The 70,679-nt window shown below is 37.2% G+C and overlaps 7 protein-coding genes and 1 long non-coding RNA gene across 11 annotated transcripts; 3 read left to right on the top strand and 5 right to left on the bottom strand.

The window, feature by feature from the left end:
* Positions 1–772: 772 nt before the first annotated feature.
* On the bottom strand, positions 773–10,368 carry LOC117636492 (fatty acid amide hydrolase). Of its 2 annotated transcripts, none has more exons than XM_034371008.1 (20): positions 9,975–10,368; positions 9,766–9,875; positions 9,568–9,628; positions 9,242–9,432; positions 9,018–9,147; positions 8,845–8,922; positions 8,619–8,766; positions 7,430–7,542; positions 7,263–7,338; positions 6,448–6,519; positions 5,305–5,365; positions 4,745–4,825; positions 4,581–4,664; positions 4,345–4,448; positions 3,535–3,627; positions 3,176–3,244; positions 2,432–2,496; positions 1,958–2,019; positions 1,084–1,179; positions 773–955 (listed from the first exon to the last, which is right to left on the bottom strand). In XM_034371008.1, exons 1-20 carry the CDS (start codon positions 10,051–10,053, stop codon positions 893–895), a joined length of 1,836 nt encoding a protein of 611 aa, XP_034226899.1. In that variant the 5' UTR covers positions 10,054–10,368; the 3' UTR covers positions 773–892. The 2 variants fall into 2 exon arrangements, with proteins under 2 accessions (XP_034226899.1, XP_034226900.1); XM_034371009.1 differs by having other exon boundaries at positions 5,314–5,365; positions 9,975–10,367.
* Positions 10,369–25,186: 14,818 nt separating this feature from the next.
* Positions 25,187–27,264, top strand: LOC117637617. Its single transcript, XM_034372547.1, has one exon. It carries the CDS (start codon positions 25,491–25,493, stop codon positions 26,937–26,939), a length of 1,449 nt encoding a protein of 482 aa, XP_034228438.1. The 5' UTR covers positions 25,187–25,490; the 3' UTR covers positions 26,940–27,264.
* A 1,700-nt stretch (positions 27,265–28,964) lies between these two features.
* On the top strand, positions 28,965–30,227 carry LOC117638244 (bidirectional sugar transporter SWEET5-like). Its single transcript, XM_034373379.1, has 5 exons — positions 28,965–29,007; positions 29,163–29,199; positions 29,303–29,678; positions 29,876–29,995; positions 30,099–30,227. Exons 1-5 carry the CDS (start codon positions 28,965–28,967, stop codon positions 30,225–30,227), a joined length of 705 nt encoding a protein of 234 aa, XP_034229270.1.
* A 10,713-nt stretch (positions 30,228–40,940) lies between these two features.
* LOC117638409 (UPF0481 protein At3g47200-like) lies at positions 40,941–42,356 on the bottom strand. Its single transcript, XM_034373540.1, has one exon. It carries the CDS (start codon positions 42,354–42,356, stop codon positions 40,941–40,943), a length of 1,416 nt encoding a protein of 471 aa, XP_034229431.1.
* Positions 42,357–45,582: 3,226 nt separating this feature from the next.
* LOC117638408 (UPF0481 protein At3g47200-like) lies at positions 45,583–47,004 on the bottom strand. The gene has a single exon (XM_034373539.1). It carries the CDS (start codon positions 47,002–47,004, stop codon positions 45,643–45,645), a length of 1,362 nt encoding a protein of 453 aa, XP_034229430.1. The 3' UTR covers positions 45,583–45,642.
* Positions 47,005–48,269: 1,265 nt separating this feature from the next.
* Positions 48,270–49,805, bottom strand: LOC117612282 (probable ribosomal protein S11, mitochondrial). 3 transcript variants are annotated; one of them, XM_034341065.1, is made up of 4 exons: positions 49,730–49,747; positions 49,648–49,696; positions 49,454–49,577; positions 48,270–49,132 (listed from the first exon to the last, which is right to left on the bottom strand). In XM_034341065.1, the coding sequence occupies exons 3-4, from the start codon at positions 49,560–49,562 to the stop codon at positions 48,612–48,614; spliced, it is 630 nt and encodes a 209-aa protein (XP_034196956.1). In that variant the 5' UTR covers positions 49,563–49,577; positions 49,648–49,696; positions 49,730–49,747; the 3' UTR covers positions 48,270–48,611. The 3 variants fall into 3 exon arrangements, with proteins under 3 accessions (XP_034196956.1, XP_034196955.1, XP_034196954.1); XM_034341064.1 differs by lacking the exon at positions 49,648–49,696 and having other exon boundaries at positions 49,454–49,581; positions 49,732–49,805; XM_034341063.1 differs by having other exon boundaries at positions 49,695–49,797.
* Positions 49,806–52,319: 2,514 nt separating this feature from the next.
* LOC117612159 lies at positions 52,320–53,685 on the top strand. The gene is made up of 3 exons (XR_004583308.1): positions 52,320–52,526; positions 53,079–53,169; positions 53,339–53,685. It is a non-coding gene; the product is annotated as an uncharacterized LOC117612159 (long non-coding RNA).
* A 12-nt stretch (positions 53,686–53,697) lies between these two features.
* On the bottom strand, positions 53,698–56,479 carry LOC117612158 (mitotic-spindle organizing protein 1B-like). Its single transcript, XM_034340912.1, has 3 exons — positions 56,267–56,479; positions 55,838–56,069; positions 53,698–54,075 (listed from the first exon to the last, which is right to left on the bottom strand). The coding sequence occupies exon 2, from the start codon at positions 56,058–56,060 to the stop codon at positions 55,842–55,844; it is 219 nt and encodes a 72-aa protein (XP_034196803.1). The 5' UTR covers positions 56,061–56,069; positions 56,267–56,479; the 3' UTR covers positions 53,698–54,075; positions 55,838–55,841.
* Between the last annotated feature and the right edge of the window lie 14,200 nt (positions 56,480–70,679).

The following is a 70,679-nucleotide window of genomic DNA, read 5'->3' as shown; positions in this document are numbered from 1 at the left end:
GATTTGGTGTTAAAAGTAAAGAGTATTGGTTGGTATTTATACAAAAAAAATTCAGTAATTTTTGTGTATTTTTTTAAAAAAATTTCGATTTTTTTTTCAATTTTTTATTGCAGAAAAATTGGCTGCCGTTGGATTGAAGAAAAAAAAGAATCAGAGAGCCAATAGGCTGCCACGTGGAATGTAGCCGTTGGCGGCTACTATAGCGCGTTGTTTGAAATTTTTTTTTAACGTTCAAAGGTAAAAAAAATTTCTAACGCTGGAGGGCTGACGCCAGCCTGGCATCAGCCATGACGTCACCGCCCTTGGGGGCTTGCTGGGGCCGAACTCGCCCTCTAGCCAGCCCAGTCTCGTGGCCCCCACCTCTTGCCCGGGCTGCCTGCCTCGCTGCTGGAAACCCATTTTTTTTCCCAAACCCCCCCAGCCCGAGTCTAGCTCTTGTTGCTGGACTTGCTCTAAGGGCAAATGAGTGGATTTGCTCTCATGGGACTACGTGGAGTTAATTCCCTTTTTTTTTTTTTTTTTTTTTTTCCTTTTTTGGTTAACACCTTTTATTAAGAAACTGCTATTTTTTGTGGTTTGGTAATTGTTGTTGATCTGAAAGCTACCAGTTATGAGCCTCTTCATTCTTTATTCAGCCTTATTGCTAGCTTCAAACTGCTCCTAGCCAAGGGGGTGTGCTCTCTTATCATAATTTCAGGGAAGGCAACTCCCTCCTTTCTACCAAAATAAATATTAAAAAAATAAAAAAAAATAAAAAAGGTCCGGCGAGGCATTATGTTGAAAGAAACTGCCAGGGAGCAATTATTATAGGATATGATAATTTAGTCTTCCAAACATGAAACTGTTTGAGAGTGAAAGCTGTGAAAGCAGTGAAAGCAGTGAAAGCATCTATTTAGTTGGATTTTAGGACATCAAAGAATGATGCAGGCCTATTCTTGGACTTCGCAGAGAGTTCCTGAAAAACATGAGAAGAAGCTTCAGATTAAAATTGTACAGACGGTTTGCAGAATGCCTAAACATTTGAAGGTCTATTGCAGAATTTTCTTTCCTTCATTCCCTCAAAGAGTTCAGAAAATTTGATACCTCTATTGCCAAAGCCAAACGCAAAATTGATGCTTCCCCCCATGGGCGGCCAATCAGTTGCAAACCTATTGGAAGTCCTTGTTTATCATAGCCAACCTGCAGATATCACACAAGTACAGAAAAGTAGAAAATCAGCCCAAAAGAAAAAAAGTGGATGTAAGAGGAAAATCATTGTAACATTTGAAATTATTGTTTCGTCGTTGACCTAAATAGGTCAAGGCTTGAGTATAACAACATGACACAATGAATCACTAGGTCAAGTTACCACAAGGGACCGAAGATACCTTTCTGTTATGGATAAACTCAAAAACCAAAAAGGTCCCAACTAATGAGATCAGTTAAAAGAATCCTATCCTAGTGTGTATGCTGCCTGTGAAATCTTGGTAATTTCAAATGAACACTTACTAACATGAAATGGCTTTTCGATATTGAAGGACAATTGAATATAGGTGTGCAAGAGTAGGAGTAATCAAAGGCCAAATGGTTATGAAAGGTTAACTTCCTAGGATAGGATTTCATATAATACTATAACAATTAGTGATAATTACCCACAATTTCAACTAGAGAAGTAGGGCTTCCAGAGAGTCTGATTAGAAGGCCTTAAAAGTTGAAAATGTAGGCACTGATGTCTACTCAATCAACAGGGGATTTCAAGAAAGAGCTCTCTCTCTCTCTCTCTCTCTCTCTCTCTCTCTCTCTCTCTCTCTCTCTCTCTCATATGACAGAAAAACAGGATAAAGCGGAGGTTTGTTCAATTGGCAAGGAAGGTGGAAGCCCATTTGCTCAACTTGTGTACACCAAGAGTTACAGCAAAGTAACCATAACTAAATTAAGGCGCTTGAGATATGAATACACGAAAAAATAAATTACTCACGGGTATAGAAATGGCAGGAAGTCCGACAAGATTTCCCGCAACGACAAACCGCATAAGATAACCTGAAACGAAGGAAGTTGTGCATCAATGCAAGTTTGAAAAATTGCAAAAAGTGTATCACAAGTCTTTTTTCCCTTTCCCTAGCGTCATTCTTACCTAGAAAACAAACCAAAAGAAAATTATAATAATAATCATAGGCGACAAGACTTCAATTTTTTTATTTTTTGTTTGGTTAATTGATGACAAGACTTGAGTGTAGAAGACAAAAGGTCAACAAGACCACATCAAATAGCAGGGATATAAAATCGTTGAGGCAGATAGGGGCCATGACAACCAATCAGTGTGGCTGAAAACCAATTTAAATTCATTCATTTTGATACTCATCAGGCAATTGTATGGAACTCTTCATGTAGAGAAATTAAAGAATAAAAATTATTTCTCTCAAGCTGCAACTCAGATTCTAGAAAAGCAGACCTGTAACCCTCATGTCTGTCTCCCCATCTTTAAGAGCACTCAATGGAATTATGGGTGCTGTCATGCTGTTAACAACAAAAGAAAAGAATATCATTTCAGTTGTAATAAAGGAAAAATGCATGATATAAACTCAAACTTTTCACAGAAAAAGTACTACCTGTACTCAAGGAAAAACAATGCTAATGCTAACTATAGAAGGCAGAAAGTGAGTAAAAACACTGACTAGTGATGACATCTATCTTAAAGCACCTGTTCGGTAGAGTTTTCAAAAGAATATCTTTCACAGTAAAATAGGAAAATGCATTATTTTTTTCAACATTTTTTATTTTCCGACTGAAAAGTACAGAAAACATCATTTTGAAAATTTCTCTGATACGTTTTTGCACTGTATTCTGTCTCCACAATGCATATCAGTAATGAATAATAGGTCTCTCTCATCAATGTCTCTTTATTGTTTATACAAACAAGAGAATCATTTAGGTATTTAGAATGTTACACCATCAATTTTTAGCTTTCTATATAAGAATACAAGGGCGAGACAGGATCAGATATGCTGATCCAGACCTGTAATATCTGACAGTATCAAAATAACTCGAAATAAATCAGTTACCTATTTGGACCAAATTTTAATTTAAATATAGTAATTCATCTGAATTTGGTCCATTAAATGAATCGATTGTAGATCAGGGAAAAATCCTTTCACAGGTGCACTCATTAGTGCTGTAATCAGTAACCATTACATACCCAGTTGTGGGGGTAACTATGACATCAACCGTCTTGAAGATCTCCATATGATGGTACATAATCCTTCTCCTGAAATAAATTAGATGGAAATTAGAGCGTAGATACGGAAAATTATAAGATCGCAGATTCATCAAGGTAATATATTTTTAATATTTCACTTTCCCACTAAACATATTTATCAAACAAGAATGAGCTGCTAACCCTACCTTGGTATTGCACATGTGTGCATAAATATATGTATATTTACATTTATGAGATAACTAAACATCACAAAAATAAAAAAAATCAGACTCCCTTGTGCATCCACATGTACTGAAGACAAGCCATATAATTGTTTTCAGGTAAACATTTTGCCTCACCGAAGACACTGGGCAGCAACATAGTCTGACGCAGAAAATGATCTGAATAGGGCCATACTTGTACGTGTATCATATGACAATCTCGCACCATGTCTACAGACAAAAAATGTAAGGAAAAAAGAAAAACAAATACAAGAAAGAGCAGACAGAAATAAATACTGATAGAAAAGGACCATTCCATTTCCAGTACCCATTTCATATGTGAATCTCACACCATTTCTTGAACTTTTACATTTTCTATATCTAATGTATATTTTTTATATCGTCAATTTTTCTCTCTTAAAAATGTATTTTTGCCCCCCCCCCTCCTCTTTATATGTATATTTATACTTCTTTTTCACATGATTTTTCTATTAACTTCAAAGGCTAAACAAATTTTCACTCGAATTAGAATTGAATTGCTTCTTATGTGACATATTTAATTTTAATTGATTTCATTTTATGCGTGTTTTCCAAAAATAAAGATTATTCAAGTTTATTTGAAACGAAACTTTTGAGGTAGATTCTTGATCAACTTAAAACTTCTACTATTGATATGCGGTTAGTAGTGACGTTTTAATAATGAAAGAAATTAAAGATCTTACAGAAATTTTGATTGTATTAAGACTGGAGTTATTATGTGATACTTTAAAATTTGAAACACATAATTGACATTTATATTTATAATGACCAGAAAATGTCTCCATCAATATTAAAGCTTTTGTGTATATAATGAGTCAATTTCCTTTTATTTTTTATATTATCTAAGTTTGCCTCGCCTGAAGTAAATTCTTGTCCCTGCCACTACAGATAAGTCAAAAAGAAACATACCCATCTTCACAATACGGATTTAGCGAACTGAGACACTCAGATCCAATTGAAACAAGATGAGCAGTACGCATTTCATGTAGCTCGGGTATAACAATTTCTACCATCTATCATAAATGGAAATGCAGTCTGAGCTCAATCACAATAAAATATGATCAAATAGAAGTTTTTTCCGAAATTAGGAAGCAAGAATGAATTGCAAGAGAAATATCAGGAAAATGACAATGATGATGACTTACTTCACAACCATGAGTTTTTGAAAGAAGATTAAGAGCATCCTCACACTTATCGGAGATATCAGTTGAATATACATCATTAAACCACTGCAGAAGAGTGTTTGTGTATTCATAAGATGTCATGTAATATCTAAAGCAATTGAATCGACCATTGAAAGGGTAATTACCGCTGTATACTTCCCTAGTCGCAAGGATCCCAGACTATTCAAACTATCATATAATGACAAATTTGGCACAGAAGGTGGGGACTACAAAAAAAATAGTGAATGGAAACTGGTGTCAGATATGGAAAGAATAGCGAAGCCTAACCAACTTTTGAACAAGAACGAAAGTTTGTAAAGATTGCAAGTACTGAAAGACATTAAGAGAATTCACACCTGCGAATAAATATGTAAAACAACTAATAAAAATTGAATCAAACAAGCCAAAACCTGTCTTACCAAATACCATAGTTCAAGCATTGAACAAATTATCTCAGCAGTGAATTTCCATTCACGACTAGATTTAAATATGGATTGATTATTGACAATACATTTTTAAATCCTCTATCAAACCTGAATATTTAAACGCAGCAAGCTTTCTTTCAACTAGTAAATAGACTTTCATTTATTGGTCAAGAATGAGGTCTCTATTCAAGTGACTTAAGAAGCAAAATAGTACAAAAATAAAAGGGAAATGCAGCTATTTTAGTGCATTGTTTACGCAAGTAATAAATAATTAGGCTTACAAAAGTTACCGGATTCAAACTAATTCTATCTGCAAGAGAGGTGCCCAAAATTGCCGAGTACCTGATAAGTTATTGTTTTAGTCAGAACAAATTAGTAATATACAAAGGTGACTACTGTCTTTGGCTAATGCACCAAAGATGAGAATAACAATAATTGGGTGTTTAAGTAATGCATGCCATGTGTTGATTTCCAACACCCCAAAAACAATATAAGTGATGTCCTTCCACAGCGTGAAATAAAGAAATGAGGGCATGAAAGAGTCAAAACTGAACTATGAAAATCCATAACAGGAACTTGAAGTTTACTAACAAATAACAAGTACATAAATGATTGCCGGTCCGATCACTAGAAATTGGATAAATTTATTGGTTAATTTCATTTTCATGAAGGATCACAAGACCTCATGTTTACAGATTTGGACCCCTACACAGACCAGCATTCATCATTCTTGGCGCACAGAACATGGTAAAGACTTTGAATCTCTGCCAACAACATGTTTACTGTGGATTCTCAGATCAGTTTGAGGAAATGAACAAGTAATTTTTACATGAAGATCATTCGACTGCTGGTAGGATAGCCAGGTACAGCACAAGCAAGAGATGGACTGTGCCCAGAATGAAGAGCTGCGGCTATTATTTTTTCTGGAAATAAAATAGTGGTATGCTCTGTTTTTTGTAACAAAGAGCTGTTGGCTATCCTTATATGGCTCTTTATTTAAAGACCGCAACAGAAATTACTTGCTTAATTTGAGGAAGAAACATTTTACTCACTTTTTCAGTGGAACTCCAACCTTATATATGCATATCAGCTCATCATCACATGTTATGCAATCTAACATTGCTATCCAATTCACATTTCAATAGATCACAGATGAAATCTAAACCGTTACATATAACCGGACATCTGAATAGTACTTTGGGAATTTCAGTCCAGCTTACAAACATAAACTTCTAGGAGTCCATTTTCAATTTGAAATTTGTGAACCTTGAATAATAATTCAGCAAACTATTATTGGTCTACTGCAATTATGAATGAAAAGAAATACATGCAAATATGGGAAGTTTATGACACATCATGAGAAGGCTGGAATCAATCACCAGCCAGAATAATGGAGAACCTGTTCACAAGGATGAGTTGCTTACACTAGCATGACATCCTCCACTGTAGATGCAATTGGTCCAATAATTTCAACAGTCCCTGCATCACATAATGACCTGTGCCGAAAAAGAAGTGGACAATCAATAAATCAATATTTGGTACGACATAGATGTCACAATATCCCATAATCACATCAAGTGTGATGCCTTGTTTCTTGTCTATTGAATTGGAATTATCAAAATTTTAATGAGTTATCATATTAATTTCATAGGATAAAACTTATAAGCTCCACTATAAAAGTTTGAGAGGGAGAGAGAGAGAGAGAGAGAGAGAGAGAGAGAGAGAGATTAAGCATATATCAAAACATGAAACAAACTTGCCCATGGTTCAATTTGGTGTCACATGAGGAAGATCTACACTGAAGCCTATTTTTCCTAATCAGATTGTTAATGGGAAACAGAGAAAAACAAATCTTTATACAGTCAGACTTATAAAGACATTGTGATAGAGTTTTCTTGGGAGTAATGTGGTAGGTCCTAGAAAGGAAAACAGCCCTTTTCAAAATGCCAATGGTACCAAATATCTGTACGAGGCCCCGGTTGCTAGTCCGAGAACTAGTGGTGGCATTAAGCTCTATCTTTTTGCATTGGCAATTGATGAGCTTAGCATAGTAGATCCATTCAAAATGGTATTACTTGGTGTATGCGTTTTGGCTCAAGACGTTGTCTTAAAAGATAAACTAGAGTAGGAATTCATTCAACATTAAACTTGTGGAGGGCCATAATAGATGCTAAGGGAAAACTGCAGCATAAAGTGCAGAAGTAATGTTCGACCTCAATCTAAAAGTGAAAGAACTCACCCTCCTATATCTGTTCGTCCATATGTTGTCTTCAAGCCCACTACACCACACAGTGAAGAAGGAATACGGATTGAACCTGCCTTTTTACATTGAGTTAAGCATACAGAATTTGTAGAAAGTGAAATAAGAAACAATATTAAGCCTTTCAAGGAATCCTTTTGCACAACCTCCACCGTCAGTTCCAAGGGCTGCAGAGCATAGCCCAGAAGCTACAAGGGCTGCAGGGCCTGAAGAAGATCCACCTGTATACCTTTCTGGTGCATGGGGATTTCTCGCGGTTCTAAGGAAGCAAAATTGAGGAAAATAAATCAGTAATATAAAACTCAAGTAAGAAAATCAAGCTAATTGTGAAACCAGGAAAAAATAAAAATAAAAACAAAGCTATTCGTATTTATCCCTTTTGCAGAAGCAAATAGTGCCTAAAGTTTTCCTTAGAAAAAACTGGTAATAGTTGGCCCATATTGTAAAAACTTAAGCTTTTTGGGAACAGTGATAAACCAACAAACTTTATCAGTTCAAATTTCAAAGATAAGCACATGGGACAAATACATCATATTCAAAATCAAAAGATGTCCATACTGGAAAAGAATTAGGGAATTAAGTGTAAACAAGAGATTAAAAAAATTGTGATATTACAGATTGACCGTTCAGGTATACAATAGAAAGACCAATAGTCTGTCTGAAAACTACATTATCCAGAAAGAAGAAAATAACTCCAAAATCGGTTAATACACTTATCATTACTTTAAACCAGCCAGGTTCAAGATGAATTGCATTACAAACCCTTTATCTTGGGAAGTCATTTGAAGTAACATATACTGATGTTAAAAGCCTGAGTTGCTAAGTCACTATACAACATGTGCAACATTGTACGAAGGTTCACACAAACAAGTAGGTATAAATACATACATAAACATTGAGCAGAAGAAATTTAATATTAAGGTCAACTAAGATCAATGTGTTAACCGCAGGTGCTAAATGGAATTGTAAACCCAACAAGGATAACCACATCTTCTTGATATATAGAGTTATAAATTCAGTACCTTGAGGCTTTTGATAAGTTTGATTGACCAAATAACATATTGAAGTTCACTGAAGTGCAGCACGAAGATGTACATTTCTTCTTAATTTTAATGAAGCTACAACTAAACACTAATCTATTTAAGGTCCTGCCGCATCTAACACATCAATGCATATGCTTTCCATGCATGCATCAGCATACATAGCCAGTGTCCACCATCAAGGTACAGGTATACAGACAAGTAAATATAATCTTGCAATATTAGACACATTGTGTCCATGCTTACTGCTCCACGTTCAAATCCATAACATGGTTGCTAAGAAAAAATTGTTTACCCATAGTTTGAATTGTTTCCGGTTGTACCCATGCCAAGCTCATGCATATTTGCCTTCCCAACGAAAATCACACCACAACTACGCAATCTCGAAACACTTACTGCATCCTTCTTGACAGTGCGCACCTCATGCATCCATGTTGTTCCACCTGCCATCATAGAATGGGAACCTAAGTATGCTCATCTCTTTAACTTATCTGCTAAAGATAATGGTGATAATTATTTACCCTTAGATGGATGGGGAAAGCAGTCTATATCATCCTTGATTGCCACAAAAATCCCATCTAAGATAGATAATGGATTCCCTACACAACCAAAACAAACGAACATCATAGTTGACCACTGGAATAGCTACCATAGTCAACACAATCAGTAAAGGCCATTATTCTTCTTTTAATACCTTCCTCAAACCTCTTTGTTGAAGCTGCAGCTTGGCTCCTGACTTCTTCAGGGTTGAAAGAAATCAACAAAGGTTGTGGGGGTTTCTTATTGCTGAATTCCTTGATAACTGAAATTATATGCTCCGCTACCTGTGAATTTCGTAGCTCAATAAAAAATTATAAAATAAACTCATATAAAGTAATTCAGTTAAAAATGCAGAGTCATAAGAAATGATCAACTTACCACAGATGGGGTTGCAATCTTGGAACGGTAAGCATAGGCATAATCGCGTATCTTCCAGTATCGGAAAGATGGAGTTGAATCCCCATTCCAGCAGCTAGCAGGATCATACTGTGGAAGGCATTTCAAGGCCACTTCAACTCTGTCTTCTGGTTTTCCATCTTCATCAAGGGAAACAACACCAGGTTCTGGTTCTAATTTTCACATAACATTCAATGGGTCAGTAATCCTCACAACCATTTTCAATAAAAAAGGAGAGTAGAAAAGAACAAACATTTCATACCCAAAAATAAATAAATAAGACAATTGAAAGAATAAAAATGAAGAACCTTGGGGAGGATATTCAGGTTTGAACATGGGTGCCTCTGGTATCACAGTATTTCGCAACAACTGTAAATTGTAATAACAGATAATTCCCTTTCAGCCACTTCTAATCACTATCTAAATTCTCACACATAGTGATACATTTCAACAAGGAATTTAATTATTTAAAATAAAGAAAAACAAATTTTGAAAAGCTTGCAGACCGGAGTCATCTTGTTCTGCTTCTTCAATAATGAGATTATCAAAGAACCTATGATCGGTGCTTCAACAATCCACACAAACAGCTTAAAAGCCAAGCCAGTCAAATGGGGAGCTACAAATCCAAAAACCCAATTCATCAAAGTCAATGACAATTACTTTCCATACTCATACGAGTGTTATATTTGTGTTTGTGAACTTGTAACTGCCTGACCTTTGATTTCTTCTTGCTCGTATTTGACGGCGGACAAGTCGATGTTCTGGGCAGCCACCATCGCACGCTTCTTCGCCATTTTCACCAGCAACAAAATTCAGCAGAAAATGGACCAAATTTGGGAACAGTATGTCAGTATCAGTGTGTTTATAGTCGCAGAGATGGTGGGAGGTGGGTGAGAGAGAGAGCTACTTGTCGCTTTCAATTACGCTGCCGTCCTTGATGAGCTATGACCACTTCAATTTGGGATGCCTTCAAGCCCTGGTGATCTCAATGATGACGATGTTCCCTCTTTTTTTACGCTGCATTAAATTGTATACAAAAGCTGACAAGAAATGTAAAGACGGTTGCTCCATGAATTCAGTAACGGATATGAATGGTAAAGAAAGATGTTTGAAATTTGTGAGTAAACAAAATACGAAGAATGTTATAAACCAAAGAGAAATTGAAGAGAATTGAGATGGAAAGAAGGCATAGAAGCCTAATATTTTCATTGAATGTTTTCTCTGTGTGTTTTTACAATGAGAAGGGATGAACCCTTTTGTAGGCAAAGCCTTCCAACATGTGGGCTCCACACTTAATTATTTACAACACTCCCCCTTGGAGACCACAAATTGTATGGAATATTTCTCGTTAAAAACCTTGCCAGTAAAAATCCAGTGGGATAAAAACTGATCGAAGAAAAAAAGAGTACATAACCATGCGTAACATAAAATTCTGTGTATATTGACATGCGTGCGACACTGCCTCGTTAAAACCTTGCCAGGAAAAACCCAGTGGGATAAAAACCTGGACGAAGGAAAAAGAGTACAGTGTGGAAAGGTCTTTATTGATGGCACGCTCCCCCTGATGCTTGATAGAATATCTTGAAGCCATACTGTTGATCATTTGTCTGAATGTCATAGTGGACACTGCTTCTGTGAGTCAATCTTGAGCGACACTGCCTCATTAAAACCTTACCAGGAAAAACCCAGTGGGATAAAAAAAACTGATGAAGGAAAAAGAGTACAGTGTATGAAAGTCTTTATGAATACCATGCTCCCCCTGATGAATATCTCCCCCTGAAAAACTTCATGACTAGCTGTTTCCAGCAAGCGACCATAGAGATTTCCAGAGTCCGCATATCTAATAACACTTGGGCTATTTATAATTTCACTCAAAAATATGCCCATATATGGTGTTATGCTTAGATAGCATCAAATATGCCTCACATCATCCAAAATGATGGAGTTGAGCTCTATCTGGAAAATACGATGTCCCGTCCAATATACTTCCGGAAAATCCTTCAAGTGTCCAACGAATAATCCGCATAAAAATGCTTCAATACTTTCTTAGTATAAGCAATAATCTCGTTGGCATAATGCTCGATCTTTCAGTCGAGACAAATATTTCTGGAACTCTTGAGAAGCTTTAATGTGTTTGCAAACATATTAATGTACTCACTCAGGCAATTTATGCATATTAGTATTGAGTACGGATTTTGTGCTTCAGGCACATGTCATTCAGGGACTTGCTTTATGCAATTTCAATCCTTTCAAGGATTTTGTTTAAAGGGATTAAACTTTATGACACATTATATAGCTTTAACCCAGCTATTTATACATCTTTAGGGAATCACTTCAGGAGATATGCTCTGTGCATTTAATAACCCTTAAAGATAACATGTTGGTCTCCGTAAATGTGCAATAAAGGGGCACAATTGAATCTGTAAATATGGAGAAAACCCAACATTCCTTGTTTCTGCCAGAAACATTGTGTCATACAAAGTAGGTATATTCCTTTTTATTCCGAACACCCAAGTATAACTTTTAATATTAACATCTTTTGGGGTTCGTACTGTGGGTTTGTTCTTTCACGTTCATTCTCATCTATAATGGAATTGCCTCATTCCATTTTGGCCAATGATATTGTCGACATTTAATAATTGAACGTGGTTCCAATCAACACAGCCCATTGATGATTTGAGTAGCTACTCCAAAATCAAAATTTGTCATTCATCAATTCATGATCCCACCATTCTCATGTGCATGCGCATGCATCAATTATAAGCATTTCTTTGCTTTTTGGGTACCCAAGCCACTGCAGGGGGCTTTTATTATGTGAGAATGTGGATTATAACCTCCAATGGAGCGTTATGTTATAGTAGGGCGGGGATAATCTCCATTTAGGGAGTTGGAACATTTAGAACCATATATCTGGCATGCTGCAGGCATGCCACAGATTAATATATACATGTCAATTAATTTCTGGGACTTTAACCCATACAATTTGCAACGCATTAGGCGTGCACAATATCAATATTGACATGTCAAGGGATTGTCCTTTCGGGACTTCAATCCACATCATTTGCTACGCAACAAGCGTGCATCATATTGATCACTGCTATACCCATATTATGTTCTTATGGGACTTTAATCTGTGCAGTGTATTATCAATGTATCCAACTTGCAATTTGTAAAATTTGCATTAATAATTCATGGATACATACAAGCCATTCTTTTGGAACGGACTTATCTCCCCATTTGGTTACCTTTCAAGATAAAATATCAAATAAGTATATAAGCATAAAATAACACAAGTATTGCTTACATCCTTAGGTGGGAGAAACTTTTCTCAAGTATCATTCATGCTTGTATCGCCCCAGTAAATATAATGTAGCGCCTGATGATCTAGTTATATCCTGCAAGAGCAAAATCACAATTCTTTTCTCTGTCAAAAACAAATAACTCTCAGAGTTATGATCACTTCATGGATTCTTTCTTCAGATGTTCATTCTAAAGAAATAAAATCTCTTATGAACAGAGAGCTGCAAAAGAGAAAAAATGCAAAAAAAAATTGTGATATTGATTGCAAGATAAGGTAAGCAATCAGGGAAGGAAGCTGGTGGGAGCAGACAAGCAGCTCATCAATCAAGGAAGGAAGCCGGTGGGAGCAGAAAACAAGCTCTCAATTCTCCTAGTCTAGAAGGACCTCAGGAGATTAGAGCATAAGGCCGCCTTCACAATTCCCTGATCTTGCAGAAACATGATCAGGGATAGTCTTGCTTCCTGAATGGATGATCAGAGATAGTCTTGCTTCTCATGCATATTAAGTGCTTAATGATAAGAAAAACAAGTAGATATAGCATCATTTTGTATGGGAAAACTGGATGTCTTCTGCAAAGAAAATTTCGTTAGTAACACATTTATACACAAATACAATGAATAGGTAGAACCGGTGAATTTCAAATTAACCATAGGAAAATTGCTAGATTCTCGGGATACTTTTGAAAAAGTAGCTCCGTGAAATCCGTAAAGCAAGATCGGCTTTGAAAATAATACTTGAAAATGCCGAAAGTGCCGACAGGCATTATCAGAGGCCACGTGAAGTTTTGGACTCTTGCGAAAGAAAAAGATAATGTGGGGATTCGAGAAGATATTGGAATCCTGAAAAGTTGCCACATTTTCGTCTATAGATATTGCCTTTGCAAAACTTGATTGAGCAACTGCGTTTCAACTCAACTTTGTTTCAACTCAACTTCCTTCATTTTCTGAAACTTTAGTTTTTTTTTTGTAAGACTTTCTTCGAAACCTTCTTAAAATGGCTTCCTCTTCTTCCTGCCCAAATAATTTCAATTTAAATGATGCTCCCATAACAACCAGTGACGCCAAAGTTTGGCGTCCATCCTTTGTATCCCAAAATCGTCATCTCACAGTTAATGATTATGTGATGATGAATGATGCTACTGCTATCATAGTAGCTAGGAATTTCATTATTCCAATGGATGAAATGTTGTTGGCAGGGAGGTCTGAGAAAGAGGCTATTGATGACTCAATGGCTTTTAGCATTCAGAGTGCTGCTTCTGTTTCTAACATGGCTGATCGTTTGCGTGCTAGAGCAAACGAGGTTCAGAAGCTAACAACTGAAAATTCGTCTCTCCAAAGAATGCTTCATGAGTCTCAAAAAGAGGTTGAGAAACTTAAAGGAGAGAATAATTCCTTGTTGAAACTGGTGAGTTCGTACTCCGGTGATACACTGAGAAGGCTAGACATGCTGCAGGTCTCAAATGAAAGAATTTTGGGAGACCATGAGAGGCTCATGGCTAGGCTTAAGAGGCACCGTCCTCTTCCATCAGAGGCTTTTAGAACATAATGTAATTTTATAGATTTTACAGGGCCTGCACCTTCATTGCAGTGGAAAAAATCTATCTGTTGTATGCCCCTTTCCTGTTATAATAATAATTGCGCACATTCTTAAACTTGCACATGTGGTTTTTACGTCTTTTCAAAATGACGGTTTGGAACCTTGTGCCTTATAGGTTCAAATAACCACATCAAATCTCTCATATTTCCATGCATGTGAGCCCAGAATTTTTTGGTCTGGGTTAAACCCAAACTCATAATTTATTCGCCATTTTCAAATGGACATGAAATATGAATTGAGTAAAAGCCACGATAATATCTCAATATAGTAGTGAAGAACATTAACTACTATATACCCACAACTTCAAGTTTTAGGATCTCTCATATATTTGGATCCATGGGCTTCCGACCCAGATGTAACAAAATATGTGGGGAGCCTCAATTCATCATTTGATTTTTATACTGATATTATCCATTTCACGGTGTATTCTTAACAACCGAATTCACAAAATATATTTCTTCCTTGAGGTGTCGATTATAACAAAATCGAACTTTATTAAATTCATCATTTTCTTATGCCAAAGAAATATGTGGTGTACCACAATTTGCAATAATACCTCAAGGGTTGTCCATTTAATTGTTGGAACTTTAGGTTCTCAACACTGTTAGATTTTGAACTTCAGGCCAAAATCACATATTCTCATGGTATGGACATTTTTACAATTTTCTGTACATATTTCGGGACTTCAAGCCCTTACATAATTGTCCATATTTTGAGGAACTTCTGGCATCTCATTTAATTGCTCATCCATGAGTTTAAGGAACTGCAGGTTCTCTTTTGTATATAGTGACGGTTTACCCAAAATGGTTAATATTTATGCATACGTCACTATTCATGTGAATAGTACTATTCATCAAGTCATGAATACATATCTATTCATATGTGCAGTACATTTTCCAGTACAGTTATTATTCATGTGTACGGCACTTTTAACCAATACGGTACTGTTACATCATCAAGGAACTCTAGGTCCTTATTTACATGTCAAGGATCAAGGATCTTCAAGTCCAATCTCTTGTTTACAAGTATAGTACCGGAGAGACTGCCAGCTCTCATATCAATATCATCATCAAGGATCTTCAAGTCCTGATGTAATTGTATGATGAGGATCAAGGAACTTCTGGTCCTGATCTGTATACTGTAAAAACTCATCATACAGCACAATTAATCCATAAAATAAATTTACTGTTAAATAAATTACTTGTATGGACGTTAAATAAATTACTTGTATGGACGTTAATCCCGCACCATACTTTAAATGTGCGGTAAAGTAAATTCATAAATTAAATTGCTGTATGGACGTTAATCCCGCACCATACTTTAAATGTGCGGTAAAGTAAATTCATAAATTAAATTGTTGTATGGACGTTAATCCCGCACCATACTTTAAATGTGCGGTAAATAAAATTTGCTTGTATGGGCACTAATTCTGCTCCATACATTTAAATGACAGTAAAGGCGTGGACGATAAACCCGCACCACCCTTTAAAGTAAATTTACGATAAAGTAAATGTGCTTGTATGGGTAATAAACCTACACCATACAGTAAATAAAATAATTGCAGAATGAATAAAGTAAAGATAATTATTTGTGGGTTCATATCAACACCACAATCAAATAGTATGATGTTATATATGATGTTATATTAAATCATTTTATAAAGTAGAAGTCATATTTACCCCAACCGAAGTGCACGTTAAGATTCCAAAACCAAGAGACCAAGTGAGTGGCTGTCAATCAGTAAAGCCTGGCAATTATTCAGCACAAGAGGAGGGGACACTTCTGTCAACCCAACTTCCAAGTCATGCTTAAAAACAACAACTTTACAACTGGTTCACACTTCCAAATCACTTCTGAGAGCACAGTCCTGCCTCTTGTACACTCAAGTGCTAAAGAAAAGTCAAAGAATTGCTGCAGACAAAGTAAGTGGTGATGTCGACAACAATGGATAAGCAAGTAGAAGCAAACTCATCATCATCATCATCATCATCACCATCACCATCATCATCGATTTTAACAGCGTTTTCACAATCTTTGCATCTCTGGGCAAGTCCTCATCTTCCGCTGCCATTTTTCTGGTTCCGGGTACTTCTGCTAGGCAGGGCCAGAGCAGTTGGGATGGGCTAAACCTCCAAACTACTACACTTCTTCTTTCAACAATCTGGACTCTTGTATAAGTCAATCAGCAAGCTATACAGCTCTGTTACTCCAAGGACAATAGAAACTGTAGCAAGAATAGCTTTGATGCAAGTGAAATATTGTAGCACAAGGAGGAGGAGGAGCGTCTCTTCATTTTGAGTCTTATAGGCAAAGATATAGAGAAAATGAAAACCAGTAACCAAACAAAGATTTCTGCCTCACCCAAACACTTTCTCAGCAACCAAAGACAGGATAAGACAAACCTTTAGCAAGCCCAAAATCCTAGAGACCTCCTCGCCCATCAGCCTCCTCTTCAAATCTTCACAATACGTCAACACCACCGTTTCCACATACACCTCAACATCGTCGCAGTCCGAAATCTCGACACAGTGAGCCTCACGTCACCGGATACTAGCCCTCCCCAATTGGGGTTTCGGAACGGTGCGTTTTGGAGGAGTTTGTGGACTTTTTTGTGGACTTTTCTGTCTGCGAGCTTGGAGTCTCGGTGTTGCTCATCGGACATCATCTCGTAGAGCGTTTGGGACTGACTCGGGCAAGTTGAGGTGGTGGGGAGGAGAAGAGAGGGTCTTGGAGGGCGAGGAAGTGGGAGAGTAGAGCTTGGATATGGATCTTGATGGTGAGAATGAGAGCGTTTGATCGGAGATGAAGCCCTGTTTGATCATGGCTGAGACCTCTCGAGATTTCAGAGCGTTCTCGCCGGCCATTGGAGCTCTGGGAGCTCACTGAGAGTTGAATGGCTGAGCAAGAAACCAAGCACTGGGATTCAAGTGATGGGTTCTTGGAGGATTTGAGAGAGAGTGAAGTGGGTAAGAAATTCAATCAAGAAATGAAATTTTCTGGGAAAGTAGAGAGAGAGAGAGAGAGAGGTCTGTTCTGGTGTTGATTAGAAGAACTCAGCAGGTATTTTGGAGATATTCGTGCTGATAACGTGTTATAAACCAAAGAGAAATTGAAGAGAATTGAGATGGAAAGAAGGCATAGAAGCCTAATATTTTCATTGAATGTTTTCTCTGTGTGTTTTTACAATGAGAAGGGATGAACCCTTTTGTAGGCAAAGCCTTCCAACATGTGGGCTCCACACTTAATTATTTACAACAAAGAAGAAAAATTATGAAATTATGTACCGACTTATTAACATTCCAAAGATTAGAGTTTCGTTTATTTTTCGGTCCGAAGTGACAACAATACTAAACTGGCCCTTATTATATGACTCGGAGAAAGTACCCTCTTTTGATTAAAATCAACTGTGATGGTTTTGTGCTGCAAATAATAACTATGGCCACGTTGGTTATGTAATTCGTGACTATCAAGGTACTCCTCTAATAGTTGGCATTAGTAATAGATTAGGTGTGGAATTTTGTATTGATTAACCAACCGAACTAGTTGGTTTTGTGTTTTTTTTCTTCATTTATTAGTTTTTCTTAATTGAATCGGACCAATATATGCAGTTCGATTCACGGTTCAAATATTCCCATTTGTTGAAACCCTTCGACTCCAACTTCAAATACTCAACACTTCACCAATGCGCAACCATCATCTTATATGTGCCCACTACGTATATTTTATCACTCATGCATATTTTATCACTTATGATCAAGAACTATCAAACTACGATCCTACGGTCGAATCGATCCATGACTCTTTGGTCGGCCTTATCCACGATTCTTCAATGAACCCGATTCACGATTCTTCAGTCAACTCGATCCACAAACTTCCAATCCACACAACCCTCCAATCGACAAGACCCATAGATATAGAAAGACGACTGCTCAATTCGGCAATCGCATGGATTAAATGTCAAGTCCCCAACCAAGAGACCATTAACTGAAGAGTTGGAGGACTATTATTGGTACCATGGTTTGGGCCTCACTAAGCTCACATGAAACTCCCAAGGAAGCCCACGATGGATGGCTCAAGCCTTGCCTTTTTAAGGGAACACTCCTTTCATTTGTAACCAACCTCATTTTACTCTCAAAGGCTCTCAAGCCTATGTACAATGTAAAAACATCTTACTATAGTGAAAACAACCACACGACTCAACATGGATGTAGCCCATTAGGGTGAACCACGATATATTGTCGTGTTCTTGGTGTGCGTGTGTGTTTCGCAGTCCTTATCTCATTGATTCAATTTTTGGCATCAACACCGTCAGTTGCGCTCATCCTAGTTTTGGTGGCAATGGTCGTCGCACTCCTCTAGTCCTCTCAATCTGCAATAGTCGATCTTGGTTGCGATTCTGCAAACAAATGGCTTGGTCACTTTGCTAAATGGATACATATGTTGAAGATGTCCAATGCTTCCACAAATATAGCAAGTGATGGGTTCCAATCTTCTTCTCTGGCTTTTCTTTAGCTTCCTTCACTTTCTTCTTTTCCTCGATCTTCTTTGTCCCACTTGTACCTTCTACCACTTCGAGCTTCCTCTTGTGGTTGGCCTCGTCTCATTCCAGTGTTGATACAACAACTATTATTTCCTCGTAAGTCTTTGGTCTTTGTCCAATGGTATAATTCTTGATTCACTACTCAGCCACACTCAAAATACCTTGCTCCAAATCCAAGAGCTCCATATTTGTCTCTTTCAAAGAAACTTAACAGCCTTACCGTCTCTGTGACAAATCGTTCTTCGTCATTTGTCGGCTCCTTCTTCTAACATATGGGTTGCCAACCTATTTTAGTAGAACACCCAGATAATCTAACTTCCTTTAAAGGTGTCTAATCCAAACCTCAGACTTATTTACCCCAGAGATCCCATAAAATCTCCTTGGTTTCATCTTCAGAAACCGGTTCACAAAGTATCTCTCAAGCTCTTGCTCACATTTTACTCTCTTTGGAGTTTCCAATCCTAGCATCCCTGTTAAGTTGCTATAACCAGCTTCCCTATGTTGTGCATTATGTGTCTGTACATTTACTTTGTCTTGGCAGCTTCTTGTCAACTAGAGTAGACAATAAAATAGTGGACAATGTTGAATTATAAGTGCTTGAGTTGATTTCAGGATTAATAGTTTTGTTTTCTGCTCATTTGTATTTCTTTATACTTAGTCCAGGTGTCATAGCTTGATTGGTTAGATAGTGAATGGCTGAGATTGCTTTGATAAAATGCATCCAGCTGGTACTGTGCATAACGGTTATTTCTCCACACACCAAGAGAGTGTTGTAGTACTGAAAATCTGAGCAAATGAGAATGTTCTCTCTGCTACACGTATAGTAGAGCAGTTTTGGATTTCGTCAAGTTTTATTAAATTCTCTTCTCTCTTCTCACAAAATCTCATACACAGATCCTAAAACTCTAACAGACAAGACTCAGAAAAAGCTCGAATATAGAAAACAATGAATCTAAGAATGAATAGACAAGAATACAATTGGGGGAATTCTAGTCAAGAAGAATGGTTATGAATAAGATTGGGACAATTAGAAGGAATTTCGAAAGATAAAAGGATTTCGACGAGTTTTGGGTTGAGTGTTTTTATAAAACAACAAATTTCAAAATTTTCTTGCTCCCCCAAAGTCATGCTCTACAGATCCCCTTTATTGGTTCGTTTGGACCTTCTTCTTCTAGTGGCAGTAGCTCAAGCGACAACAGCGACGACGATAGTGACAGTGTAAGGTCTGATTTTATATAGTCTTTTTTAAAGGATTTTTTTGTTATTTTGGGCCTGAATTATTTGTGCTTGGATTGAGCTTTTATTTTGTTCGGTTGAACCCTAACTTTTATTTCTCTAACTTCTGTATTGGGCTTTTACATAATGTTGTTAGGTAATGACAATGTTCATTCCTTTTTGACCCAAAAAAAAAAATGCATGGGAAGAATATGATGATTGAGTCACTACTACAAATATGGCCACTACCCACTTATATTTTAGTACAAATCCACCGGTTAGCATGTTCATTTGAGCAAATAACGCCAAGAATTAAGTACTAATTTGTAGCTAAGAAACCAATTCTAGTGGCCACTAATTAAATTAATTACCAGTTGAAATTTTTTTAAGTGGGTCAGAAGTATTATTATAAAATATATAAAAAAAGTTTCTTGGAAGAAAATAAAATTGTTGATCGATCATGTTGCTCTAATTCATAATTATTATTATGAATACTGCCAGTCTGCCAATTAAGCATGTCTTGTCCCACGTTTGACCTTGTTTGAGCTCAAGTGGTCAACAATATTTTAATTTCAAATGCACATGAAAGAAAGAGAGAATGAATCAAATTAAATAGGTTACTCTTTTGAATATTTCTTTGACCAGTCAGGAGATGCCTTTGTTCAGGTGAGAGGATTAACTTCAATTTTTGTTTCCCACAAAAAATAAAAATAAATAAAAAGGCTTCAATTTCTTTGAGGTTGGCTTTACTTCTGTGTTTTGTGAGTACGATATGCTTTAACATTCTTTTTATTTTAGTTATGGTATATTATTTGTATTTTTTTTTTGTATATATATATATATATATATATTCAAAGTTAGGAAGGGGGGAGGTGGGTTTTTTCACACAGGCTACACTAGTGCTGCTAACGGTAATTTGTTATTCTAATTTCCTTATTTTTATACAAGCGATATTGGAGGAGGGAGAATCGAACTTAAGACCTCAGGTGTAGGGTAAATTCTCTTAACCACTTGAGCTACAAGCCCCTTGCATTTTAATTTCCCTTTTTTACATCTCTCTTAACCCAATAACCCAAAAGGAAACAAAACGACAATAGGGGTGTATATAGTTCGGTTCAGCCTATCTCCATAACATCTGAACCAAACCAAGTTGCCCTCAGTTTTGTCATTAAAGTCGCGACGTTGGTGAGGATTTCACAAGATCTCAACTCATGGGGAGTAAGATGATCGGATTCAGTGATCCATGGTGCAGGCAAGCGAAACGTCAACATCCCAACTGTTGGCATAGGTTTAGAACATAGAAGGAAGAGTGAATGAGAAGTAAGGCAGATGGAATTTCTGATCTTGGCAAAACAATTAGTTGAGGCAAGAAAACTGAAAGTATATCCATTAGTCTTTTTGCTCATAACATTAGCATTAGTGCTTCCAATTGCTACAACTCCTGTAGAAAGGGCATTCTATGGTATGAACTTTATTAAGAACCGGCTGCGCAATCGAATGAGAGATCAATGGATGAATGATAGTTTGGCTGTATATATTGAGAAAGACATCTTCAATGACTTTATAGTCCAACTTTTTCAAAACATGAAAACGCATAGAGGACAAATGTAAATGTATTTACTGTACATGTTATCAATTATTTTTTATTTTATAGAAATTACGGGATTGCATTCATAATTCAGCAACAAAAATAAAAACCACTAGCCACAAAGGACCATTACGATAACGGAGTGATCTAACATCAAAATTAAAACAATATGGAGAGCTCCTCCACTAACGATAACGTAGACTCGAAGAAACTCTAGCATAGGCATCCCAAATAAGAATGCAGACTTAGAACAACAAAAAATAGATCAAACTTGAAAAACCAAGCCATAAGAATACAAATAAAACTCTCATAAAGGAGAGGTGAAAAACTCTCACAAAAGGAGAGGTGAAAACTACACAAAAAAACCCAAAGAGTCTCTGCAATTATTCCAAACATGAAAAAATCGCAAAAAGGATGAAGATGGTTGATTGGGTTTTGGAATTGAAGAGGAAACAAAGGAAGCTTAAAGAGGTTGGTATCTCAGAGCTTGATGAAAATGGAGAGCTGCCTTGAGTCCGCACACCAACGGCGGTCGATGGTTCCCACACATAACAAAAATCGCAAGGGGTTGAGGGAGAAGAAAATCGTAGAGGGTGGAGGGAGGAAGAAAATCTCCAGGGGAGGGGAGAAGAAAATCGTAGGGGGGATGGGTTCTGTGGGTTCTGGGTTCGTGGTGGTCATGGGAGAATGCAGGGGGAGATATAAATAAATAAATAAATAAATAATATTTATTTTTTGATTTTTAATATTTTATTTATATTTTAATAAATTTAAAATTAAAAAAATTAAAAAATATGGGACCCATAGTGCCACGCATGCAACTAACGGAGAGATCTGACAGAAACCTTAACGGTGGAACCACATTGTAACAAATTTAAAAGACCAAGATATGTGATCGTTAAAATTGAAAAGATAGAGACTAACATGTCTTAAAGATATAACCACAGGATACTAAACTGTAATTAACCCCAAAAAAAATTCTAAGTTTGCCATTGAAGGGGATAGGGAGTTAAATTCGAATAGCATGATACTTTTGTAAGTGTTGGAAAGCATTTTCCACACATTGAATTTGAAACAAAAAGATAATATTATTTATGGAAAAAATTTATGACCTTATGATTACGGATAAGAATTGTATTTTTTTAAGACTAAAAATCACACATACACACACACACATATATATATATATATATAATGAAATCGTTTTATTTTTCTATCTTAAAATCCCTATTATAATTTGAAGTATTTAGCTGTATACCCATTCTTAGTAATAGTGATATGGATAAACCCTACATCATATAATTTTTATAAACAAAATAAATAAATAAATAAATAAAGAACAGCTGCCCCTATTGAATTTAATTTTGATTATTAAATTATTTTCATATCATATTGAGGGTTTTGGGGTTTTTATGAGGTTTTAGAGTTTGGCTTATTTTAACAAATCAATGACAGTTTTGTAATTTATAGAAAGTTCGTAGCCTCTTTGTTATGTTATAAATGAGCTTTAGGTGTGTTTCTATTTCATATAGTGTATTTTTATAATTTGAACCCTTAAATTGAGTATAATAGTAAATACCTCTTATAATTTTGGGTACAAGAGAACGAACTCACACTGACAATCGACTCGTTTAACTTAAAACTTGAATAGGGTTAGTTGGAAACGTCCCATGAGGCCTGGCACTATTAATAGTCAAAACATTTAATTATTGGTTCCTGCCTTCCGAAGTTAACTTAGTCAAACAATTAAGAATCTGGGGGTAATAAACTTGAAAAACAGCCGTTGAAAAAAGAAACTGCAGACGCAACTACAAAATCTGGGTGTCTTACTGTCAATTACAGAGAATAACACTATTGTTCCTGCTGTTAACAGTGATATTATTCTTAACATTTTTCTATGCTCATCATGCAACCCATTATTATATTATTCTTACATAGTGAAACATTAAATTAAACCCCTCCCTACTCTAGCCGTTTATGAACATAAATAGACAAAAATAGTATATAGCTAACAGATTCTTGGTTTTGATGGCCAAAATTCTAGGTATGGGTGTATAAATAGTAAATCAAGAATCAACTAGCTGATTTTAAACGAAGAAATTATTTTATGGTACTGAAATATGATTACGTAATATAATTTGTTCACGTGTTATAATATAAATGAATAATTAGATTAAAATTTCCCACTTTCACGTTATAATATGAATTAATATCCACTTATATTATTAGAACACACACCCGAGTTATACATTCTGATCATAATATTACTACACTATAATTACTCTATTAAATGAGAGAGATTTTTATGCAACGGAGATAACATTTTTTTCTATTTTCGACTCATAGCGCAATGACATGCTGGATAACTTTTCTACATGTCTCTGCATTATTGGCCGAAGATTAAAAAAAAAAACAGTTTTATTTCCGTTACGATAAAGTGTTTTTGCTACTAAATGTACCCTTTAGCCAATAAACTAGAAGCCACACATGTTCACTATATTTTGATGAGATTATTTTGACATGGACACAAATAATACAGAAATGAACAGCACAGGATTTTTAATGAATTTAAGGTACGAGAAATGAGCATTCATTATTATAGAAGTCCATGCCTCCACCATGCCTCCACCATGCCCAAAGAATCATAGCTCTGGCCGTAATTCATGTCTAATGGACCTTTACACCAGAAATGATATATTAATCAATTTGGATGAGACAACTCATATGATTGCATCAAATTTCTTCTACTGTTTTATGGATCTGATCCAAACCCACTTGGCTAAATTTAATTAATTTTAATGAATCTATTTAAGGAAAAGTGTAATGTAAATGTTACGCTTCTCGTATTTTTATAATCATAAACTAAGATTGATACGAGGGCTTTTCACATATAAATCCGTCCATGATAACTTTACACTTGCTAAATATCTTGGCGCATCTACATGACTCTCTCTTACAAGCAACAAGCTGCTTCTTGTTGATGATGGAGTTGCTTGTCTTCTCCTCCCCAAAACCTCCTCTCATCCTAGTCACTTTCGCAAACGTTCGCAGTATTTGTGCTGAAAAAGGCACACATGGCGGCATTTTTTTTTTTCTTGCAGAAGCAATTGCTCAGAGCACCATATTTTGAAATGAGAATTTCGGATTTGTTTTCTTCTCAATTTCCGGAAACAATTATGACCTTAATTTGGGGCATGGTGAAGGCATGGTCAATGAAGTTCAAAGATGAGCATACATTGAATGGCTGCCATATTTTATAACTAAATTATTAATTTACCGCAAAAGAGCACTCATAATTTTTTTTCTTAACGTAAAAAAAGAACATGAGTGTTTTCTTCTAACTTGAAGGATTAATGTTGACTATCCATAAGAGGTTGTTGATGCGTAAAAACTTACTTCTTATGAATAGTCTACCTTAATCCTTCAAGTTAGAATACAACATCCATATTCTTCCTTCATTTCAAACGAGATCTAAATCAATTTAGTAATCTAAACTACTTTCAGTCTAATTCTCTCCATATCAAACGCGGCATTAGAGTTTCGAGTTTAGAATTTAAAATTTAGGGTAACTATCAAATGTCTCCATTCTCTTTCACTTTTTACTATTTCATTTGTTGAATATGTAACTTTCATCTTTCTTGAAATACATTCAATTGGCACTCACTGGCATTTGCAAAGAGAGACTCCCCTTACTATTAGTCCAATCCCAGTCAAAACATCACTCTCTTATCTCCTCTCTCTCTCTCTCCCTCCCCTGAATACATGCTAGGTGACCCCCACCCCAACCCCAAAAGTCCATCCCCTACTCACATCACCATCACTACCCAATCTAACAACGCCACCTGTCCCAGTGATCCTATTGAACGCCAAAACAAACAAAAATAAAAGATCGCCCAAGTCTTCTCCAACCCTCCCTCTTTCTTCTCCTCCTAATCATGGACTCACAAATCCAGTAAACCACTCTCTCTCTCAAGCTCTCGTCGTCATAGCCATGGAGAACTACTCCTACAGCTCCTACCCGGAATCCGGCGACTCGTCCCCTCGCTCCCGCGAGATCGATTTCGAGAACCCTCCGCCATGGGACGTCGAACAAGCCAATTCGCAGTCCCAGAACTACAAAGTCAAGTTCATGTGCAGCTATGGCGGCAAGATCCTCCCCCGCCCGCACGACAACCAGCTCTGCTACGTCGGCGGCGAGACCAAGATCCTCGCCGTTGATCGCAGCACCAAGTTCGCCGCTCTCGTCTCCAAGCTCTCCTCCCTCTCCGAAACCGACGTGTCGTTCAAGTACCAGCTCCCCGGCGAAGACCTCGACGCCCTGATCTCTGTCACCAACGACGACGACTTGGAGCACATGATGCACGAGTACGATCGGGTCTACCGGACTTCCGCTAGGCCCGTCCGCATGAGATTGTTCCTCTTTAACGCCAGCCCCGACGGCGGATTCGGGTCGGATGGTGGAAGATCCGATAGGGATCGGTTCGTTGAAGCTCTAAATTCCAGTCCCGCCCAGGGACCCGACTCGAATTCCAAGCCTCCTGTCCAAAATAACGTCGACTTTCTCTTCGGTTTGGAAAAGGGAGGGGTCGCTGCCGTCGTGCCGCCTCCTCCGCCCGCGGTGCCTGCGGTACCGGAACACGTGGCGCCGCCACCAGAATTCCAGGTGAGGTCGGGTCACGGTGACCGGGTGATCGGGTCGGATCCGGTGGAGTTCCAGAGGCATTTGCAGAGGCTACAAATTGCAGAGCAAGATCATCAGCAGGCCATGTATCGGAGACAGGTTGACGAGAATCTCGTCGGAGGGTACGGCGGCGGTGCCGGAGATTATTACGTACAGAAACTTCCAGAGAAGGCGCCTCCGGTGACGGCGCCGCCGCCGGCGGGGTACTGGGCGGAGAAGCAGGTCCCGAGTGTGGGGTTTCCAGGGACGGCCGCACCTGAACAGCCGATGTACATGATCACAGCCACCACCGGAGGCGGCGCTATGTATCACGCGCCGCCGCCAATGGTACGACCGGTGACCGGCCCGCCCGGTCAAGGATACTACCACATGCAGCCGCGGATGGGGTCTGAAGTTTACCGGGATCAGCCGGTGTACAATGTGGTACCACAGCAGCAGCAGCAGCAAAGTACTCTGCCACCGCAGCCTCAGCCAAGTACTCTGCCTCCGCAGCCTCAGCCAAGTACTCTGCCTCCGCAGCCCCCAAAATATGTGGCGACGTACGCCGAGGCGTCGCCGTATACTCAGATGGCGTACGATAGCGTGACGGGGAGGCAGGTGTACTATACTGCGCCAGGAGGTGGGGTTATGCAGCCACCGCAGCAGCAGGCGTACCAAGCTGTGGGTCCCCCGGCAGTTGGCGGTGAATTGCGAGTGGCTGGCGGGTTGAGTCAAGAGGGTAAGGTGGTGGGTTCAAAGCTTCCACAGACTTCGGTGTGATATTTAATTTTTAATAAAAATTACAACATATATTTATATATATCTATATATATATATTATATAATATAAATAGATGAGATAAATTCGAAAGTTAGTTATGTTTCTGCTGTTCTCGTGTTTGATAACATATGGTGGAAGTATTATTATTAGTTTTTGCTTTTCATTTTGTATGCTTTGTTCGAGAGAAAGATATTTATGGCTTTTGTGCTGTATCTTGCTATTTATCTTTTTTGAGAAAAGAGCCATAGTATTATTGATAAGAGGGAATAAGTAACAGTACCAAAATAATCGAGTTGTCGGGGAATTAAGCGAGTTTCTCTACGTACACGGACGATTTATCTTTTGAATTTGAAGCATACATATATCTCCTTTTGGATTCATTTTTTGACATAAAATTTCTATTTGAAGCACATATATAGCCCTTTTGGGATCCACTTTTTAACATAAAATTTCGTTTGTTGTGTGCTTCTGTGCATTCACGAATACAGAGGGGTTAGTAATTTTCAATTTTATCTCATGATTTTACTTTTTTCGTTGAGATTATTAGTCAATGCTCTTTTTAATCAGATTTTAAAAAAAAATTTATAGCTACGTTTGGCCGTATTTTTTTTAAAATGTTTATGTTCTTTAAGAAATACTTAAATTTTTGACAAAAATTTCGCCATTCTAGTAAAGTGCTTCTTCGGGTAAAAATAAATAAAAATTCCATGAGAGCCCTGAATCTTTGAAAACTTGTTTAAATGTGATTTGAATGAAAAACAAGAGGCTAAATAAACCCTTTTTCCATTTGCCTTTAAAAAAATTTATTACTTGAAAACAATTACAACAAAACGACTTTCGTTCATTTGCAATAATGTGCACTTGTCCTACTCCAAAAAAGAAGAAGAAAACAACAACAACAAAAAAAGAAAAAAAAAGCAAGATGTGTAACCATCAAAGTTAGGAAATTCTACTATTATTTGAGTTGCATCTTTCTATCTCTGTTGGTGTATGTGTCGACGTGTGGAGGTTTAGTTAGCTGTTGGCAACAATGAAAGAGACCTCCCTCTATAGATATGTAACAGCTCGAATTTCCACAAACAGGTGTGAATTTTCCCGGGAAACAAACAGCAATGATCAGCCCCACTTGCCACCCTCTTTCTTTGAATTCAAGCATAACCATGGACTGTCCTTTTCTTATCTTATTTTCCTAGCAACTTCGTCATCATCTTTCGCCCAAACAAAAAAAAAAAAAAAAGCAACTTCATCATCATCCCCACACTAGGAAGTTGTCACTGTTGGTTGACATATTTTAACAAGGGCAGGAAAATTTACGGTTTTGACCAATTGGCTGCAGCTGCATGTTGTATTAGGTTATCACCCATTTTTTTCATTTTCATACCTTGTTATTTTTACGCCGCTTAGTTATCAGTAGGTTTTTTCTTTTTGACAAAGCGATATTAAACTGCTTTAATGTACGAAAAGAAGAATCAAACTCGATTTGTATGCACGATGAAGCTAAGATTTGAAGTTTGGGGGCCCAGAAAATATAAGCAAATGTATACAAATTATATTAACATTAGAAACAAAATTCCATGGGAAAAACTAGCAAGACTTTTAAAACAAAATTATCTATTTGTTATAACAAAAAGGATCAGGAGCTTCACCCAAAATCGGTGTCTTGTCCAGCACCATGTCTTTTACATCTCTGTGAACAATCTTTTGAGAGTGTAGGCAGTTTACAACCATATAACAGATAATATTATTACTTCCCCCTAAGCCCAGCCACCTGATCTAACAATACAACACTTTGAGGCAGGTCACTTACACCCATATGTGTCACATTTTGTTGTGGATATGGCTAAAAATAAATTTCTAATTCAGAATGGCCCTTTAAATAATTCTAAGTTTTCAATCTAAACCTCATCAAAACCCCAAGTAGTCTTCATATCATCTCCGTTCTTACAATAAAAAAAATCCTCTTTCGTTTTGTGTAACGATCAAGGAAAACATTCGCCACATTTTGATTCTCCGCTAAACGTAAAAATGGTGAATCTAGAAGCGATCAGAATCATTGTAGGCATTATCGGTCAGTTATTTGTTTAGCGCTTCTGTTTATTTTCCTCTATTTTCAATCCAGCTCTCTGCCTATTTTCGTGACACTACACCAGTGAGAAAGATACGATTATTTCTACTCACATTTATCTTACCTATACTGTTTTTCTTGTTCCTTTTTTCTCATAGGTAATGTCATCTCTTTCTTTTTGTTTACCTCCCCATTGTAAGCTCTAGCTCCTTTCTCTTTGTCTCTATCTTTTTCTGATCTCTAATCTATGCATTTACAAAGATCTTATGTTATGTGATGAATTATGAAAATACTGCAGCACAACATTTTTGAAAATAATCAAGCAAAAATCAGTAGGAGAATTCAAGGCAGATCCTTATGTAGCAACATTGCTCAATTGTGCTATGTGGTCTTTCTATGGCATGCCCTTCGTCCATCCTGATAGCGTTCTTGTCGTTACAATCAACGGCTGTGGATTCGTTATCAAACTCATCTGCATTGCCATCTTCTTAACATACTCTTCCAATGCAAAGCGAAGGATTCTTATTGCTCTTCTGGTTGAAGTTATCTTCTTTGCTGTTGTGGTTTTCGTCACCCTGCACTTTCTCCATACCACTAAGGGCCGGTCTATGATAATTGGCATCTTGTGCATTGTCTTCAACATCATTATGTATGCCTCACCCTTGACAATCATGGTATGTGGAAATAAGTCATTTCCATATATTTTTATGTTGCAAAGATATTGCATGTCTTAAATATTTTTGAGTCGGGATCAGGGGACACACAAAAATCCACATAAATTGACACACATTTTGAACCTTTGGATGAATCATCGTCAAAGGGTTGAAAATCATTCACCAAGGCTTTATATATCTTACTTTTTGGGTGGCAGAAAATGGTCATCAAGACAAAAAGTGTGAAATATATGCCGTTTACCCTCTCTCTTGCTAACTTCTGCAACGGAATTGTCTGGCTCATCTATGCACTCATCAAATTTGATCCCTACATTTTGGTAATTCTCTATACATTTTTGTTGTTTCAAGTACGTTTATTTAATTATTTTTATTTTAAAAAAGAAGAGTGAATAATCATTTTTCTTTGAAAAATTTTGGTAGGTTCCCAATGGTTTGGGATCAATTTCCGGGTTGGTGCAGCTCATCCTATATGCCACCTACTACAAGACCACCAACTGGGATGAGGAGGATGAAAAACCAAAATCTGAGGTTCAACTCTCAGATGTTTAGAAACGTGAAAGAGGTTCTTGCTTCAATTCTTGAACTTTCTTATGTCCAACCAATTCTTGAGATTTATTCATTTTTCTTGTTTACAACCCACATCAATACTACTTGAGAGCTATAGAGACTAAAGCCAAGTGAATTCTCAAATTTTGAGGGAATTATAATTTTCAACCGTGGTCATAAGAAAGAAATTTTTTTATTTTTTTTTCCCCGATTCATTGTGCTTTTCATTTGGATAAGTTATTCCACAAAAGTGATTTTTAAACCTTTTACCAAACGAGTTGGGATTTCAAAAATGTCAAAATAATAACTTATGACTCCAAATAAGCAAAGCTAAACGACACTGAGTTGGTATTTTCCGGTTGAAAAAGTCAAAAGAAAGGCCATGAGTAGAGAAATGTGAGTAGAGAAATGATAAGTATTGAATATTACATATATGCACTCCTCATGTGGGTCTTCATATTAGCCACGTGATCGTTTCTTTAAACTTAAGTGAAGTTACTATTCAGATGAATTTTGTGGCTAATATAAAAGTCCACATTTATGGTCTATATATAACACTCTCACCATCTATTGATTGCATATCTTGAGCCTAATGTAAACTAAGAAGGCAAGGTGAACACGTTAGGGCGGGCCCAACACATGTTTGCTAACACCGTGTCACATCAGATTTGCCTTTGTTAAATCCCCAATAATTCATCCACAGGGCACATAAAAAAAAATTAATAAGCAATTTTTAAGCATAAGTTTCATATCATATCACTTTAGCAAAATTTCCATGTTTATATCAGGTAAAACAAGTTTGAAAGTGCCAATAATTATCTTTGTCATGCAATAAGAGAGTGGTTAATGTCTAAAATTAGATCAACATGTGTTTATGTGATTCACTCAAATCAATTTGAGAACAATCAAATACTCAAGGTCATCGTCAAGTCTATCACATTCCGTGATCGGCTCCACCGTAGCACAATATTGTCAGCTTTGGGCCACCCTATCTGCCCTCACGGTTTTGTTTATGGGAACTCACGAGCAACTTCCCAGTGAGTCACTCATCCTGAAATTGCTCTAGCCCTCAACTCGCTTAACTTCGGAGTTCCCATGACTCCGAAGCCAATGAGCTCCCAAAAGGCCTCTTGCTAGATGGAGGCAGGCATGTACATATAAGGCACATCATCCCCTCTCCGTTGGTCGATGTGGGATGTTACAATCCACCCCCCTTAAGGGCCCGACGTCCTTTTCGGCACACTCACACCACACGGCATAGTGGCTCTGATACCAAATTGTCGCATCCCGGGATCGGCTCCATCGTAGCACGATATTGTCCGCTTTGGGCCCCCATCTCTGCCCTCACGGTTTTGTTTATAGGAGCTCACGAGCAACTTCCCAATGATTCATCCATCCTGAGATTGCTCTAGCCCTCAACTAACTTAACTTTGGAGTTCTCATAACTCCAAAGCCAGTGAGCTCCCAAAAGGCATCGTGCTAGATGGAGGCGGGCATGTACATATAAGGCACATCACCTCCTTTCCGTTGGTCGATGTGGGATGTTACAAAGTCTATCTAGAGGAGGCGGCTGCAACTGAAAATATACTAAGATTTGGCAACATCCATTTGTACAAAGCATCAATACTATGCAATTTGGAGTCATCTTAAGATACCATCAGCCTTGCACTCCAAGGAACACATCTTTGAACCTTACTGTTGAAATCACCTGAAGTCAGCTTTACTAAACTTCCTTGTCTATTGTGTAGTCTAAAATATCGATAATATCGACAAAATATCGAGGATATTATCATTTTTTCGAGTTACGGATATTTCAGAACATATCTATACACATATCGAATAAATATCAATAATATTGACGATAATATCGGAAAATATCGATGTCGATAATTTCACTCACACTTCAGCAATATTTTGTCAAAATATCGCTATAATATCGATGTAATGGAAAAAAGGAAAGAAAAAAAAAACACACACACACACGCACAAAGCACACATGCAAAGGGGATTCGAACCCCTACCATTTCACTCCTCCAATACCTTAACCACCATCTTGCTTATGTTTCTATGTGGTACTAAGTCATTCATGTATTGTATAAAGCGTAAAATATTGTAGTAAATAATTATATATAAATGATTATGGTGTGTTTAATCTTCTTTCATTAATTACTACATTTTTTCTTTTTCTTTTTTTCTTTTTTTTTCCAGGAAAAGAGCTAATATTATTATAGCCGAACACTGACCTTGGCATCAACTGCCAAGGTATTAAATAGCCATTCGGGTTGTTTAATACTACATATAATCTACATTCACAGTGTTTGTCGGCTCGCTATATAATCAACTTAAATCAGTTAAACCCATCATGCAATGCATTTCCTTCCAATTTTTTTGTGATAAACTAATAGATAGTTGACTAAATGAACTTTCTCCAAAGTTTTAATAAAAATTTCCAAGTTTTTCTTCCAATTTTCGTGGTTTTTGTTCAATTTTTATTGATATAGATAATATCTTGATATTTCCATCGAAATTTATGTTTTTTTTGTACTACCAATATTTTCGATACCATCGATATTTTAGGCCTTACTAACTTCATATACTTTTAAGGGTTAATGGGTTGAGCTCTCTACCAAACCGAACCTATCCGTGTCCAGGGCCAGGTGAACTTGTATGCTTGCACTACAAGAAAAAAGTCATTTAACAAAGTGCATTGTGTGTTGTTGAAGGATATTAACAACACGCGGCGCACGTTGTTGACGTCGATGTTGTTAAAAGGTCCAGGGCTTCCGACAACACGCTTTGCATGTCGTCGTTGATATCAGTGCTCGTTGTTAACACCATTAAATGCACCTCACGCATATTGTGAAATAAGTGTACAATAACGTTTTCTGCACATTATTGAACACATCATTGACAACATTCGTATGCACGTTGTTGTTACATTTTTAACAATAGTCTTTGCACGTTGTCATACTAAATATTCTTCAATAGTTGTGCAATTTTCTTCAACCCTTAGTTTGGCCTCTCTAGATGGAACACTCTCAACTAAAATTGAGTGGCAAAAAAAATTATATTGATATACAAGTCTGCAGAATTGGATTACCTCTATAATTTTTAAAATTTTAATGCTTTAGGAACCCACAAACATCACTGTGGGAGCAAATATTTTAGCCTCCAATCATGAGACGCCACGTGGACAAAAAGAAATATCTCTTAGGTCAATTAATTATTTAGCAAGATAATTGACACCAAAAATATATATGGATCTTATCTTTATTTAAAAAGATAATATCACCAATTAAGATATTATCCTAATTCGGTGATATCATCATCAAATTAGGAGATTTGATCACAAGCAAATCCTTAATGGACTTAATCTCTACAATTTGGGAAAAGAATAAACTCCTTCTAAATAAAAGTTTATTCTTTACAAAACCCTAGCACGCAAGGAGCCTATAAATACAAGGCTACAAGGAACCTCTAAAACCAGAGAAAACACCATCTCTCTCCCTCCTAGCTGACGACGCCACCACCGCTGCCGGCCACATCTCTCTCTCCTCTCTACATATTTTTAACACGGCTCAACCACCACACACGACTCTAGCCGCCTAGTTCTTAACATAGAAAAATCTTCATACCTTTTTTAGATATTTTTTCTCCTAGATTCAATCGACCTAACTTAGGCATCGAATAGCCTTTAGCTAACACCCCCTCGGTGTAGTTTATTTACTCCGATTTTTTTATAGGAACCGAGGAAGAGAGAGAAGGAAGATCAAAGGTTGAAGAATCCACAAGTGAATATTCTCCCGTGAGAATTTTTGCACAAACATTTGGTGCTTTCATTGTGAGCACGAGTTATACTCAAAGCGTGCTCTTGAATCAAAGAAATTCATTTCCACCATTTTTTTGCTCAATCAAAGCCTTCCGAATAGCCATAGCCGGAAGTAAACACACGAGGAGCAAGACCGCCGCAATGGCCTAATCCACGATGGATCCAAACCTCCATGAGTCCGCAACACCAAGACAGCCACCACACACCGCCACTGAGGCCGTGACCTTATTTTCCTGCAACACCATGGCTTCAGCCAAGGTTCAAGCCGTTGCCACAATTCCTCCTGCTGTCTCCGTCTTCGAAACCATAGCTCTGGAACCAGCCGATGTTGCATCGCATCACGGCCCCATGGGTGGATCTACCTTACATCGCTTGCGGTTGGAACAACAGTGCACCTTAGATTCGCCACCAAAATTGCCTCGCATGCGACCATGGCCTTGCTGACACATCACCTCGCGGCAGGATCTTGCAATCCTCCTCGTGGGCTCTTGACTAGATCCGAAGCCTGCCATCATGACGTCGCTGCTGAACATGACTGAACCACCCATCATGACGGTCTCACCACTGTCACTGACTTTGGCCCGATCTTGGAACAAATTCACTCGTTCCCTCATTTGCCTCTGTGCTCAATATATGCCCCCGTGTACACCTCTAATGAAACCTTAACCCGTGTGCAATTAGGCTCCACACAATTCTCTCCTCCCGGTCCACGAAGTCAAATAGACCTCAGTCTGAGAGTCTATTGGCTGACCAAAACAACTTGGTGAGGCAGCTCCTCAACCAAATAAACTTGGTTCAAAACTTTGGCCTTGGACAACATGGGGAAGAGACAAGGATAGATGCACCGATAGGTAGTATGAGAAGTCCCTAGCAGGTCGAGCAAGAGAAAGAAAACAAGGAGATGGACAACAACGTGACTAGCATGTTAACAAGTCACAAGCATTCGCGAGCTACACTCAAAGTAGACAAAGTCTCTAATCTAGATTGAGTTCAAGGACCAACATGCACGAAAGGTTGGGAACGCGAGTCGACATTCGCGCCCACCTAGGCTCACAGGGAAGTATTCACGATAGGTTAGGCCCTAAGGAAGGCCAACCTAATGACTCTCGCAAGAAGGTTCGCAAGGAAATGCGCTTTGTAGTTCACTCCTGAAGAACCAATTCCCGTCGACAAGCAGCAGGGAATCTTTTGCAATCGCAGTCCACCAACACGCCACGCAGGCAGGACAACCGAGAAGGTCGACCCTTGCGATCCAACGAGGAAGTCAATTTGCGCTGCCCAAATCATGAAGGTCACCATACGCGCAAAGGACGTCGAAAAGCTTGTGAATAACTGGCTTCAAGACCTAAAGATTGGTGGAGATTTCGAAGATGCTCTGCATAGAGAAGTGGATCAAGCAAACTCCACCAATTCACCACCGAAATCGAGCAGGCTGCTTTCCCAAAGCAATTCTCAATGCATTCATTCACATGATTTAAAGGGGATTCAAATCTTGAGAGCTATTTGAAACAATTCAAAAGTGTTATGATTCTCTACAATGCCGACGACGCGCTGATGTACAAAGTGTTTATCATGACTTTGCAAGGGGCAGCCCAGGATTGGTTCCACACCTTACCATCTGGGTCGATCAGCAGCTTCAAGGAGCTAGCCTACGCCTTCACCAAGTAACACACTTCTTATCGGACGATCAAGAAGAACACTGACTACCTGTTCAATCTACGCAAGAAGTTCGATGAATCCTTTCGAGACTACGTCAAGAGATTCAAGGCAGAAAAAGCAAACATCATGGGGTGCGATGACTGAATTGCGTCTTCAGCCTTCAAGAAGGGCTTGCCAATTGAGCACGACTTATATCGCGAGCTAACTATTGCTCTTAGCCATACTCTGGTAGAATCACTGCGAAGAAGTCTACTAGGCAAGCCGACCAACCAGCCCAACAGGCAGGTCAGAGAAGCGACAGATTCAGCCACAAGAATAGTGCCAAGCGCAAGTCCCAAGGATACACTCAGGATGAGGATGATGAAAAACCAAAATCTGAGGTTCAACTCTCAGGTGTTTAAAGACGTGAAAGAGTTGCTTAAATTATTGAGATTTATTCATTTTTCTTTTTTACAACCCATATCAAGACTACTTGAGCTACAGACTAAAGCCAAGTAAATTTTCAAATTTTGAGTTATATCTTTAAAGGAATTATAATTTTCAACCATGGTCATAAGAAAGAAAAAAAAAAAATTTCCTCGATTTAGTATGCTTTTCTTCCGTCTCCAGTTCATTTGGATCAATTATTCCACAAAAGTGATTTTTAACCTTTTACCAAACGAATTGGGGTTTCAAAAATGTCAAATAATCATTTATGGCTTTAAATAAGCAATGCCAAGCAGGTACTGAATTGGTATTTTCAGGTTGAAGAAGTCAAAAGAAAGGCCATGTGTAGAGAAATGTGTTTTGCTTGATTTCATTCACATAATAATGTACAAATATATAGTAATACATGGAGTCCTAATACGTTAAGTATTGAAGATTTACAAAGACAGCAGCATATCCTGAGCCTAACGTAAACTAAGAAGGCAACGTAACATCATGATTCATGTCACATCATATTTGCTTTTGTTAAACCTAGGACTTTAAAACACCTACTCCTTTATAAATTATATCCCCAATAATTCATCGACAGAGCACAACAAAAAATAATAAGCAATTTTTTAACGTAAGTTTCCTATCCTATCACTTTAGCAAAATTGCCCTCTTTACATTAAGTAAAACAAGTTTGGAAGTGTCAATAATTATCTTTGTCATGCAATAAGAGAGCAGTCGATGTCTAAAATTAGATCAACAATATTAAAATTGTACAACAACATAATTATAATCACACTAAAAACACGTGTGTTTATGTGATTCGCCCAAATCAACTTGAGAACAATCAAATACTCAAGGTCATCGTCAAGTCTATCTATAGAAGGGGAGCTGCAACAGAAAATATATTAAGATTTGGCAACATCTATTTGGACAAAGCATCAATACTATGCAATTTGGACTCATCTTAAGATTCCATCAGCCTTGCACTCCACGCAACACATCTTTGAACCTTACTGTTGAAATCACCTGAAGTCAGCTCTACTGAGCTTCCTTGTCTATTGCCTACTAACTTCGTATACTTTAAAGGGTTAACGGGTTGATCTCTCTACCAAATCCGAACTTATCCGTGTCCAGGCCTAGGTGAACTTGTATGCTTGAGATACCTTGGCCTCTCCAACTTTCCAAACCCTATTCAAGCACTCTTGGAGACAGTCTGCAACCTCTTTAATCTGCAGAAACTGAACTTAAGGGCTGAGTTGAACATCAAATGCTTGGAGAGTTAGAGAGATGCGAAAGAAGCAAAAGATACTAACCTAAAAGAAAAGAAGGACCTTCACACTTTGGGATTGTCTTGGGGATATAAGGTCATCTCCAGCACTGGAGGGCTAAACATAGACCACCCATAAAATTTAGCCCACTATTTATAGTTTTTTTTATGAAATAGTGATGGGCTATATATTTACCATCTCCAGCACTGCAGGGCTCAATCATAGCCCCCTCAATATTATATTAGTTTTTAGAAAATTCTTAAAATATATTGGATAATTTTAGTAAAGTACTACTTTATACCCTATTTAAAATTTATTTTATAAGAGAAAAATATTTTCAGATAGGACTTGTTGCATACATGGGTCGGCACGGCATGTGATTAGGCCCCCATATTTATAATTAGATTTTTTGTCCACATGGCGCATCTTATCATGATGTAATCCCAAAAAATTTCATATAAAATTTTCGAGTGCCACTTGTCTGTACATGATTAGCCCTCTATTTCTTATTTGATTTATGTTCTCGTGACACATCTTATCTTCAGCTTCAAATGTCAATGAAAGAGATGTTTTGGGTTTCATATCTCACACCTTCATCTGATTCCTCTCCAATTTCCCTCTTTCATTTTGTATAATTTGTCATTCCAATTTAATTCTGCAATGGATACCAATTGGGGTTCCTCTTCTAATTCCAAATTAGAAGACCAATGGGAGGAGCAGAAACGCCAACTGATGGAGGAGCACGAAGAAGATGATGTCCGGAGGAGAGGAGACGCCAACTAATGTATGGTGTTTTGTGGCTTGTTTTTTGAATTTGTAATAAAATTGACAAATAGACATTAATCGAAAAACAATAACTAAAACATGTCTCCTCTCATCTTTTTTCAATGCTTGATTCCATTTGTTCAAGCTCATATAGATGTGCTTTTTCCACTGACTTCCACAACTTTCATGGTTTCTCGGGGTCACTTCAATGGTGTCTTCGTAAAGCTCGTAATATTTGTGAGAATCATGAGTCCAAAAACCCTCCGAGGTTTGGCTAGTACTGTGTACATTATCTTCGGTGACTTTAAAGAATGTGGAAATTAGATATAAGGATGCAAAGAATGTGGGAAATTATGTAAAAATGAAGTTGGCATTTATAGAAAAAAATTATGAATTTTTTAGAGTTTTTTAAATTAAAAAAATCAATAATTAGGATTTTTGAATATATATATATATATATATATATATATATATATATCCCACCTAAGAATCAGGCCATATTTGGCCCAACATTCAGCCTCTTTGGCCAATTGACTCGGTTTGACCCAATGGTATGACACATTTAGCCCACTACTGGATATGACCTAACAAGTCCTCAAGTTGAATTCAGCCATAGAAACTAGTTCGGAACAAGTGGAAGATACCAAGTATCTTCATTCAACACACCATCATCATTGCCTGGACATGATGGTGATTCTGGATGTGGGAAAGTAGTTCTTGAATGCCTTGATCCTCAAGCTTCCAGATTAGGTTCACTTGCCAATTCTCAGGGCTCTATTTGCAGGGAAGGGAAATTGTCAAGAATATATCCAGAGAAATGTGAGGGCACCCAAAAAGCATTTGCATCTCTAGAAAGAATAATCTTTAGAGACTTGTAATAATCTCTTTTCGTGAAATTAAGATTTCAGAAATTTTTTGAGGAAGAGTTGCTTACACCGAGTAAGCTGCAAACAACTCATAAAATGAATAGGCGACATACAGAATTACATTATTTATTGGGTAAATTTCACTTTACTATCCGGAAGTTTCTCAAAATTCTGACTTCACTACCTAAAGTTTTTTCTTTTTTTTTTTGGTATCAACTTCGCACCGAAGTTTTGTTTTCCTATCAATTTCATACTTTTGTCAGTATTTTCGTCAAATGTTCTGTTAACTCATGACGTGGCAACGAATGGGTCTGCAATTAATGACGTGTTAGAAATTTGGCCCACTAAATTCGCGCCATGTGGACATACAAATGAAATAATTAATAAAAATTTAAGTAATTTATTAATTAATAAAAATTCGAAAAAGAACAAACTTAAATAAATAAAAAAAGTATTTCTCCCTCTTTCTCCCTCTTCCCCTTCTCCCTCTTCCATAGCAAACAAACCCCACCCTCCAGCCGACGGACCACATGTCGACGCCGGTGGAGTAGTGACTCGAGTAGAACTTCCGGCGCTTTGTACTAGAGAGTTACAATCTCGTGCGCGTAACTCTTGAGAGGTACAGTAAAGGCGCGGCCGAGGCCGAGATCGGCGATCTTCAGAATCCCCATTTCCTCGTGCAGAAGCAAATTCTGAGGCTTGAGATCGCGGTGGAGAACGCCATGGGAGTGACAGTGAGCCACCCCCTTGCAGAGCTGGTAGAGGAAGCTCTGGACCATCGACGGTACCAATGGCCTCGGATTAGGGCCTTCCTAGTGTGCCACCCCCTTGCGAACGAGCCTAAACGAGCGACTCTTCTTATCCGTCTTCGCTCGCCGACTTCTTCTCCGTCGTTTACTTTGCTCGCCTTCGCCGACTTCTTATCTCTCTCTTCGAAATTTAAATTAGGGTTTCTTGATATTAATTAGGGCCTTTCATTTTAATTGTGCTGTGTGGTTGTGAGGACGTGGGGATGGGAGGTGGTGGTGTACAGAGATAGAAGAAGAGAGTTTTTTTACTTTTTGGTAGTTCAGAGAGGGGAATGCGAGAGAGAGAGAGGTGGTGAGAGTTTCTTTTTCTTTTTTCAATTTATTTTTTATTTTTTATTTGATATTTATCTATATATCTATATAATAAAGCAAAAAACAGATAATAGTAAAACATTTAAAATATCAGAAAATGTCCTTGATTAATATAAACATTAACAATTGAAATTATTAATTAAATGAGGATAATATGATAAATTCACACTTTTCATATTTAAAAAAATTAAAATTAAAAAAAAAAAGATAATTGATCCTATTTTTATGAAACACAACTACCCATTATCTTTTTAAATTCTAAAATAAGTTTAAAATTAAAAAAAAAGCCCCTAACCTGTGCGGAAGGACGTGCGGAGAAGCTAGTCATGTTTTATAAATGTTTTTATTATTTTAAAATAATTTGTAGGTCTCTTTATTGCCACATCATCATTTCACAGAAGAGTTGATGAAATGATTGATTGATGTATGAAAATAGTAAAAAAATTAAAAAAAAACTTTAGATGGTAAAATCAGAATTTCGGGAAACTTCCGAGTAGTAAAGTGAAATTTAACCTTATTTATTAAATAAGAACCTACAAATACCCTTGTCCGCTGTAGAAATTGTACAACATTATACTCATAGGAAAAACGTCAACCACGTTAAGAAAACAGAAAAACCAATACATGTTCAACTTGATTTATTTAGTCACATTCTTGCGTACAGTAGTTGGAGCAAACCAGAAAACAGAAATGAGTGTAAGCCTGGACATTTTCAGTGCCCATAGCTCATCTCTTATTGCAGGGAGAGGGTGTGGAGGATTGGAGTTGTGAATCTCTGCTTATAGAGAATCCTATTTACTATTATGATAACCGAGGACTGAGTAAACAGTCTGAACGATGCTCGACCCAAGAGCTAGGAGAGCACCAAGGAAAGCAATACCAGTCCAGGGGCTGCTGAAATGCTCGTGAAAGAATTGAGCCATCACTCTGTTACCCCAGTTATCGTAGTGATCTTCTATTTTGTCTTTAACAGAGGAGTAAATGTCATTGTTAGGCACCAAGTCAGTGCCTATCTCATTGAAGAGCTGAGCCACCTCCTCGTCATTCCCAAGGAAGTTTCGAAGTATCTGCTTTTTCCTCAGATGCTTTACATCATCGGGCTGATCGATGAGCGAATCGAGGAAGCATATGTAAGATGTGACCCCGAAATCATTATGGAAATCGGGACACATTTCGTAGGCTATCAAGTTCATGAACTTGGGTCTGGTCGAGTCGTCGACTTTTATTCGAGGAAGATGAAGGATTCCATGGAATAGATGAGAAGACCCAAAATATATGCTCCTCAATGAGTTGTCCTCACTAGGTTTAAAATGGATCCCAGATGCCTGAAGCTCTTGCACATTGCGAAAAGAGTGGGAACGTTGAGTACCTTCTTTTTTCTCACTTTCGTAAGGTAGCATTGTTGTCCGAAGAAGCTCTAGCAGATGAGTTGGCTCTGCTTCTACTTCTTGTCCTGGTTGTGACCTCTGTTCTTCTGCTTCTGGATTTTGTCCCTTCTGATCTGCTGGTGCAGCTGCAGGGCTGTTTCTCCCAACAAACTCATCGATTGATTTCTTCAATTCCTTATGTATGTGGCTCGAGCTCATCAACAGCTGGAGGAGTTGATAAGGAAGTTGGTTCTCCAGCAAGAATATGTCATGTTCTACAAAGCCCACCTGGTCTCTCTTGATCTGAAAATTTTCTAATTCATCATATTTGTATATGAATTCCAGTGTGGAGCACCCATCAACGAACAACATCCACGCGAGGAATTCGTCATCATAGTTCTTTGTTGCTTCCTCATCATAGCACTTCCTTAGTTCGTTGATATTGTCCTCAACCTTCTTGAGCAGATCTGCATCATGCTGCTTACTGTCTTTGAGAAAGTTTGCAGCTAATTTAAGCTTGATTTTCTCTGCATACTCGTACTGTGGCAACCGAGCATGGTGGAAGGGACCGAGTGCTGCAACAATTGGCTCGTAGTACTTGTCGAATTTTTTGTCTTGTCGGAGCATGAAGGGAACCTTTTGGATCTTTGGTTTCACCTTTTCAGCCTGAATTGGCGGTGCTTCTACCCTTAATTTTTTGAGTCTCTCCTCCCTGGTACTTGCCTCCTCATGGATTGTAATACTTACCTCAGTTTCTGCAGGTTGGTCTTGGTCTCCTCTGCTTCCTTGTCCACCTCCTCTTTTGGTAACTTGCCTCACATTTTCATCTTTTTGGGCCATTTAATTTCAAAGTGTGAAGATATGTGGCTATTCTTTTTTTGGGAGGGGGATTTGGACTGAATGATCTGTGGTAATAGATGGTGATTCTAGTTTTTGCATGCATATCTATATATAGTTAGTACAAAAGGCCACAAAAATTCATTACTTGAGCTCAAGAAAAGAAAGTAGAAGCTTAATTTGGAAGGGAGATGCTTGATTGATGTTTAGATGTATATTAATATTGACAGTGATAGTGAAGGAACAAGTACACTTGACGACTTTATATGAATCGGAAGATTGGTATATAGTAAGGTACACTAATCATATGAGGAAGAAGCCTTTTATCTCCAACACAGAAAAAAAAAAAGTCTGATTGCCTTGGCATAAATATTCTTAGTTGGGATTGTTTCCTACACAAAAGCATTTAAAGGCTAGTGTCCTCCGTACGATAAGAATCAATGTGATGAGGGTGTAAAGTAGAATTTCAGTCCTTCAAGAGAAATTTTCATATAAAATCATCAACAACGTGAATCACGTAATCCAGTAGGGCTCTATTTGGATCAAGGTATTTAAAGAGAGGATTTGGATTTGAGAACAAAGTTGAATTTTCTAAAAACTACTAGAAAACATTAGTTTGAATGAATTTCAAATGACTATATATATGCAATGAGTTATTTGGAATCCACTTATTTTCGTCATTTCTTTCTTATTTGACTCTTGGCGTACATGGACGGGAGCGGATTCGCTGTCCCCAATTTGGTGTCCCGTTCATGTCCCTTCTTTAAATGTTTGACAAGTGTCCTATTACTTAACCCTAATATAACAGTGTTAACTTAATAAAATAAAAAACTAAAAATTGAAAAACAACATAACAATAAGTCATAGCAGCCACTGTTACCAAGTCCCTCCGCCCAGGAAACACCAACAGTCCACTCCAACCTCTTTTTTAACCTTGGGAGCCTCACGAGCAAAGGTAACCGGCATTTTGGGATATGAGGTTAAAGCTCGTCATCAATCAGCATTAAGCCACCCACTCCAACCTCTGTTTATGTATCTGTCTCTTTCTCTCCATCCCTCCCTCCCTCCCTTCCTCCTCTATATATCGTTCTTTTCTCTGCCAATCTTTATTTTTTGTTTCAATTTGATTTTTGGGTTTAGTTTTGTTGTTTTTGCATGTGTTTACAATGAAAGGGACTGCTCACTTGTGTATGATTTCGGGGAAGGGTGGTTGATTTTTATTGGTTGCAGAGCTTTAACCCACTACTAGATCGTGAACCTAGGGCGGCTTACGTTGGCTGGCTGGCCTAGGGTAGGGTAAGAAAGGGAGGTTGCCGCCAGTGGGATGGGGTGACTGTTGGTGTTTGCTTGGCGGAGGGACTTGGTAACAGTGGCTGCTATGATTTATTGTTATTTTGTTTTTCAATTTTTAGCTTTTTATTTTATTAAGTTAACACTGTTATATTAGGGTTAAGTGATAGTAGACTTGTCAAACATTTAAAGAAGGGACATGAAGGGGACACCAAATTGAGGACAACGGATCCGCTCCCTGCATGAACTAGTGTAGTAGTCTAAACAAACACTTTAACCTTATAATATCATTTAAATTCCTAATTTAAAATCACTCCATCCAAAGGGAATTTTAATATGCCCACACTTTTTAGATTTCGTACTAGACAAAAGTATTGTAATGTGCTCATGACATGCACTGTAAAATATCAAAACCAAATTATAGAAATTAGGGTATCTGGGCAACAATAGAAATGATATATATATATATATATATAAATGATAGCCTAACTCACATCATGTTAATATATATACAGTTTTTATGATGACTGGATTTTCTTAAAAGCAGATTTTAAAATTGAGTCATCAGATGCATTCAATGGTACAGTAATGAGAGAAACAAAGACGATTTTGTGATGAGAGAAAGAGGGGGGAATTTGAGTATTTGAAAAGGGCTGGTTGAAAATGAATTTATATAAATAAAAAAATTTAAAGATTAAAGTGAGAATCACACATTTTCTGGGTATGGTGTCCGTATCAAGAGAGCTTTTGAAAAACAAAAGCTTTATAACTTCTCTAAAGAGGATTCCGAGCCTCTACATTTAGCTCTCGTGCATTTACTCGCATTTCACAAGGAAGATAAAGGATAGCCTTCTCCACGAAAGTTGAGGAGGGGGGCGGGGAAGGGGCTGGGATGAATTGGGGAGTAAGGGAAATCTGGGGTGAGGAGGTAGGGGAGGGTGAGGAGGGGGCTGGTAAGAACACACAAAAATGGCAGCTTGTATGGTGGCTTGGGCAGTGGTGGGGAGGGGGAGTTGGTTTTAATCTGAATTTTGTGATTTTATATTCTTTTAATTTTAAATTGAACCTTAATTTTCTTAATTAATTTTAAAAGTTTACTCACATGCCATGTGTCATATCTTAAACTGTTAGATTATTTGAATTGTTTAGATATTGTGAAATACGGGTAAATGCACGGATCATAAATGCAGAGGCTCAGGAAAACTAAATGTAGAGGCTCAGGATTCCCCGAGCCTCTACATTTAGGATCCGTACATTTACCCTCATTTTGTGAAATCTAAGCCACTCAAATAATCTAACCACTTAACATATGACACATCATTAATTTTATGTTTTATGTTTTTTTTTTCCCCAGAACTGATGTTAACGTTAAAGTTAACCTACTTGAGGGTTTTTTTTCCCTAGTTACTCCTCACTATAGATCAAGGCTTCAGTCCTTTGGAGATGCAATAACATTCTTGGGTTGTTGAGTTATTTATGTTCGTAGTTGAATTAACTAATTCTATTTTATAATTGAGAAAAGTTTGCTCTTTTGCTTTCTCTGATTGTGTTGTGAATTTTAGGGTCTCTTTGGTATTCAACTTGAATCCAAGTTTTTAAACTCAAAAACAGAATTTGAGTCCAAAACAAAGAAAACCTGTTTAGTAGCCCTATTTTTAAAAACTCAAACTCAAAAATAACTTAAAAACACCCTAATTATTAAAAACAAAAAAAAACAAGTCATCAAGTTGAATTCAGCCACAGGAACCAATTCGGAACAAGTGGAAGATACCAAATGCGTTGTACTCATGAGAAAAACTTCAACCACTTAAAGAAAACAGATAGACCAATACATGTTCAACTTGATTTCTTTAGTCACACTCTTGCGTACAGTTATTGGAGCAAACCAGAAAACAGAAATGAGTGTAAGCCTAGGCATTTTCAGTGCCTATAGCTCATCTCTTATTGCAGGGAGAGGGTGTGGAATATTGGAGTTGTGAATCTCTGCTTATAGAGAATCCTATTTATTATTATGATAACCGAGGACTGAGTAAACAGTCTGAACGATGCTCGACCCAAGAGCTAGGAGAGCACCAAGGAAAGCAACAACAGTCCATGGGCTGCTGAAATGCTCATGAAAGAATTGAGCCATCGCTCTGTTACCCCAGTTACCGTAGTGCTTTTCTATTTGGTCTTTAACAGAGTAGTAAATGTCATTGTTAGGCACCAAGTCAGTGCCTATCTCATTGAAGAGCTGAGCCACCTCCTCGTCGTTCCCAAGGAAGTTTTGAAGTATCATCTTTTTCCTCAGATGCTTTACATCATCAGGATGATCGATGAGCGAATCGAGGAAGCATATGTAAGAGGTGACCCCGAAATCATTGTGGAAATCAGGACACATTTCGTAGGCTATCAAGTTCATGAACTTGGGTCTGGTTGAGTCGTCTACTTTTATTTGAGGAAGATAAAGGATTCCATGGCATAGAGAAGAATTAAAAGATATGCTCCTCAATGAGTTCCTATTACTAGGCCTAAAATGGATCCCGGCTGCCTGAAGCTCTTGCACGTTGCGAAAAGAGTGGGGAAGTTTAGTACCTTTCGTTTTCTCACTAGGTGAAGTTCCTAGCATTGTTGTCCGAAGAAGCTCGAGCAGATGAGTTGGCTCTGCTTCTGGATTTTGTTGGTTCTGAGCAAGGCTATTTCTCCAAACAAAGTCATCGATTGATTTCTTCAATTTCTTGTGTATTTGGCTCGAGCTCATCAACAGCTGGAGGAGTTGATAAGGAAGTTGGTTCTCCAGCAAGAATATGTCCTGTTCTACAAAGCTCACCTGGTCTCTCTTGATCTGAAAATTTTCTAATTCATCATATTTGTATATGAATTCCAGTGTGGAGCACCCATCAACGAACAACATCCACGCGAGGAATTCGTCTTCATAGTCCTTTGTTGCTTCCTCATCATAGCACTTCCTTAGTTCATTGATATTGTCTTCAACCTTCTTGAGCAGATCGGCATCATTCTGCTTACTGTCTTTGACAAAGTTTGCAGCTAATTTAAGCTTGATTTTCTCTGCATGCTCGTACTTTGGCTTACGAGTATGGTGGAAAGGACCGAGTGCTGCAACAATTGGCTCGTAATACTTGTCGAATTTTGTGTCTTGTCGGAGCATGAAGGGAACCCTTTGGATCTTTGGTTTCACCTTTTCAGCCTGAATTGGCGGTGCTTCTTCCCTTAATTTGTTGAGTCTCTCCTCCCTGGTACTTGCCTCCTCATGGATTGTAATACTCACCTCAATTTCTGCAGGTTGGTCTTGGTCTCCTCTGCTTCCTTGTCCACCTCCTCTTTTGGTAACTTGCCTCACATTTTCATCTTTTTGGGCCATTTAATTTCAAAGTGTGAAGATATGTGGCTATACTTTTTTTGGGAGGGGGGTCTGGACTGAATGATCTGTGGTTATAGATGGTGATTCTAGTTTTACCATGCATACCTATATATAGTTAGTACGACAGGGCACAAAAATTCATTACTTGAGTTGAGCTTCAAGAAAAGAAAATAGAAGCTTAATTTGGAAGAGAGATGCTTGATTGATGTTTAGATGTATATGACAGTGGCACAATATTAATATTGATAGTGAGGGAACAAGTACACTTGAAAATAAAATGTATATGACAGTGAATCTGAAGATTGGTATATATTTTATGAGGAAGAAGCTTTTTATCTCCAACAGAGAAAATAAAATGTCTGATTGCCTTGGCATAAATATTCGTAGTTGAGAAAAGCTTGCTCTTTTGCTTTCTCTGGTTGTGTTGTGAATTCTAGTGTTTCTTGGTGTTTAAGATGTTTGTGAATTTTTGAAGTTCAAAGGTTTGCAGATTGACTTGTGAAGTACGTGAAGCATCTTCAAGAATGGACGAAGATGCTGGAGGAACAAGCAGTGAATAAAACCATGGAAGCAGTGGTGTTTGTGAAGAGCACTCAGTACTCTGCAAATGATGATATCTTTTCTTCAGATGAAGAAAAAAAAAATTCCAAGGAACATCAGTTTGGAAAAAGAAACACTTTTAATTTAAATATTGATGAATATGCTAAAGTTGTTAGATTATTTAAGTGGCTTAGGTTTTACGAAATGTGGATAAATGCACGGATACTAAATGTAGAGGTTCGGGATCCCTCTAAAGATGGCCAACTATTCGACCATTATCACACTCCAAACTTTGGAAATTCGTAGCTGCCCAGATTTGAAGAATTTTCCTTAACATATAAGAAGATCGTTGGCCGTCTCCGACTGTCCTAGTTTGACTTCACCTCCAGGACTGCAAGATATCAGTACAGTGCAGCCATCTCTCTATTCAAGCGTGCCCTACGCTGGAGAAAAAAATAGAAGCAGAAGATGGCTCACCGTTCGCAAATTTACAGTTCACAATTGAGGAAATAACTTGGCAAATGTCATGAGATCGAAACAAAAGCTTAAATATAATCTTAGTTCTGTGACACCCACTATCACTTGTGTTTCTGTAATGCTATTTCTAAATTGCTCTGTATTACCAACAGTCATCATGACATAGAAGCTGCTTAGGTAAGGTGCATGATGCCCCTAGTTACCTGTAATTACTTTGTTACTTGAAGTTGTAATGTTGCCGGAATTACTTCAAACAATCTGTATCTCTGGTTCTATTTCATAAAAGATTTCATGAATTGAAGTCAATGAACAGTCAATTCCAACCATTATCACTACAGCTGAACACTGCTAAGAAAAAGCACAAATTTTCCAGACTGATATTGTAAGAGAAATTTCTAAGCAAATATATTCTCATAAGAAACAACCATCTCCAAATAGACCACAGTAGCATCACAACGGCATTGAAATTAAAGGGATTAAAAGAAAAAATGCACTCTTCTTCGAAAAGTTCTGCCACCAGTGAGTTTGGACTCTACATCTCGTTATTGGACAAGATACTCTAGCCAAGTAAAAGATACTACTCACTGTGTTTACACACGACGTTTCTTTGGGAGGCGACAGCCATTATGGGGTTTTCGGGTTGTATCTTCAATATATACAATCGGATTCAAACCCACTTTGGAATTGGTAAAGCCCTCTTTCCAGCTCACAATGGCTTGCCTTTTCTTCTTAAAATATGTAAACCCTTTCACCTTCACTACAACTGATTTTAACCCGAAATTTCTTGCCATCCGTCCAACGTGTTCCGCAGTTGCTTCAGCAGCATACTTAGACAATTTTGGTCCTCCTTTCATTCCTGGTAACGACCCGGCTGAGGCCCCAAGTTTCTTGTTCCCCTTTGAGTCCGTCACAGTAACAAAGGTATTGTTTTTCATCAGCTTTATATGGACAATATCAGCATTTTGCTCCATATTATATCGGGGAAACTGAGAAAAACCAAAGTTTTCCTTTCCATCCTCCTCTAGAATCCCCCTCACAAAGTTCATAGACCTGGAATTCCTTGAAACATTCTCAGAAGAATTGAAACCTTGTTGAAAATTCTCTATTGGACCTGTAAAGTCCAATATATTATCAATCATTTGCAAGAAAGTGACACCAATTAAAGATTAGTTTCCCAGCAAAGCTTCTTGATTCACCACCATATATTTTATCAAACCAATTTCACAAGTCACATAACAGTATTCAAAATGCAATTCAAAAACACTCAAAACAATTGAAAAATTGCAAATTGATTTGAAACCAATTGCAAAGATGTTCAAAGAAACTCATTTAAGAAAGAATAAACTCAAGAACCAACAAAACCAAAAGGTTCAATATCCAATAGTACGACAGAAATATTGGCCAAAAAGAAAGGGCAGGAAGAAGAACTTGCCTGGTGGCGTTCCAGAGACAGAGAAAGACCTCGACGCACTGAGCTGGCTCTGGCATCTAGCAAGGCGATGAACCAGAGACGAAGACAGCCGAGAGAGAGACGAATACATGGCTCACTTCAACTTCTGTACAATATACTGTAATCTCAGTCAAAAATGGAGAAGGAATTTAACAAATAAATGGAAAATTTCTTACTTTATTGTTTGATAAAATTTGTCAAAATCGAGAAGAAGAAGCTGGACCTGGTGGAGGTGGAGCAGAACTTTCTTCCTCTTCTTCCTTCTTCTTTCTTATTCCTTCTGGATCTGGACCTCTGGTTCTTTAAGTTGGTGCAGCCATTTCTTTTACAAAGGAAAACCTAGCCTAGAGGCTGGGAGTGCGTGATTAAATCAAGTCTTCGAATTTACACCTTTGGCCCCATATTTTTTATAATTTTGAAAACGACCACCATAATTTCCAAATATTTTAAACAAAACCACAGCCGTATCCCACGCGTATTGGTTCCATATCCGGCCGGTCAACAAAATCATATTTTCCTACTGTAATTTTTTGTTAAAAGCTCGTTATTTTTCAAATTGTAATTTTTTGGCAGCTGGTAAAGGAAGAGCTTCTTCGTATATTTGGAGGTCTCTGATTTGGGGTCGTAAGTTGCTCTTGAGTGGGTTAAGGAAGAGGATTGGAGATGGACAAGAAACACTAGTATATGGTGATGCTTGGATTCCCAGACCAAACTCTTTCCGCCTTGTTTCTCCTCAAGTGTTGGATCAAGAAACTAAAGTAAGTGATTTTATTTTTCCTACTGGGATTTGGAATGTTGATTTACTAAATTTGTGTTTTCATGAGGAAGATGTTAAGGCTATTAAATCTATCCCTTTGAGTGTTAATTATCACAAAGATCGATGGATGTGGCATTATACTACTAATGGAATTTATTCTGTGAAAAGTGGATACAGGCTGGAGATGTCAAAGAAAAAGGATTGCAGCGGGGCTGTTGGATCTTCTTCGGAACCAAGAGTTCAAAATGCTTTCTGGAGGAAAGTTTGGTCCCAAGAGGTACCACAAAAAATCTTATATTTTACTTGGAGAGCTATTAAGAATTATCTTCCCTGTAGATCTAATCTGTTGAAAATGAAAATAATTTCTGAGGACTCTTGCCCCATCTATAATGTGAATTCTGAGAGTGTAATTCATGCTTTGTGGAGTTGTCCTAATGCCCAAAAAGTTTGGAAGAAAGTGTTGTTTAGGGGGGTTTTCACAGGGCTAAAATTTTCCAACTATGGGGACTTGTTTGAAATTGCCACTATGTATCTTTTGAGGTATGAAATGCGATTGTTTTTATATGTCTGCTGGAGTTTATGGCAAAACAGAAATAAAGCTGTTATTGAGGGTCGTTCTTGTGCACAAGATGTGATTTTTAACAGAGCCCATCACTTGGCTGGTGAATATGGAAGTCTTGTAGAAGGGGAACCTAAATTATTTGTAGAGAAACCAACTAAATGGTCTCCTCCTCCAGCTGGTAAATATAAACTAAATGTTGATGCTGCTTTTATTCCCGAAACAGGTGTGGGTGGAATTGGCGCTGTTGTTAGAAATGACAAAGGGGAAGTGATGGCGGCTATGGCCCTTCCTCTTGCCAGAGCCACCTCATCTAAACATGCGGAGATCATGGTGTTTCTTTTCGGGATGAAATTTGCTTGGGATGCTGGTTTTCTTCCATTTTAATTGAATCTGATTCACAAGGGGTGGTAAATGATGTAAAGAAGGACGAAGAAGAGTCTTGGGCATCAGATGGGCATCTTATTGATGATATTAAGAGGAGTCTGCAACACTTTGAAGATGTTATTATCTCTTTTAGTCCAAGAGGGGTTAACCAAGTAGTGCATTTTCTAGCAAAGCATGCTCTTAATTGTAATACTATGGTAACTTGGATTGAAGAGGTTCCCTTCTGGCTGGAATCAATTGTAAACGATGACATGGTTGTATCCTCTTAATTGTTATCAACGAGTTCTTCTTTAGCAAAAAAAAACAAAAAAACAAAACAAAAACAAAACAAAAAAAACAAAACAAAACAAAATCATATTTTCCATAAACGTATTGACGAGTATCGTACCAAAATCAGTGGTAGACTCAATTCAAGTTTTATATTTAAGTTTGAAAGTCAGGATCTGTGTAGTGTGTGGGAGTGATTCCTATTCCACTTTTTATTCTAATATTTACTAAAGCTTCATAAATGAATAGTAAGATAGGACCCACACAAAACCAGTAATCTCATCACCGATATCCATTGTTGTGCAGTTTTAAGCGTCTCACTTCAATGTTACTCTTTAACACGAACTGTTCATTTCGAAGTTTTTTCCATGCCAACATCCCAAATTTTAACAACCTCAAGGGTTAATGTTTTTTTTCATGACAAAGCCAACTTTTTAATCCTCTTTTGAGTCCTCCTTCTTAGTAGAAAAAACAAAAAGGCTCTAAAGCGTCTTATTATTGTACATGCTCAACATTTACATAACATTAACTACTTTGTAGAGTCTTATTGACATATATAATATCAATTTGTTACTTTACAATGTGAAGGGAATGGAATATATGTAGCAACACAAAAGTAGTTTGGAAGCTTCTACATTTGCACAAATATAGGCATCACCAACTATCAAATAACTTTCCATAATATTCTTATTGTGAGCTTAACACATAAGCTTTGATCTAACCCATCTCTCAAGGAATCATGCAAAGATATGAAAGTTGCAAACAAGAGGAAAAGTTATTGTTCCCTCTTCATCATTCCACTTGTGTCTATAAGAGAGAGAGAGAGAGAGAGAGAGAGAGAGAGAGAGAGAGAGAGAGAGAGAGTTCAAAAATAAGTCTGATTTTTCAGCTCTAAAATTGTTTCTGGACTTCTTTCTTTCACACACATTATATTCTCCAATCTTCTTTTCATGCATATATATATATATATCTGAGTGCCAGAACCTAAAACCACAAATCCCATTTCATATTCTTCTGGTGTTTCAGCTTTTGGCTTGTGTTGGAGATGAGTGATCCCAAGTATGGTTACGCTTATCCACCTCAAGGTATATACATATATATTTTCTCCTTATTTGTTTGCTTTCTAGTTTTGAACCTGTATAAAATCGTTTGCATGTTTTTTCTTTGTCTTTGAATCCTGAATCTGTTCTTCCCTTGCTCGTCATGAGATGATTCTCCTGTGTTTATTTAGAATTTAGAGAATATTGTAGGTTTAAATCTGATAAACATAGGAATGCTAGCTCTAGACTTCTACACACACATATGATCTTAATTACAAATTCACTGTGAGGGATCTTGATATAATTAGTGGGAATAGTATTTAGTAGCAAAATTCTACAAGATTGTGCCAACGGGATCTAGCCTAGTGGAAAAGACATTGACTTGTTGACCAGTGGTCTCAAGTTCGAACCCCATGACACCTTGATAGTGTGGGTGAAAAAACCGCTCTCCCTCCTAACTTTTGAAGGAAAAAAAAATCTGCATGATTGTAGTTTGAGGAGTTTTCTATATATATATATATATATATATTATATGAAGTAGTTTAAAGAATGTTACTAGTTTAATTTGAATATTAACTTAATTTTAATTTAAACCAGGGCCTTATCAAGGACCTCCTGTGATGGCTCCTCCTCAATATTATGCTGCTGCTCCACCACCAAAAAGAGAACCAGGTTTCCTTGAAGGATGGTAATTGTTCTTCTTTATTCCATACTTTCTCTTCCCAAGTGTCTTTCCTTTTCCCCTTAATTATTACTTTCAGCAAATTAAAGGGTATTTGTTGGTATTTTCTTTTATTTTAAAAAAAAAAAATTCTTATAGAGTTATTAATTAATTTCTTCTTTGCCTAATTGTGCAGCTTTGCAGCATTATGTTGCTGTTGTCTCCTGGATGAGTGTTGCTGCGACCCCTCCATTTTATTTGTTACCTGACAATACCATAACCTTCCGTACAAATTAAAGGAGGAGATGTTCTTTGTGTTTGATGTTTTCAAGCATACACAAGTTTGTAATAGTACCAAATACCACTTCAACAAAACACACATATACAACTCATATCTATTTAGTTATATTTGTCCATGATGGAATTGGAATGCCAGTACAATGCTGTAGGACTATTGATCACAATGTGGTGTGTAAATTTATTATTATTATTATTATTTTGGATACAAGCGATATTGGGAGTAAGAGTAATCGAACTTGGGAGCGGGTGCAGGAATATTTTCACAATCCTATTTAGTGACTTCCATTATTATTTTTTCCTTTCTAATGACTTAAAGTAAAATTTGAAAGAGGACCCCTAATATATCATACAACAATTCTATTGCCTCACTATTTGGAAGATTATCAAGCTGTTGACTCAGATTAGGCAATTTGCATTACCAAACACATGACGAGTTTGAATGACTTGAAAGTCTGTCAATCCATAAAACGAAAACAAGCGTCGCGGAGAATGTTGATTGCCCTTTAACAAATTGATTACACTTTGAGAATGCCCTTAACGCATAAGCAAGATAATCTTGACTTTTTAGCCCAAATAAGTCCATTCTTCAGTCGCATTGCTTCCACTTCAATGACTGAAGTAAAACCATAGGTCCTGCAATATTAGCATTTCCCTTTGAATTTCTAATAACAAAAACACAAGTTTATTCCCTTGGAACCAAATTTGCCAACAAATAGTTATAATATTTTTCCACATAGAGCAAGGTAATTTGTTCCAATTCAAATGCAACCAATCCACAATAGAAATTACCAGAGGCAAAGGTATAAATATGCCAAAGTTGACTCGCAAAAGTACAATCATTAAATTACCAGAGGCAAAGATATAAATATCTTTATTACAAAGAGGACAAGAAGAATCCATAGCAGTAAGTCTCCATAGTATTTCCTTAGTATTAAGTCTCTTTTGTAAAAGAAGCCAAACAAAGATTTGAATAGGGTCACGCTCAGTTTCCAAATATGTTTAAGGAAATTATCTGCATACCTATCCTTTCTTGCTAGTACCATACTTTATGGAAAATGTACCACGGGGTTTAGATCCCCTACACAAACTTATCCGGCGTAGGAACAAGAGGCAAAGTTTATGCCTCTAATGTAATTAACTACATTTGAAGGGAGCATTGTACATAATCTTTCCACATTCCAATTACCAAAAGAAATATAATCCGCAACTGATTCCTTAAGATTACTTATAGAAGAAGAATGACTATATTAATTAAAGGAAAAGCATAAACTCAAGTCCAGAATTTAATATCATTTCGGTCTCCAACAATCCATCGTATGCCTTTGAGTAAAATTTCCCTAGCTTGTAAAATTCATTGCCAAGAAGTAGAATCAGTATCTCTAGCGTTCACTTGAAAGAAAGAATCATGCCTCAAATATTTTTGAGAAACTAATGGACCCACCAATTATGAAGTTGAATAAAAATTCTCCAACCTAATTTAGCTAAAGGGGCCAAATTAAAATCTTCTAGATTTCAGAGTCCTAAACCACCATTTTTCTTTAATTTAGAAATAGAATTCCAAGCAATTAGAGGCTGCTTAGAAGTATCTGGTCCCTAGAAAAACTTCCTAAAAATGTTAGAGATCTTATGCACCACATTTTTGGGCCAAGAAAAAATTTCTAGTTTACCAGCTCTAGAAAGTGAGCCGGACTTCCAACCAGACAATTTTTTCTGTGTTTTACTAATGGGGTCCCTTAGAATTTGTAGAATCAGACCATCAAATACTATTTTGAATCCCTAAATACTTACCTATTGTACACTTATATGGATTCTAGTAAAGAGGATAACATTTCTCTTTAGTACATCTCAGTCTTATAAAACAAAGTTCCCTATCTCGTTCAACAACTGATTACGTGCAAAGTATTGATGAGTGAAAGGTGTAGGATTGGGACGTCTTGAAGGAAAGCAGCTCCAAATCCAGCAGTGGTGCTGGGGGATTTATGGTGGCAGCGCTTTGGGCGGGAAATCTGAACCATTTGAGAAATCTTTGTGGATATTATTTTGGATTGAAACTTAAAGTGGACACTTCAAAACTTATATCACAATAAGAGGTTATAATGAAAGTTGAACCAGTGTCAAGTTGTTAGAGACTTTGCCATGCCACTCAGCATGTTAGGTGGCAATACATTACTCTCGGAAGTTTTTCTACTAACTAGCAACTAGTTAAACAAAAAATACAAAAAATGTAGCTGCTTAAAAATGCTTTGTAATTTCTAGCTTCCTACTATCATTCCAGTACTCTTCCGAACTAAGAAAATGGGATTCATCTCCAAGTGAAGCAAAGTATTTATGTTCCAAAGGAAATTAACAAAATGAGTCATATCAACAGGCAGAATGTGGATCCAAATACACAAACCAGTTTAAGGAATAGCATGAGCAGCATCTGATGGCGGAAGGGGAACCAGTTCTGTTCGGAGTTCCTTGACAACAGCAGCCAAAGCCTCAGGGTTGAGACCCAAATCACATAGCGCAATGAGGATGGAGAGGGTGTGACGATCAAGCCCTGTGTCAAGAATGTTGGACATCTGAAATGCTAGGTCTAGAGATTCCCGGGCAGTTTTTGCAGCGACCGCGTCCATATTAAGAAGCTGAAGAAAAAAAGAAAAGAAAAGAGAAACATACATATTCAAACCTCGCTGAAAATAATAGATCAAACCATAGTTGCCTAATTAGCTCACCCCCTACGAATTTCGATCTGGATCGACCGTACCCAATCGCGGTACGGTATCGATCTGGATCTGGAACGAAAGATTTAACGACTCAGTTCCAGAGGAGAGAACAGTACCTGATAGACGACGTCGCTGCTACACAACAGCACCTGACCGCCGATAGCAGACGAGCAATCGAGTGCTATAGTTGATGAGCCCACGTTTGATTCTTGGTCTCTTGGAAGATATTGGGTTCGGGGAGGATTTTTTTGGACGAATAGAGTCCAAGAGGTGTGATGGTGATGAATGGATAGGCGTAAGAGCAGTTCCAGCTGACAGCCCAGCCCATGCATAAGCCCCCTAGTCTCCCAAAATCAGCTCCAGCGGTGACATCCAGCCCGGGGAAGGCCCAAGGCAAGATAGGCGCTGACGTCAACCAAGAAAAAAAATTGAAAAAAATTCTGAAAAATTATCAAAAAATTAAAATATATATATACATACATAGCAAATTTTTATTTATTCATATCATATATATAAATAAAATTAATCATATATGAATATTAATTGCCTTTGAGTTGCCATGGTAATGGATCGACAAGTACAAAAAAAATTGTTAGAGCATATACTATTCAAGTGAACAAGGAAAATGAGTGGAAGTGCTTTCAGGGGAAACGTATTAGAGGTTGGGTGGGTGGTTGTGTCAATATAATAAAAGTACTGCTTATGGATCCAAGAATTCAATCTCGTTCTCCTGGACCCTATAGTCTAAGGAAGCTGTGGTTACCTACCACTAGATCTAATCTAAGGTTGAGAAAAAATTAGTTTAAATATCAATATGTCATTACCTACCGTCGTGGATGAGTCAATACTGCAGTAAAATACTATTTTGGTTATTAAAACTATTTTTTTTCTTTCTTCCTTATCTCAACTTCTTCTCTCTCTCTCTCTCTCTCTCTCTCTCTCTCTCTCTCTCTCTCTCTCTCTCTCTCTCTCTCATGCTAAAGCCAAAACAACTGCCGCCAATGCCAAAACCGAGCAAAACTGACGACGTACGGTGCGATAGCGGTAGGGTTGCCTTTTCTAGTATTCAAACCTGAACCACCTGCAACATATTTAACACATAAACCAACACACCAACACAATTTTGTTGATATTCATTCGAAAAATATATATATTAATATAGCATAAAAATTCTAGATTTCTATGTGCAAATCCAAAATCCTAGTTTTAAAATTTAAATGTTGAGATCAGTTTAGTGACCTTTGATGTTCTAGTTCTAATTCTAGTATAAATAAAACACATTCAATGTTGCAGCTTTCGCGTTCCAAAAAAAAGGAAAAGACCTTTCACATTCTGGAGTTCATACTTTTAGTTTCACTTTCAAGTTTCATCTGCATCTTCTTGCTTGGTAAGTTTTCATTATTTTGGATTCAAGAACTCAATGATTCAATTATTCATTTTGCATCTTCTCAAGCATGAAAATATTGAGGGAGTATTTATGAAACAAGTGACGACTCCAACTTCAACTTCCAAAGGAAATCCACTGGAAATACAAGTCAACCACCAACTGATGCACCTTCAACTTCTAATGGGCTCGATACTGTCAAGTCTTCAAATGTTGAAGTGTTGCCACAAGAAACCAAAGCCAATGATTCTGCTCCTATCGAATATGGTAAGAGAAAACCTGCTAGACCTCCTTCAATTGTTTGGGAGAACTTTATTAAAATGCAAGATGATCCAAAAAATCCTAAGGCAAAATGCAAATATTGCAATAAAGTGTATGCATGTGGTAGCAAAAAAAATGGGACATCAAACTTGTTGAGTCATTTGGCAAATCAATGTAAAGAGTATCCAGGTCGAGATATTAAGAAGCAAAAAACTTTGTCTTTCCAATCAAAGAAAGGCGAGGAGGAAGGCAAACTGATTGCTACAAGTTATAGTTCAGAGGCATGTAGGGAAGCAATTTTTAGATTTATTATACTTGATGAACAACCTTTTAGAGTGGTAAAGGGTGAGGGTTTTAGGGATATGTTACGTGTTTTTGAACGTAGACTTCAAGTCCCATCTTGCGTTACAATTGCAAGAGATGTCTTAAAGATTTATAAGAAAGAGAAGATAAAGTTGAAAGATTATTTAGTTGCTAATCGCCAAAGAGTTAGTCTCACCACAGACACATGGTCATCTCTCCAAAATCTTAACTATATGTGTCTCACAGCTCATTATATAAATGATCAGTGGAGATTACATAAGAAAATTATGAATTTTTGTACAATTGTAAATCACAAAGGTGATACAATTGGAAGGGCATTTGAGACATGTCTACTAGAGTGGAGAATTGATAGTGTTGACTGTGATAGTTGATAATGCAACCTCAAATGATCATGTTGTTACATTTCTGTCAAACAAAGTGAATAATTGGAATGGTTCAATATTGAAGGTGAAAATATGCACATGAGGTGTTGTGCACACATATTAAATCTCATTGTTAAGGAAGGTCTAGAAGACTATCATGAGTCAATCACCAGCGAGTCCCAAAAGTTTAAGGCTTGTGTGGAGGAAGTGAAAATTTCTTCACATAAGGCTATATGTCTTGATGTTCCGACAAAGTGGAATTCTACTTATTTAATGTTAGAAGGTGCAAAAAAAAAAATATCAAAAAGCTTTTGAACGCTTAGAGGAACAAGATACACAATATGTTCTTGAGTTTTTTTATGGATGAAAGGAAAAGGGCTCCTAGCTCATTGGATTGGAATAATGCCCTCTGCTTTATTAAGTTTTTGAAAGCCTTTTATGATGCAACTCTAGTATTTTTTGTTAGAAAATTATAATTTATATTTAATTTTTTATTAATTGAATGGAAATTAAATTGTGGGACCCGTGACTGTACATGACTTTTATGAATTGGTATGTATCAATTGGGAATAGTCATGTTCTTAATTGAGGACAAATAAATTATTATTTTTGTTTGTGAATAAAATAATAATATTTTATGTGAAAAGTTGCATTGTTTCATAGAAATTGAAACGTTGTACTTCTTAGCTTAAGTTGTGTGAGGGCTTTTTTTTGCCAGCAGCTACAAATGGGCTAGGCTGCCGTAAAGAACAAAATAGATGAAATTACCCTATGTGTTTGAGTTCAAAGATCAGACCCCAAGAATGTTTCGAAAGGATAGTGAAGCCTTAGGAAACACCTGGTCACCTTCATCAACAAAAACAGTGGCTGCTTACAGATGGATTCTTAGTGCTTACAGGTGATTCTTAGCTTGGCATGAGAGGCTTGTGGCATGGAAGCAAAGTTGTCATGAGTTTAGCCTTAAAAGGAGAGTGTTGTGAGTTTTTATGAAAAAACATGGATTCTAAGGAAATGGGGCAAGGGTTATCAGAGGGTTTGGTTAAGAAGAAGGGATAGACTATAAGAGGGCAATGGGTGGCTTAAGTGATTTTCCGATAGCTCGACAAAGGTTCTGTCAAATATTAGAACAGTCTACCAAGAGGAAAAACAAGGGGGAGAAGGACGAACTGAGCACGAAATTGCTAGGTTTTGGAGGTAAGAGAGGAAGCTTGCTCTCTGGATGTGGTTGTTCCTTTGTTGGGTAGAAGAGGCATTATTTATAGCCGTTGGAAGCTATTCTTTTCCAAGAAACCCTAATGGTTTCTATCCAATTTGGCCAAGCATTTCCCTTTTTTTCTTCTCCCTTTCTTTGACTTATCTTATAATGGTAAAAATCCCCTCTGCCCAATCTCACAAAATAAGGGATTTTTGGGAGCTCAATACTCTTCCTGCAACTACCTCAGTGGAGAACTCATATTCTCAGCCATCCCCTTTTCTTTCTTTCCTTCCTTCTTTCATGGCCAGATCTGATGAAGGAAAGAAATGGGTATACATGCTGGTTCGAAGAGTGCCCCTCTTCCTGGTAGCCTGCGTGCTAAAATTCCATAGTCCTTTGAATGCCTTTGCTTGAAATTCGTTTCCCCTCCCCTGTGCTGGAGCTTCCCAGCAACTCTGCATACGTGGACATCCTTACTCCCTTCGTGGCTTTTGTTTTTCAGCCAAGTGCTGAGGCTTTTGTGAGTCTTTATTTTAGTTACATGGGCCTTCTAGAACAATGGGTTAGTTTATCAAATAAATGGGCTAACCTCACAGGTGTTGTGTTAATTTCTCTAGGATATTGGGCTACTTTCTCTCTCTCTCTCTCTCTCTCTCTCTCTCTCTCTCTCTCTCTTTTATGCTCACCCACATGTTTGGGCTCAAGAAACGGGCTTGAGTTTCAAGGCTCCCAAGCAACCCGAGACTCCCATTTCTTAGCCCCTCAATGGGCCTTATGACAACTTGTTACCATCCATACCACAACCCACTCAAGTAAGCCCCGGACATTTGAGTGGCTTGGGCCCACTTAAGCTTGTAGCATGGTCAGGTGGGAAATAATGATCTCCCGCTTGGCATGACATGCTTTTTATTATGATGCTTGACGGGATAATTAGCATGGATTTGTAGAGTTAGTGCATTTTATAATCTTAATCTCAATTCCTAGCATGACGGATTATTTATTTGGCATGGCACGTAGAGTGTGACTCGTGCATGGCGGACTTTTGCGTGCTCCAAATTGGGTTTTTTCTCAATAGTTTGTCGTATTGGGCTGGGAATTTATTCGGGCTCAATCTTTGATTTTTTGGGCCTCGACAAGTGGCATTGTTTCATATGTGAAAAGTTGCATTGTTTCATATGTGAAAAGTTGCATTGTTTCGTAGAAATTGAAACATTGCACTTCTTGGCTTAAGTTGCATTGTTTCATAGTAATTGTAACATTACACTTATTGGCTTATGGTTGCAACATGAAAGTACACATTTGTTGATATTTTTCAGTCACATCTTTTCTGAACAGAGGCCTTGTTGCCTATAAATAGAGAAGTAACCACAACATTTCATTCATCCAATTATCATCCAACAATGTAGTTTTTAGAGCATTCATAGCATTATATTTTCATAAATATAGTGAGTTAGTAAGAGAGAATTCATACACAAGTTTGAGTTTGCTTTTCTTAGGGATTGTAGTGCTACTTCAACAGGAAGTCGATTGTTGTATCTTGGGAGATGTTTGCCAAGCAAATCCTAAAAGCACCTGTGAGGAGGCAATTTTGTCTTAAGGAGATAGAACTAACTTCTAGACTGGATCATCTGTAAAGTATTCTTAACATTTTCTTTGTCGTTATTTTCTTGTATTTATTTCAAATTTATAGTGAAGTTTTATTTTCAAAATTCTGTAAATATAGCAATTATCTTTATATTTTACCAACATTTTTTGGTACTTTGTATGCAACCTTAAATCTATTTCTGAAACTTTTGTGTGTGGTTCATGTGCAATTGCAAAGTTGGAGTCATAGTAAAGATGTTATTCTTAAGATGATGGCTGAGAATATGCTGAAGAAATATAAAAAATATTGTGGAAGCTACCAGAAAATTAACATGTATTTGTTTGTTGCTGTTTTACTTGATCCTTGTTACAAGAAACGTTATTCGCAGTATTATTTTTCTTTGTTATGTGGTGAAGATAAAGCTAGTGAGGTGACAAGTAAAGTGAGAAGCAAGTTGAATGAATTATATGATCAATATAAATTGCTTTACAATGAAAATGCTGCATATAAGGATGAGACTCATAATCCAAGTGAGATGGAGATTGATAGTAATGAAGTAGATTTTGCTACTGCTTTCAATATTGGGTTCATGAAACTTGTGGAGAAAACTGATGGTGAAGAGTCTAAAACAGAAGTTGATAGGTACTTAATTGAAACATGTGAGAATCCAAAAAAATGAGAACTTTGATCTCCTAGGTTGGTGGAAGATGAATTCTGAAAAATATAAGATTTTGTCTTATATTGCATGAGATGTGTTGCCAATAACTTTAATATCTCTACTGTAGTATCTTAATCAACATTTAGTATTGGTGGTCGCATTCTAGATCTCTTTAAGAGTTCATTATCCCCGAGAACAGTGGAGGCACTCATTTGCACTCAAAATTGGTTACATTCTTCACCAAAAACCAATGTTTTTGAGGTTGTAGATGAAATGGAAGAAATTGCATCAGGTAAATATTATTTTAAGATAAGTTTCATAGTTGAAATTAATTAGTACTATTTTTGTTATATTTATATTAATATGGTATTTTCTTTTTTTGTAGAAATTTTGGGTCCTACATCAAAACTTACTTTGAATGAAACTTGATGTGGAATATGGTTGCATGCTCTGTACGTAAGTTTGTATCATTCTTTCTATCTAATATTGTTATCTTGACATTCATTATATCTCAACTCTCTTAAGTTAAGAGTATTAATTATATATACATATTTATTGATTGTAGGAAATAATATAAGGATAAGAAAGAAATTAAAGGATTGTTGGACCTGGAACCTTGAAGAGTTATCTAAGTTTTTATGTTGACTTTAGTTTAGTGTTTCTTTTTTTAAGGAATGGATGTAACTTGAACTCTAAATGTCGAACTTTGTGTTGCAGTGATGTTTTCTATAATTTATTTATGCCTATTTAGTACATACTTAATGGTATTACTTAATGGTATTTTCTATCGAATTGAATTCTATACGATTATATTTGTGATTATCATATTTTCATACAAACCGATCATCCAATCCAATGTACTTGGATTGGATTGGATTGGATCGGATCCAAACATCCGAACACATTGGATTGTAAAATCTCAAATCTCATATTTTAAAAAAAAAAAAAAAAAAAAAGGATTGGATTGGATTAGATTGATCAAAATTCATTGGTTTCAAACCGATGTACACCCCTAGGTAGCAGTTCCAATTTTAAGCTATACTGATGATGTCGGTAGGTATGTCGGAGGGTGGAATCGGGTCGGTAACCGAACCGATTCCACCACTAGTTTTACCATACTTGTTTATCGAACAGAAAGTAGTTTGAAGCTTGCTAGTATGGGCGATACAAAGAGTCTCGAGTCTAATGGCACAAATGGGGTTGAGACTTTAGGTGATGACTTAGTGGTGCCGAAGGTTGCAAAATGAGTCATATTATTCATTTACGCATTCTAATGCCAAAAAGTCTCTAACTCTATCATTTAAAAATTATTCACTAATTAGTAACTTTGCATTTAAAAATGTTATGATCTATAGGTAAATTTCACTTCAATTCATAAATTTAGCCACTTTTTGGATTAGGAAATGAGGCAACTTAAATTATGTCATGAATATTTTTTTTAGAACAAGCAATAATAGTTTATTAGATCAACTGAAAAAGTACAAAGAAAGCCATTCAAGTAGCAACACAACGGACATGGGTAAAACTTCTCCAGTGATCTGAGCTAGTTGAAGAACTAAAACAATCTGAAGAAAATAAATTGCAAAGATAACTTGTCTAAAACCCTTATAGTTGTCCCAGATCAAGTCAATTACATCAAAGGCAAAATAGTTTTTATTTGATAAAAATGAGACAACTTAAGTGTTATTAAATAGGGTAATTTTCACTTTACTATGGTAAAGTTTACCGAAGTTTAGAGTTCGATACATCAAATTTTTTTCGTCTTAGTCACATACATAATATTTATTTTCATACCAATTTAATACGTCCGTTAGTTATTCTGTTAGAACCACCTTTAAAAGCTGATGTGGTGGTACAACTCACAAGTTTAGTATAAAGTGGCCCAAGTGGGCCCCAAACTAAATAAATAAAACAATATTATTTAATAAATGAAAAAAAAACTTAAAAAATAAATAAAAATCCATCTCCAACTCATCTTCTTCCCCAAATCTAGCGCAACCATTGTTGTTGTTCTTGGAGCAACTTCACTCGCATAAATTGCTGAGGAAGAGGACCCATAAAAGAAAAAATGATTGAAATTTACAAAGGGAGAGAGAGGCTTCAACTTAGCTCAACTCCATGAATGACGCATTTTGGGAAGCCCATTTCGGAGCTAGGCCTCGACTCGCTGAACGATCGCTTCCGTAACTCCCTTAGTTGAGAAATCTACAAGCCCAATTTTCGAGAACTCGATCTGGGTTCACTTGTAGCCATTGCAAGTCCTCTTCTTGGGCTCTCCTTATTAGGAGTGGAAGCAGAGTCCTTAGGGATGCAAGCGGCGGCGGCCTTACTGTCCTTGTCTTCTCCCTCTCTTCCTCTCTCTCACCCTTAGTTTTTCTCTCTACCCAAAACACCTCCAACCCCACCCGAGACCCAGCCAGAAACCCTCTCTCTTTCTCTGCCAATTCAAAAATTGAAGAGAAAATTCGAACATAGCAAAAATGTTAATTTTTATATTAAAAAAAAAGCTTTCAAATATAGCAAAAATCTCACTTAAATAGGCTCAAATGCTTTGAAACTAAAACTCATATAAACCTAAAAATGCAAAAGAAGTATCCAGCAAAATTAACTTAGGGCTCATTTGATAACCATTTCAATTGTCAAAAATCATTTTTCATTTTTCAAAAATTGAAAATTGAAAACTTGTTTGGTAACTAATTTCAGTTTTCAAAAAAAGTGAAATTTTAAAAATGAGCAAAAGTTGTTCAGTAACTATTTAAGTTTTCAGTTTTATATGAAACTAGGAAATGAAATTTTTTGGAGTCAATTTGTGAATTTCAGATCATAGAATGAAAGTACATGTTACAAAAAGTTCTTACTATTTTTTAGCGAAATTTTATTTTTTGGGATTAGGATATTTTTTTGTGAATTTTGGATACGAAGGTCCAGAGCCTTGAACCGGGTTCGTAACCAAACGCAAGAATAGAGAGGTCAGGTCCAAGTTCGAAGGTCCCAAATAATGAGTATTCATATTTCATGGGCGGTGATGTAAAATTAATTAATGAAATAAGAGCCAAAAAAATGAAAACGATAATTGAAGATTGAAAACATTTTAAAGTTGTTTTAAAAAATAAGGGTGATTTTGAAAACTAGATTTCACTTTTTTTAAAATAAAAAAAAAACTGAAAACAAAATTTGTTACCAAACATGTTTTCAATTTTCAATTTTTTTAAAAAAATAAAGAAAAAGAAATGGTTGTCAAACAACCCCTTAGAATCATGGGTCGATTGATATATTGCTATATGTCAAATATTTGGATCGGCACATACATAAAACCATTTAAATCCTTTGCTTTGTGTTTCAAAGAAGGAGGCACAATATGTCATACAAATCCATAAGATTGGTCTACACAACCATTCAGGCCCCAATGTTTGGGACAATGTTCTAGAACCTTTGTTTGAGCAAATTTCCACACGGGAAATATTCACGTGTAGATTCTTCACCCTTCGAGCATCATTCTCTCTATTTTTCCTCAATCCCTACGAAAAAGACCGAAGCAAATAGACCACACCTTGGGTGTGTTGTCCAAAGGCCCTCTGATGCCTAAGTCAGTTAAATATTCTTGAAAAAGAGATTGAGATAACGGAAAGGATGAAGATCTTCTCTCATGGGGAGAGTCAGATGGCCGGAGCCGTGTGTGAGAATGGCCACAGCCATGAAGAAAGGAGTGGCGTGAGACAAAGGGCGTTTCAAGGATTGAAATCATATTACCTCATATGTGTGATGTGGCCATGTATTTATAGATTCCTTGTAGGCTAGGGTTTGAAGAGTAATCCTTATTTGGTTAGGATTATTCTTACCCATAAATAGGATATTAGAATTAATCAATGAGATTTGATGGAAATCTCATCCTTGATTTGGGGAGATATTCACATATTAAATCCAAGATAATTTCCATAATTAAATATGATTTAACTAGGGTAATCAGTTTGCCTAAAGAATATTCCTTTTTCACATGTCGTCATTCTATTAGTTGTCAAACTATGTGTTCCCAACTTCTGCATGACACTTACGTGGAATGCAGGATATGAGAAATATTTATCAGGCTTTCCAACTGCATATGGGCTTCCTTATGAAGGTCGGGCTCCTTTTCTAAGTTGGGTTCCTAACGGTATGAGGTTTTTGAGATTCATTCATAGTGCAGGGGCTAATCATGGAATTGACCAAGCAGCTATGATGTGTTTAGGTTAGCTTGGACTGGGTAGCTGTTGAGTTGGCCAACTGGTGCAATGTCTTGTTATGGTATGTCTCAAACTGCTGATATGCTTTACCCACATATCCAAAGCTTTGTTATATGTGAGTTCTTATCACCAACTGACTTCTATCTTCTGTTTGAGGTGAGCAGATACCGTCATGAACACAGAACTTAGGCATGTCAGCTGCTCACTAATAATTTTCAACTTCTGGATCTGTTGATCGCCTGTTCTTTGTTAAAGTCTGGCTAGTCGGTCACTTTTGCTATGAAAACTTTAGTTATTTCTTTAACTTCAATTTTTGTTGAGTCTTGTGAACTTCTTGAATGACCTGTTGACGCCTTGGTTGCTTTTAGATGATGGCATGTTTGGCTTGTGTCTCCTAGAGAATGCTTCATTATAGTTGTCTTGCGTTTCCCTGAAGATGCTTTTGGACAACGGTCTGTTTGACCTGCATCTCTTGGAGGATGCTTTATTTATAATTGTCATGCATCTCTTTGAGGTCGCTTTTGTACAACAGTTTATTTGACATGCGTTTCCCGGATGGCCCTTTATTTGAAATTGCCTTCCATCTCCTTGAGGACGCTTTTGGACAGCGGTATGTTTGACATGCGTCTCCCGAAGGATGCTTTATTTGTAATTGTCATGCATCTCCTTGAGGACTATGTTGCACGGACACGGTAGTGAGCTGAAGTGTCGGCGTGTCCAACACTTGGACACTCGGACAAGGCACGGATACGCCTCCAACACGCCTTGGACACGGGTCAACGTCTTGGACACAGTCAAGAGACTTCCGACACGGCAAACTCATGGTCAAGACGCGGCGGGAAATTTTTGAAAAGTTGCAGAGAAAGCGTTGTGTGACTGGCAAAGCGAGGCCATTGCCTGGAAGCTCCAACAATCATCTCGATGATGAGGTCCTCCTACGTAGTGCACCGCTCAATTAGCATATGAAAAGTTGCAGAGGCAGTGTAAATGGAGATTGCGGCGTTGCTTTGCGAATGAAAAAGATATCCTGCTAGTGATACCTTATCTTGACTTTGCCCAAACAGGGTTGTTTTTAAATACTAAATAAAGAAACGAAAAAGAGTGAAAGTCATTGGTGATAAAGCAAACTGCCTCAAGTGGGCCCACTACCCAACCATAAACTACACCCCCATCCCAATTAAATCCAAAATATTACCCAATATAATAGACGATTATCCAACAAAACAAAAATTCTTTTGTCCTATACCTACCCAGCCAACAAAAACATATATATATATATAGTTTTTTTAATGAAGTTGATATGAATTATTATAAAATTAACATATTAATTATATATATATATATAGTCAGTGGTGGATCCAGGAATTTTTCAACGGAGGTGCAATTTTTAAAAGCTAAGAGCTCAAAACCCAAAAACAAAACCAAAAACCAAAAACAAAAACAAAAAAAACAAAAACAAAAAAAGACAACTAAACATTCTTATAATTTAAACAATACTAATGTTATTCATAATTAATTAAAATAATAACATTACAATTAACCTTTAATTGTTGCCGGCGAGGTTTCATATCATGAAAACGTCGCATTATATTTGCATTACTAATACAAGAAAAAACATCTTTCTCAATGTAAACAACCAAGCTATCACTCAACCATTGATTCCCCATTTTGTTACGTAATGGTGTTTTCACAATATTCATAGCTGAAAAAGCTCTCCCAACCGAAGCAGTTGCAACAGGTAAAACTAAAGCCAATGTAAGAAGTAAATACACATAGTTGTATATTATACTCCTTCCTGTATTCACCAATTTTTCTGCTAGATCAGTAATTCCGTTTAATGATGAAAACTCTGTGATGCTCTGCATATCAACAATATAAAGCCCAAGTTGATCTTCAAGCTTCATGAGGTCTCGGTCATTAAATTCTTGAGGGTAAAATTTAGCAAAACAAAGTATTTTATGTTTGTCAAAAGCTGCAAAATTATAAGCCGGACTCAAACATGCCATACAAAGAAGCAATTCAGTATTTACCTCAGTGAAGCGATTATTCAATTCCACTAGTTGCTTATCAATGATAGTAAGAAATAAGTCCACACAATAATAATGGCGGTTTGTGATTTTATGAGCTTTACGTCTTGATCTCCCTTGTGGTACAAATAAATCATCCATGTTAGGAACGTCAATATCATTTTTACCACAAAATATTGATACTTCCTTGAGCAAATCATCAAAGTCATCATCCCTCACGGATTGTAGCTTTTGCTTACATCTTTGGACCAACATCATCACATTCACAATATCTTAATCTTTCTTTTGTAATGCCTTTGACAAATCATTTGTGATTCCCAATATAAATCTCATCAAATATAAGTGAAACACAAAGTCAAAATTTTGTATTTCTTTCAACAACATATTTGCTTCACCTAAATTATCTTGGTTGACATCATCAACAATCCATTCAAGCACCTTCACCACGGGATGAAACATAATATTAATACTAAGTAAAGTATCATAATGTGAGTTCCAACGTGTATCACAAGGATGTTTGAGAGTAGTCTCTTGATTTAACCCTCGCCCCGTTTCAAGATCATCAATTTCAAGAGTTTCCATAATATCTTTTTGTTGTTGCTCTCTAAGCGCATCACGACGCTTACTCGATGCTCCAATAGTATTAACGACACTACTAGCCGTTGTGAAGAAAGTAGCAATGTTTTCATTTCCCTTTGCCACGACTACAAGAGCTAGTTGTAGTTGATGTGCAAAACAATGGACATAATATGTTTGAGGATATTCTCTCAAAATCTGTGTTTTAAGACCATTGAGCTCACCTCTCATATTACTAGCGGCATCATACCCATGTCCTCATAGCCTGGACATACTCAAATTTGTTGAAGAAATCAACTGCTCAATTGCCTCTTTCAATTTGCTACTAGTCGTATCAGAGACATATTGGACACCCCACAAACCTTTCAATTACTTGCCTTTTTTTGTTCACATAACGCAACACCACTGCCATTTGCTCTCTTATTGAAACATCATGTGATTCATCTACCAATATAGAAAAGAATGCATCGTCCATATCACTAATAATTGCATCAATGGTTTCAACAGCACAAGAATTGATAAGATCTTTTTGAATTGTAGGAGCAATATACTTGAGATTCCTTGGAGCGTTTTCAAACACAACGGCACAAACTTTCTCATCATGATCGGCAAGAAATTTCAAAAGTTCCACATAATTACCCTTATTGCTAGATGTTTCGCTTTCATCATGGCCACGAAAAGGAAGACCTTGTCGCAATAAATACCTAGTGCAATCAAGTGCAGCAGTTAATAGAATACGATAATTAATACGAGCCTAGTCTGTCTGCTTGATCACAATGGTTTCAACGTGTTGTTTCTGATTCATTAAATCTGTACAATTTTGTGTAGCTTTATTGTGAAGACTTCCAACTTGTCCAACATAGTCCCTAAAATTGTCGGGTCCCTTCCTCCAATTTTTAAACCCTTTCTCAGTGAAGACATGGCTTCCAGCCTTTTCTTGTTTATCAAAGTCGCATTTAAAAAGATAACAATGAAGACAAAATGCAGCATCTTTCTCTTTACTATACTCCAACCAAACAAATGAATCAAACCATTTCACAAGAAAGCGTCGATTACTCTCCCCTATAAGTGTTTGAGGCATGTCATTTTGGCTTTTAGGCTGACAAGGACCCCTTTGCAGATAGGCTCTTCGAATTTGTTCTTTAAATTGGGATTATAATAATTCATTGGAGGTCTAAGTCCATGGTCTGTAGGAAGATTAGCCAATATTTCATCCAACTCAGTGACTTGCGAACGTTTTGGACTACCCGAATTATTCAAGGGAGGATGTGAAGTAGGTGGATTATTTGAAGGTTGATTTGAACTAGCTGGATTATTTGAAAGAGGGTTGGAACTAGCTGGATTATTTGAGGGAGGATTTGAACTACTCGGATTATTTGAAGGAGGGTTGGAACTCTTTCTCTGAAAGTACTGTTCCATTACTCAAGAAGAAGAAAAAACGTAGGATTCTTGTGATGCATACCCAATTGAATAAATTGGTCCTTTATATAGAGAATTCCAATCCCAATTAAATAAGGAATTCCCAAAACCCAATTGAATAAAGATAACTCTCACTTAAAACCCAATTAAGCAAGGAATTATAAAAAATGGAAGCCCAATTAAGTAAGGAATAATATAAATTAAAAAGCCCATTAGAGTGGCCCAGCAGCACAGCAGTTTCCTTATATTTTTACATTTTTTTTTTAAAAAAACCCTGGTCCAAAATGACATCGTTTTGGCTAGGTTTTTTAAAATATAAAAAAAACACATCAGCGCCACTTTTAAAGCCTGGTCCAAAATGACGTCGTTTTGGCCAGGCTGTGTTTTAAAAAAAAAAAAAAAAAGTGCGCGCATTGCGTGTAGCGCACAGCGATGCAACTCTACCAGCCCAGGTGGTTTAGGCATTTCGTCGAACGGGTTCTGTGCATCTCATTTCTGAAGCAGAGGTGCAATTCTAG

The sequence above is a fragment of the Prunus dulcis genome, chromosome 8, assembly GCF_902201215.1.
Source record: "Prunus dulcis chromosome 8, ALMONDv2, whole genome shotgun sequence".
NCBI classification, from domain to species: Eukaryota; Viridiplantae; Streptophyta; class Magnoliopsida; order Rosales; family Rosaceae; genus Prunus; species Prunus dulcis.
The sequence above is the reverse complement of the archived record's forward strand: the minus strand, read 5'-3'. Positions and strand labels throughout refer to the sequence as shown.

What these genes read in the sequence shown, in the direction of transcription:
- LOC117612282 (XM_034341064.1), bottom strand. Translation starts at nt 49,562, where the DNA reads ATGTATTCGTCTCTCTCTCGGCTGTCTTCGTCTCTGGTTCATCGCCTT. An exon ending in TGTCTCTGGAACGCCACCAG is followed by an intron (nt 49,133 to 49,453) that starts GCAAGTTCTTCT and finishes TGGACTTTACAG; the next exon opens with GTCCAATAGAGAATTTTCAA.
- LOC117638409 (XM_034373540.1), bottom strand. Translation starts at nt 42,356, where the DNA reads ATGGCCCAAAAAGATGAAAATGTGAGGCAAGTTACCAAAAGAGGAGGT.
- LOC117638408 (XM_034373539.1), bottom strand. Translation starts at nt 47,004, where the DNA reads ATGGCCCAAAAAGATGAAAATGTGAGGCAAGTTACCAAAAGAGGAGGT.
- LOC117637617 (XM_034372547.1), top strand. Translation starts at nt 25,491, where the DNA reads ATGGAGAACTACTCCTACAGCTCCTACCCGGAATCCGGCGACTCGTCC.
- LOC117612158 (XM_034340912.1), bottom strand. Translation starts at nt 56,060, where the DNA reads ATGGACGCGGTCGCTGCAAAAACTGCCCGGGAATCTCTAGACCTAGCA.
- LOC117638244 (XM_034373379.1), top strand. Translation starts at nt 28,965, where the DNA reads ATGGTGAATCTAGAAGCGATCAGAATCATTGTAGGCATTATCG. An exon ending in AATCATTGTAGGCATTATCG is followed by an intron (nt 29,008 to 29,162) that starts GTCAGTTATTTG and finishes TTTTTCTCATAG; the next exon opens with GTAATGTCATCTCTTTCTTT. An exon ending in TTTTTGTTTACCTCCCCATT is followed by an intron (nt 29,200 to 29,302) that starts GTAAGCTCTAGC and finishes AAAATACTGCAG; the next exon opens with CACAACATTTTTGAAAATAA.
- LOC117636492 (XM_034371008.1), bottom strand. Translation starts at nt 10,053, where the DNA reads ATGGCGAAGAAGCGTGCGATGGTGGCTGCCCAGAACATCGACTTGTCC. An exon ending in GGACGAACAGATATAGGAGG is followed by an intron (nt 6,520 to 7,262) that starts GTGAGTTCTTTC and finishes TTTTCGGCACAG; the next exon opens with GTCATTATGTGATGCAGGGA. An exon ending in GACTAGGGAAGTATACAGCG is followed by an intron (nt 4,665 to 4,744) that starts GTAATTACCCTT and finishes ACTCTTCTGCAG; the next exon opens with TGGTTTAATGATGTATATTC.